The sequence below is a fragment of the Cydia splendana genome, chromosome 5 (genome assembly GCF_910591565.1).
Source record: "Cydia splendana chromosome 5, ilCydSple1.2, whole genome shotgun sequence".
Taxonomy (NCBI): domain Eukaryota; kingdom Metazoa; phylum Arthropoda; class Insecta; order Lepidoptera; family Tortricidae; genus Cydia; species Cydia splendana.
The window spans coordinates 13,958,797-14,030,885 of record NC_085964.1 but is presented as its reverse complement, the minus strand read 5'-3'; the positions used below and the strand labels follow the sequence as shown (position 1 = coordinate 14,030,885).

The following is a 72,089-nucleotide window of genomic DNA, read 5'->3' as shown; positions in this document are numbered from 1 at the left end:
TTCATAAATTACGTCATCTATTTTTGACGATTTTTGACCCCCCCCCCCACCCCTCAAATCATCCAAAAATCAAGCTTCGGATGAATCTGTTTCCTCCTACGTCATGTTACCATCATCCGATGTCCAGACCCCCCCCACACTCCTCCCATTTGAAACGACGTAATTTATGAATAGCCCCATACTCGTACTTATGAAGGTATATTACTCGAAAGAAATTATAGGTACCTACTCGCTTATTTACATGTTTCGTCATTGCATTTGGTACCTATAGGTTGTAAAGTTTGTATCAACGAGGGTTTAAAAACGAACTGGTACTGAGGATCTGATGATGATTAAGGTGGTCACGGATACCAATCAACCATGTAGTAACATGATTAGGCTCGTTTGATTCGTCTCAACAAGATCTTTGACACTGAAGATACACAGGGTCTGATGATGGAGCTGGAAGGTGGCCACGGGTACCAGTCTATCATGTAACTAAACAACTTCGTGTTTGGGCTCGTTTGATTCGTCTCAACAAGATCTTTGACACAAGACAGTACTCAGGGTCTGATGATGGAGCTGGAAGGTACCATTACCAATCAACCATGCAACTAAACCACATCGTGTTTAGGATCGTTTGATTCGTCTCAACAAGATCTTTGACACTAGGTGATACTCAGAGTCTGATGATGGAGCTGGAAGGTGGTCACCGGTATCAATGAACCATGCAACTAAACCACTTCGTGTTTAGGCTCGTTTTATTCGTTTCAACAAGATCTTTGACTCAAGATAGTACTCAGGGTCTGATGTTGGAGCCGGAAGGTGGTCACCGGTACCAATCAACCATGCAACTAAGCCACTTCGTGTTTAGGCACGTTTTATTCATCTCAACAAGATCTTTGACACAAGGTAGTACTCAGGGTCTGATGATGGAGCGCGAAGGTGGCGACGGGTACTTGTCTATCATCATCAGCTCCATCATCATACCCTGAGTAGTATCTTGTGTCAAACATCTTATTGCGACGAATCAAACGAGCCCAAACACGAAGTGGTTCAGTTACATGGTAGACTGGTACCCGTGGCCACAGTCCAGCTCCATCATCAGACCCTGAGTACTAACTTGTGTCAAAGATCTTGTTGCGACGAATCAAACGAAGCCAAACACGAAGTGGTGTAGTTGCATGGTTGATTGGTACCGGTGACCACCTTCCGGATCCATCATCATACCCTCAGTACTACCTTGTGTCAAAGATCTTGTTGCGACAAATCAAACGAGCCCAAACACGAAGTGGTTCAGTTACATGGTAGACTGGTACCCGTGGCCACCTTCCAGCTCCATCATCAGATCCTGAGTACTATCTTGTGTCCAAGGTCTTGTTGAGACGAATCAAACGAGCCTAAACACGAAGTGGTTTAGTTGCATGGTTGATTGGTACCGGTGACCACCTTCCGGCTCCAACATCAGACCCTGAGTACTATCTTGTGTCAAAGATCTTATAGAAACGAATAAAACGAGCCTAAACACGAAGTGGTTTAGTGGCATGGTTGATTGGTACCGGTGACCACCTTCCGGCTCCAACATCAGACCCTGAGTACTATCTTGTGTCAAAGATCTTATAGAAACGAATAAAACGAGCCTAAACACGAAGTGGTTTAGTGGCATGGTTGATTGGTACCGGTGACCACCTGCCGGCTCCATCATCAGACCCTGAGTATTATCTTGTGCCAAAGATCTTGTTGAGACGAATCAAACGAGCCCAAACACGAAGTGGTTTAGTTGCATGGTTGATTGGTACCGGTGACTACCTTCCGGCTCCATCATCAGACCCTGAGTACTATCTTAAGTCAAAGATCTTGTTGAGACGAATAAAACGAGCCTAAACACGAAGTGGTTTAGTTGCATTGTTGATTGGTACTGGTGACCACCTTCCGGCTCCATCATCAGACCCTGAGTACTATCTTAAGTCAAAGATCTTGTTGAGCCGAATCAAACGAGCCCAAACACGAAGTGGTTTAGTTGCATGGTTGATTGGTACCGGTGACCACCTTCCGGCTCCATCATCAGACCCTGAGTACTATCTTGAGTCAAATAAATACATATAGAATGTCAGGTCGTTTCAAATAGTTTTAATCCTGTCCGGTAGTTTATTAACCCATTCATGGCCACGAACCGCCGAGCGTACACAATACGCCAGGCCACCATACAAACCGTTTTTAGCTAAAACGTATGACTCAGCTTATGGGTCTTGAGCCTGGCGCGAACGGTAAATAAATCGCCGCTTATGAAGCCGGCCAGTTGGACAGCATTATGCAACATTTTTACTAACCACCGATTTTCTGTGCCTATCAAAAAAGAAACTAATTATTGCAGTTTGTAGGAGTGAATATTTTTACTTTCTACAAGCTTTTAATGTCTGAACAAGCTAAGTTGGCAGCAATTTTTATAGCCCAGCCTGTGCAAGTGTTAAGTTAAACGTCATAATTTCATATAAGTTTGACATTTAAATTACACTTAGGTACTCAGCCTGTGCTATCAAAATCGCTGCCAACTTAGCTTGGTCTGATTCTATTTAACTTGCCGTGTTTTTTGTTGTTGTTTTTTGGGGCAAATCTTGGAAGTTAAATTAGACCCGTTTCCCGATATCCCGATCCAGTTCATAGCACAGTCGGTCAGGTTAGGCGGGTTCAAATTCCGGTAATCCATAGCCATGGTCACAAAATACGAAATCACTAAACAACACAGGAGGAGTATAAAGTCGCCAACGAATAAATCGTGACTAATAATATTTTCCATGTTACTCCAAAATACATCTCTAATAGGGGGGATGGGATGAATCACATCTTGAACTCTTGTGACAAATACCACATGAAAGATAATACCGCCGCCGCCGCTCGGGTGCATTCCTTGTTTATTGTCCAAGTGTGTCCAATAAGCTTACACCTGGTCGGTCATGTATCTTTGTTTTGGTAAACGCCATTATATTAGTAACAATAGACAACTTAAAATGTATTATAGTACTTACTTTCTAATCTGCCGTAGAAACCACGATGCTGGAAAAAACTTGTAAATATTTGTCACAAACTATTTGTAATACAATACATATTAGTTAGTGGTGACTGTTTCAACCGCCTTGTTCTATATTGAAACGAAAAAAAATTAACATCATTGTTAGTAGGTAATTGCCTAAGATACAATACAACAATCACCAAATATTATGACATAAAAGTACAGTGGGAGAAAATCCTCGTTGCCTTACCCCTCATACAAAACAAAATATTATTATACTACGGCTTGGTTCCTACAAATTGTTGCTTACCATCATCCAAACAGTAATCAGTTGTAAAATGGTACAATATCAAACAGCTTCAACATGAAATAAGCTTTAAAACCAGCCAATAAAGTTTATTTTAGCCTGCTACGGAAACATTAGTAGTTTTTACAAGTAGCGCCAGGCCACGGTGACCCATACCTTGAGCCCTGTCAATAACTTCTGAAATATATATATTTTTGTATTTTTTAAATATAGATCTTTCTGTTTGCTTGCATCGCATTATGTATCTAGAATTTCAGTATATTTACTATATTGCACTGATAGTAAATCAAACTTGAATATTCGAGACCCTGTTTTCATTAAAAAAAAACGCGTTTATAATTTTGTATCCTAATATGCCTTATAGAAATGGTTGTTAGCTTATATGATACTTACGTTATTACATCAAATTACGTTTCGTTTAAGTTTAAATCAGAATTTATTCAGGACTCACATGTGAGTCACTGGCCCTGCGGAACTGTTTGAGCATGACCCATACGCTGAGTCGCTGGCCCTGAATGGGTTAAACTGTACCATTATAAATTATAATACTATAAAAACAGTGCTAGGATCAAAGTCTCTCGTTGCGGTTTACACGCACACAGTATAGCGTTTTACACGGCGCCCGCCGCACACAATGATAAAAAACCTCGTCGTCGCCGTTGAAAATGTGCGGACCGACACACGTCCTGCCTCTACAAGCTCTGCCGCGGCACTGAGCTGGCGCAGCGCGCGTCATCGGTAATATAGAGTAGTTTTCAAAAAATTGCCAAAAAATTATAGTAGAATTTCATAAACACTAATGTATACCAACAGTATAAGCAAACGTTGCAGATTGCTTGAGTATGAAAATGACTTCGATATTAAGTAGATTTTCGTAGGAATTGACACTTGTTTCGGAGAGAAAATCGAGTTCGTTTTACTTTGATTTTCTCTTTCTCAAAGGTATGTAGGAAAAATATAGTTTGATATGCCTAAAGTACAGGGTATTAGTAATACAAAATAGCCAGGTTTAGCAGAGTAAAATTCTCAACATTTCCAAATAAGAGCTCGCCATTCAGTGCTTCACGGGGTTTTTCGGAAACGACCATCAGAAAAAAAATCATTACTAATTTAATAAGTCCTTTTTTGCATTATTTCGACTTTTCTTGTAAGAGCGCTCTTGAGCACATCACATAGCATAAGGTATCTATTATATTTAACTTAAAATGGTTATTAATCTATATGCGATCATACACGTGATCATACATCCACAGAATGAATATGCGATACCGATGTATCGCATATTCATTCTGTGTCCATATTATATCTCATTTTTAGATAAAAACATAGGACTGTACCTATTGTTAATAAAAGACGTAAAACAATGTGCCACTTAGTTTCACAGCTGAAATAGATGGTGCTGTACTGCGCTATATGTAAAAGAAAATAGTTATTTACGATACAAGTGCGGAAAAGAGGAAATTCGAAACGAGTGGCGATAAATTAAAACACGACCAAAGGGAGTGTTTTAAATCGACACGAGTTGCGAATTACCTATTCGCCCGTGTATCGTACAACGTTTTACAGTACATATGGCCCTTTAAACTTTTGACATACGCACGAAAAGTGCTATTTTACCCACTAGTGCGGGAAAATAGGACCATATGTATTATGTACTGTAAAGTACAATTGCAACCATTCAGATATTTGGGTGGCAGATCCTGACGGAAATCACACATTAATTATGGTCCATGTCCAATAAAAATAACAACCCATTGCTTACGTTGGCTATAAGTGTAGTAAATAAGAATGGCTTAGTAAGGCTAGTTCGGTAAAGCCGTGAAAACTTTGGCAAAGTGCCTACATATTTAATAGAGTGGACGTATAGGTACAGTCTAGTTCATAAATATGTACACATTTCTTCACCTTAACCCATTGCAATAAGGTGAAAAAATGTATACATACATATTTATGAACTCGACTGTACCTGTATAGAAATAACTGAGTATATTAGCCGATCGCACACCTGAAGTCAGACATATATTATGCTATGCACCTACTTTCTTTCTTTCTTTTAAGAATTTAATATTGAATATCTTTGCTGTCACGAAATCGCGTCAGCATATGAGCAAAGAAGTGACGCCTCTTGCGATTGGAAGTTCTAAAACAGATAAGGGCCACTTGCGCCATCCAGGGTTAGCCACTAACTCGGGGTTATGTTATGTTTGCCAGAAAGTCCAGAAACAAAACCAAAGATTAAAATGAGTAAAAAAGTGTTTGGAAGTTCCCAATGAAACAGATTAGGCTCAAAGCTTAAGTCAAATAGATTTGTGTATGATTGTCCTTGGGACATAACTAATGTATATACAATCGGGGACATTCCCGGAGACCCATTTCAGAAAAGTTGTACCTCGATCCTAACGAGCGAGCTAAACTCCGCCTAACGATGCATTTAGGATTCTTTACCTTAATAATGAAAAGGGTAAAAACAGGTAATGAGACAAACAATAGTGGTAAGGACAGTTAATTAGTTGTTGTTGTTATAGGCTAAGCTTCGCCTCCCCATAAAGATAACCAATTAGGATGCATTTTGGATTCCTTATCTTAATTTGCAAATGCCGGTCGTCACAAAAACAATGGACGGCAATAAACTTTACTTGAGCTCACCTTTTTTTTCAACAGCCACATTTTTAAGTGCCATTCTATTGGTCATCACTTTTATGATTATCGCCTGACCATCTGCCAGACGTTTAAACGATATTTGCCCTTCACCGGTAATGTCCCCAATTGTACCTAACTTTCTGTAGAGCTTTTGTCCAACACGTGTAATCATTGTAATCAATAAGTATTGTAATTTATAAATAAACAAATCGGGACTCACTTTCTGATGCAGAGAAATCAGAAATCTTTTAGTATATGTAATTATGTATATTTAAAACAGTATATTCATTTAATACCCGTGGTAAAGAGCAACCGAAGCGAGTGGTTTATTGGTGGAATAAGTAATGAACACTATTTTGGTAGCATATAAAATATTAACGAAGATTCCGTCGCTAATAAGTAGGTAACTAGTTTAATGCTGACTGGGGATGTTTTATTGAGTGATGCATGCATTAATAAGAAAAGTGCTTTATTGTTACCACGCGCAGGAATGTGGCCTACTTCAAGACGGCTTTATCTAAAGGCCCCAGTACACAATGGGCCATCGCCGGCCACTCCAAGGGACGCATTTATGCGTTATAGGGAGCAAGTGATATTGCTATCTCATTCTACCGCATGGCTGCGTCCCTTGGAGTGGCCGGCGATGGCCCATTGTATACTGGGGCCTTAAGGCGGTCTTGATTCTCGGTTAATCACTACATCTTATAAAACAAAGTATCCCGCCGCCGCGTCTGTCTGTTTGTATTTATGTATGTTCGAGATAAACTCAAAAACTACTGAATGGATTTTCATGCGGTTTTCACTTATCAATAGAATGATTCTTGAGGAATGATTAAGTGTATAATGTGTTAAGGTTTTGTGTAACCCGTGCGAAGCCGGGACGGGTCGCTAGTATCTGAGAAGGGCTCTGACTGAAGGTCTATAGCCGGGTCTCCACCAAGCGCACGCGCTCGCGAGGCAGCCTCGGATGTGTGGCTTGCGAGCCTCGCCTCGCGAGGCAGCCTCGCGGTTTAGCTCGGAGATACTGAGGCGAGCCTCGCGAGGCAGACCGAGCCATCAGAAGTCCGAGGCAATTCGCGATGGATAGTTGTGTTATTTCTGCTGGTGCTATTTTTCTACTGGCTTATTGCTTAAAAAAGAGGAACAATGTTCTGGTTGTTTGGGTCTGTCTGAGGAACAATGGGGGCACGTGCATCTGTTGTTACTAGCCGGTTAACTGACCTGGCTTGTGCAAATTGTTCTGTTGTTCCTTCCTGGTTATTTATTTGTGCTTTTGTTTTAATCTGCCACGGTTTTTCTTTTGTTCGTTAATATCTCACGTGTACATAGTTGAAACTAGCAAACAGTGTCCCTTTATTTGTTAATGTCCTTTTCTAGTTTAATGATAAGGAATTGGTTGAGGACCCATTTCTAGTGAAGTACACAATGTAGTAAAATCACATTTTTACTACATTGTCTAAACAAAAACAGTGCTGTTGGTAACGACAAACACATAAATGCAATGATTAATACCTAGATTTTTTTTAGAAGAAGAGTGGCTAGCTATATCGGAAGAATTTGAGAATAAATAGAATTTCCCCCATGTGACCCCGAGGCACGCTCGGCCGAGCCAACGTGCGCCCGAACGGCCCCGAGGCACGTCCACATAGACCGAGCATTTGGCTCGCGAGGCTGCCTCGCGGGCGCGTGCGCTTAGTGGAGACGCGACGAATTTATATTCATTGTTGGTAGGCCGGGACCTGGACCATTGGCCGTACGCTCGTTCTTACCTATCTAATGGTCTAAGCTCTATCTAATCTAACCGCTTGCCTATTTTCACGCCACCATTTTTTTGTCACTTTGGCTTCTTGCATTTTTGTCACTACACCTTATAAAACAAAAGCCCCCGCCATGTCTGTCTGTTTGTATGTTCGCGATAAACTCAAAAAATACTGAACGGATTTTCATGTGGTTTTCACCTATCAATAGTCAGAGTGATTATACTTATATACCTATGCGGATTTTTTAGGCCAGTGAGGCCACTCCAACTCCAGTTGAATCGATGCACTTCGAAATTGTCATTATTACTTAATATTTGACAAATGATATTTGAAATAAGCGCTGGTGGTGTGTGGTGTAGTGGATTGTAGGGGTCTGGGCGGCGGCGCGCTGCGCGGGCGGGCGCGGGCCGGGGCCGCGGCGGCGCGGTGGGCGGCGGCCCGGCAGTCGCACGCGGGCACGTGCGCGCACCGCCTTCGCGCCTCGACCTGCGCGCCCTACCGACCGACGCGCTCAATATCTCGTACAATTATCATTCCTTTACAAAATCCTATTTAACATCCTAAATAAACAAAGAAGGAGAAACCCTCTTTTCGTTATCTCAAGTCAATCTACGAAAATACGTTAAAAAGATTTGTGGGTCAATAGGATTTTACAGAATTGCTTACATCACCTGGAAAAATCGGCGGGAAATCCATGTATAAACAGCGTTCGATAGTCAGTAAGCCAAATCTTCCTGGGAACATCTAGTCCGATTGATTATTTATGGATGAAATTCTATAAAATAGCTTCGGTTACAGTAAAACACTTTACAAATCCTTGCGTGACTTTTAGGATTACCTCCAAAAATATGAATGGAGCCAAAAAAATACTTACCTGTATATGTACTTAATTACCCAGTTTAACAATTAACTTTCCTCGTAAATAATTTTATTCTAGCTGAAACATGCTATAATACGGTATACTGTATACTGTGTAATTTATTATAGGTACATTGGATTCAGCTACAACTCTATAAGTAAGCATTAGGTAGGAAATATTGAAGTTGGTTGCAGTTCAGAAACAGGATAAGCATAATGCATAATGCATAATAGACTGTGTACTAACTTGATTTTTGAATTGCTTTAAGTGGAACATTCAATGTTAAGGAAATAGTTCGCCAGTCGAGAGGTAGGCACCTCAAATAGGTATAAGGTAGTTATATTATGTCCTCATTCCTCGTCGTATAATAACTTGATATGATATTAGATACCTAACGAATTGTCATGTATGTATAAATTACACAATTTATAACATTTCACCATTAATTAATAAAACACCTCTCTCATTTTTTGCAAGGTATTATTTAAACATATCTATATCTAGAGCTGTCTGTTAGGTAGAAGATCTAACTGTTTAAAAATAGTCTCAATAGTTTCGGTTCAGCGTCTAATTTTGTGAAATTAAAGTTATGATATAAAAATGTTAGGTACCTACTCGTTATAGCTGCTTTTCTTAAATTAAATTAAATTAAATATAGGAGTCACATTTTACATTTCCAAATTTTCCAATTCAATGGGCTCAAGGACTTAAAAGAATTGATTATTAGAGATTCGTCAAAAAAATATTTTTTGGCACATACGAGCTATTGTTATCCACTCTCCTTTTCAGCAGGTGTCAACACTGCTGCTAGGTAATCGAGTTAACAGTATCTAAAGTGTAGATTCAAGAGTTGCGTGGCTTTATAACAAGAGTTCCCATGGCGATATTTTAGCTCTGTCACCAGATCATACACAATACAATACAATAGCATATTTACGATACACTTGCGAATAGGTAATTCGCAACTCGTGTCGATTTAAAACACTCCCTTCGATTGTGTTTTAATTTATAGCTACAAGTTGCGAATTTCCGACTTTCCGCACTTGTATCGTACCCTTGTAGACCGCCTGTTGTTTACCTCTGCTTGTATTTCTGCTTTCTTTTGTATTGTCTTCTTTTATCGAGGTGTGCATTAAAGAGTATTTGTATTGTATTGTATCGTAAATAACTATATATTTCCCCACAGCTCGTAAATCTCTGATAGAGGGTCATTGTTGTTCTAAAAGGTGAGCAGAAAATGATACGTTTCTGCACTAGAGCATTTTAGGTTCCAAGTACCTACGACTTTTTTTTTCATTTCATTTCATTTCATTTATTCATGCTAAATAACATAAGTATACAAAATATACACGTCATATTATTAAACCCGGATGGGGCATAGCAGAAAACTTATTATCTAGAACTTAAAAACTAAATTATCCTAATTACAATAAATAATAAATAACAATAAATACAAATCTTACGCGCACTAAACATCTTTGTCCCTGAAATACTCCTCTATATGATAGAAACATTTGTTTACTAAGTTCTTTCTTAATTGTTTAAAAAATACTGTATTGTTCTTTTCTCCTTTTAAGGTGTCACTCAATTTATTATAAATTTTAATTGTCATGGCGTGTGGACTTGTGCTGTGTAATTTCATTGTAGATCCTGACACTGTAACTAGATTATTTTTGAACCTATTTTTTAACGATAAGCAATTGATATTTAACTCCCCATTCCATAAATAACGATACTTTTGCCTAAATTGTTAATTGAAAGTACCCTCAAGAAATACTTTAAAAAATATATACCTACTTAGTCATGTTTTTTAAAAACACATGCATTTTACTTTCCTCGTATTCGAAATGAAAAGTAGAGTATTTAACTCGGGTGAAAGGCGTCATTTCAGCCTCGGACTATTGCGCTCTCGCTGCGTTCGGGCGCCAAACTACCTCGGCAGAAATGAGTGCCTTTCATCCCTTGGTTAACAATCTACTATTGTGCTTTTCAGTGATTTGGTTTTTAGAAGGCGGTTCCCTTTTTTAAAAATAAATAAAATTAAGTTATTTTGTTTTTGTTTTTTATTTAAAAATATCTTTATTTATTTATTTTATTTTTGTTAGACGAGACTTGAATGAATATGTGTCTGAGGTAAAACACGTGAATCAAATTAATTTGAGTCACTAGTGTTATTAGGTACTTAATAATACAAACTACTTAATCAAAGTCATTAGCTTGCATAATTAGAGTCATTATAGTCTGCTACTATCCCTCTTTATCTAATAACTGTGGGTGTATATAGATAATACATACTTATACACTATAAGCAGATTATAATACCTAATCAAGATGTTTACAGGCACTCCTTGGTGTGTAGCTCCCATATAACCATTCCAGTCGCAGAATCACAAAGTGGTAACTAAATGTCAGATGTGTCGTAACAGAGTCCACACAATGTGTCTAGAATTGTTTCGAAACAAAGTGTCGTCGCCGTGTCTACACTTTTCCGTAACAAGGTGTCGACACATTTGTGTGCACTTTGCGTGCGGTTTGCGACTAAATTTGACAGCAAATTTGTGACAGCAAATGTCAATATAAAATACCTCTTGAAAACCAAGGTTTGTCAAACTACTATTAGTGTCTCGTGTGCTCGTAATTCTAGTAAGTCATCATGGGCAATGCAAATGATAATAATCGACCGAAACCATATAAACACCCAACACCCGTCAACCTTTTACAGAAAAGTTTTTAAAGAAATTCAATAAGCTACTTAGGTCAGGCAACGAATGCTCCAAAAGTTGTAGAGGGAAATGCTCGGAACACAATTTTTGACTCCGTAACTCGGTTTAACAAGTTAGGAGGTGAACATATCAAAAGTCCCCGGTCGTAGCCCTTGAGCGGGGGGGGAGAGAGGGGGCTTTGAAGGTCCCATTTTCCCGTTTTTCGATTATATCTCGGAAACTATGCATCTCAGCGACATGGCCACTTATACAAAATGAAAGTTAATTTAATTTGTTACAAGTTTATTCAGTCAATTTTTTCGATATGTTGAATAGTTTTTGAGATATCCGCTCTTGAAAGTTTATTTAGGGCTCTCAATTTTATCTTGATACATATATCTATATCAGTGAAGGTGCTAGGCCGTGTTTGGTATCGTTTTCGTATAAATCTGGGGTGCTGAATCCATTTAAGATATCACATTGACACCATTCCACAAAATAAAAATAAATCTTTTTAGGGTTCCGTACCTCAAAAGGAAAAAACGGAACCCTTATAGGATCACTCGTGCGTCTGTATGTATGTCCGTCTGAATACACAAAATAGTTCTTTACCTATAGATGACAGGAAAACCTATTAGAAATGTGCAATCAAGCGCGAGTCGGACTTAATGTACGGAACCCTTAATACGCGAGTCCGACTCGCACTTGGCCGGTTTTTTTGAAACTCTTCTTGACGCTTAACCGCTGAACCGATTTCGTTGAAATTTGGTATAGAAATAGTTTGCGTCCCGGAACAGGATATAGGATAGATCTTATAACCAAAATCATCTTTTGAAGGTGTGAAAAGTGGCGTGGAAATTTGTACGGGAAATCAATAACCGCTGAACCGATTTATATGAAATTTGGGATGGTCTACATCTTTGATTTAGTTAAAAATGATGAAAAAACATGACTTCAAACCTAACCTTAAACAGTATTAACTTCAAGAAGTCAATTCTGAATTCCCCCCTACACCTCATTTCACACCTTTAAAGGATGATTTTTGAGATAACTTATTATATCCTGTCTCGGGACTCAAAATATATGTGTACCAAATTTAAATTAAAACTGTTCAGCAGTGTAAGCGTGAAGAGGAGTTTAAAAGAAAGTATTTTAATAAGTTTATATGTTTTTACTTCGGAATGGTGTCAATGTGATACCTTAACTAAATTTGGTACTGCGAATTTATACGAAAACGATACCAAACATGGCCTCGTAGCTTTACTGTTGTAGAAGTCAAAATAAAATTGAGAGCCTTAAATTCTTATTACTTGGCCAAACTTGTGTAGAAGGAAAAGGTAAAATAAAAGTCTTCGGCAGGAATATAAGACACAAATATTTTTTTTTTTTGCGTTACTATTTCATTCATCAAATATAAACAAAAACATTTACTTAAAAAATTACAAGGTCGAAATGTCACGGAACTTGTGAGAGTAATATGTGAAAAATAAAACATCAAACATCAACATTTATTCAGCAAATAGGCCACAAGGGCACTTTTACACGTCATCATTGAATTTACATACAAGCAAAAATATAATAACATCAACAATTTTATAAAATAAAACTAACAATTCAATCTAACTTATTACAATTACTAAGAGATGTATATGGTCTCTTAATGTCGAATTACATAAAAAATACAGATACAAAACACAAAAAAAAATCTAAAACTTTTATGACAAAAAAAATCTGGACACAATTTAAGAATCACCCAATTGCGTCGAGGAATCATCTGTATTTTTGCTTGTTTCATTACCTCCTCGCTTCTTTTTTGTCCTTTGTATTCTGTAGCAATTTGTTAGATCTGAAAATAAAGATAACTTGCGTCGTCACGGATGTCGATTTATAGGTTTTAGGGAGTGCAGAATTCGAAAACGATGATCATTTTATAATCCAAGATGGCGGCTACGTATTTAGTCATAAAAGTGGAATCCAAAATAGTCATCATTTTCGAAATCTGCGCCCCCTAAAACCTATAAAACGATATCCATGACGACTTTTATGACATAGTGCATTGCCGCCATTTTGAAATTGAAAATGTTATCATTTTCGAAATCTGCGCCCCCTAAAACCTATAAAACGACATCCATGACGACTTTTATGACATAGTGCATGGCCGCCATCTTGGAATCCAAAATAGTCATCATTTTCGAAATCTGCGCCCCCTAAAACCTATAAAACGATATCCATGACGACTTTTATGACATAGTGCATTGCCGCCATTTTTAAATTGAAAATGTTATCATTTTCGAAATCTGCGCCCCCCAAAACCTATAAAACGACACCCATGACGACTTTTATGACATAGTGCATGGCCGCCATTTTGGATTTCAAAATGGTCATCATTTTCTAAATCGGGGCCCCCTAAAACCTATAAAACGACATCCATGACGACTTTTATGACACAGTGCATGGCCGCCATTTCGGATTCCAAAATGGTCATTATTTTCGAAATCGGCACTCCCTAAAACCTATATATCGACATCCATCTCGACTTTTATGACAAAGTGTTTTGCTACCTTCTGCATGCAAGACATTTCTATTATTTTTACGTACAAAAATGGCCCCCTGTCAACTTTCAATCGAGATTTAATCGATAATTTATTCGATTAATATTCAGATTAATTCAATTTCAATCTATGTTAGGTCGACTAAACTAATCGCGATTAAAATTTGAGAATTAACTTTTTTTATTCCATTAATTAGTCGAATAAACAGTTAATCGATTAATGCCCATCTCTGACCACGGCATTTTTACACTTTGAGAATATCTGAAAACAAATCAACACAAGGAGCCATTTTGCAAATCCAGTAACATACCAGTAACTTTGTTATTACTTTTGACAGCGCGTGTCATGTGTCAACACAGAGTCGACACAAAGTCGAAACATTGCAACTACTTTGTGACTGCAATATTTCTCAGCCTTAAACCATATTTATACATCATAATTAACAAGTTTCGTAGTATGTAAAGCGTTATTTCTGTTATTTAAGTATAGTATACGCATCGAAGTACTAAAAATGCTTCAAATAATATAGTTATGAACACAGGCACTGAGAAGTAAACAATTTCATTTCCGGCTAAACTAAAACAATGTGGTGGCGCGTTGATTATATTACACTTAGGTAGCTACCTATTATTAAACTTAATTAGGGATAATTTGCTGATTATACATATGATTATGTAGGAAATGTAGGAATGAGATACTTGCCTCAGTATTAGATTAAATTGTAACTCTGAAAAAGAAGATCACAATGGCATCGGTGTATAGTTACAAGCGTGCAAATATCTACACGACTAGAAAAATAACATCTAGCTCCTTAAAAAACTATCTTGCTCCTAGCTTTAGCTATTAGTCTATTACCTATCTATTCTATTATGTTCAAATTATCTATAAATTGCAATCAGTAACATCGGCATCGGTAACTACAAATTCATCGGTATATGTAACTACAGGTATTCGGATCTCATGTTTACTAATACAAAATATATTACAACATAAAAGTTTCTTAATAATAGTTATTAGGCAATGTTGTTGCCTACGACAATCCTTAGCAACGCATCCTTGGCTTAGAAATCGACTTAATATAATAGTTGTTAACACTTTGTAACACACAGTCCGTCACTCCTTGTTTAAAATGTTACCTATTTAATAGGTGCATGCATTTTAGTTTCCAGCGCAAATTTCCCTAATATTGTAATATTTGTAATTTCGTTATAAACGTTACAAAGGTGCCTGATAAGTACGTTATTTCGATTGCGTTAATGCGGTTATTGCATCGTAATTAATAACATAAATAATATCTGGGTGACCAAGCTTTGCTCAAACTCAAAAATGCGCGTATTCCCAGAAATAAGACCTAGCTAGATCGATTTATCGCTCCCGAAAACCCCCATATAGCAAATTTCATCGAAATCGTTAGAGCATTTTCCGAGATCCCCGAAATATATATATAAATAAACAAGAATTGCTCGTTTAAAGGTATAACATATTTAAATGTATCATGTGACGGATTATTTTCACAGACTAAAGTAGGGTAGTAGAGCAGGGTGTATTACCAGCGGTATTTTTAATATACTAAATCTATGTGTATATATCACTCAATTATTCGGACGCGCTAGGCTTACAACTGCTCCAAATAGTCCTTAAAGACACATTCTAGTACTAGCGAGAAAGAGAACGAGCAATAATATTTTGCAATATATTTTAATGTCATGCTTAATTTTTAGTAATAGATACCTAATAGCTTTAAATGGATTCCATTTAAGCCACTTTTAAAAGGTTTGCTGTACATCTTTTGTTCAATGTGGTATTTGAAATTCCATAATATAACATAAACGCTGGCAATGAGTAAAAATCAGTGAAACAAATAACTTGTCGTTTAAAAGAGGCTGGTTTCACGGTCACGCTAGTTACGAGTGCGACGTAACTATTGTCAATATTGAAATCAGTAGGTGTATGTATCTAGAGCTCGTGTTCGGACAAAACGGCGGTCAGTAGACAGTGGAGTTAATGGACGGCCATCGGAACAATGTTTCAGCGTGTAATTTATTCATTACACAGCCGTCCTCGATCAGACGGCGGTAACGGAAAGTCTCCGCCTGATGATCTCTGACGCACTGAACCTAGCCACATTAAACTTCAGCCACAGTAGGTTTGCACGTTAAACATGTTGAATTTTCCCCATCAACCTATATCTACCAAATAGGTACCTAAATAAATTCTCTAATAAATATAATTTAATCGCGACAAATGAATACCGGCGTTTTCCTTGATCGATTATTTCATTCTATTATTATACTAAAATTGCCTATAATCAATAAAACCGCTTATGTAGCGGTTGAATTCCTGTAACAGCTCTACATCTGTTATATGTAGGTAGGTATATAGTTTCCAGATAGTTTCCTGTTTACCTGTGTCACCGTTAAATTAAATAATTATGTGGTAGTGAATTATGTAAATTTGTAGTGGTGAAATAAAGTGATAATGTGCCTCTCAAGTACATTAAGTTTGATGCAGTGAAAACAATGGAGAAGTCGATGCAAGCGCGGGCGCTGAATAAATATTCATGTTGGGTATGCTTGGTTCCACCATGGGGCTTCTCGGACCTGAAGGAGGAGGAGTTGTATACGACGTACACGCAGCGGCAACGGCAGCGCGCCGTGCCGCGGCTGCTGGCCGCCGGCGTGCTGCTGCAGGCGTTCGCGGCGCTCGTGCCGGGCGAGCGCGACCTGGCCTTCGCCTACACCTCCGTTACCCTCGCGCTCCTGCTCAACCTCGCCCTAGCTCTAGTCTACATAACGATACGCCCCGCGAGGCTCGCACTCAACCACGTGGCTTGGTTGGCGCTCTGGATTCAACTCCTAGTGAGCGCGTCTCGGCGACTAGGCGACTCTTATAACGAATTGCTTGGTTGGGCTGTCGTGCTCCAGTATTTCACGCTAGCCGCGCTACCATTCCATTACCTGCTCCTGATACTCTATAGCACGATCTCATTCACTGCTTATTTATTGGTACAATACTACAGCGCAATGATTACGGAAAACCAACTTCCCGACGACTTCAGTTTACAGGTAAAGGCAATAACCGTAGGTAAATTAGTTAATTTATTTCTCAGTGTAATGTAACTGTGTAAGTGATAATATAAAATTAATTGCAGCAAATATCGAATGGGTTGTTATTGTTGGGAGCGACATTGTTGGGCGGAACCGCTTATGGTGTCGGCGAATGGCAGCAACGATGTTCATTCAAAGTAACAAAAAGAAGTTTACGTGACAAACTCACAATTGAACAACAAAGCAAAGAACAGGTGAGGTTTAACATCGTCTGGCCTTTCCGTCAGAATATAAATCAGACAGAAAGTAAGCACACGTTCTATTTGCAGGAGCGGTTATTACTGTCGGTGCTTCCGGAACATGTTGCCGTGCAGATGCGAAAAGATCTTGGCCTTATTGATACGCAGTTCAAAAAGATTTACATGTCACGCCATGAAAATGTCAGGTAAGTCCCTGCTATTTATTGTTAAAAACCTACATACTTATATCGCAGTTACAGGATTATTTTTAAATGCCCTGTTCGGCAAAATTAATATTTTTTTTTCTATACAGCATCCTGTATGCGGATATTGTGGGTTTCACTGCGATTTCGTCTACATATTCGGCGCAAGACCTTGTTGCAATTTTAAATGAATTATTTGCTCGATTTGATCGCTTGGCAGAGGTAATTATACACTAGAACACCCTAGACATAAGTCTAAGTACTTAGTTACATAAGTCTAAGTACTTAGTTAGTAAGTACTTAAGTTTAGATATTGTTCGAATCATTTTGCACTACTCGATATGAATAAAGATTGTTTTCAGAAATATCAGCAACTACGCATCAAAATTCTCGGGGACTGTTATTACTGTATCAGCGGCGCCCCCGTAGAAAAACCGGACCATGCCGTCCTTTGTGTACATATGGGCCTGTCCATGGTTAAAGCTATTAAGTAAGTATTCATTCATTGAAATGGGGGAATTGTGGCTCGGTTGCGTGTAGCAGATTGTCGGTAGTGTTGGTAATATTAAATTTGACCATGTCGGTCCTGTACATATAAAATGATGGGATACGATCCCATGATGTTATTTAACAGCTTGTATTCACAAAGTAAAACTTGTGATACATATTACCACAAGATACAAACACAAACATTGTCAAATATGTATTACACTTTTCACTAAGTGTTACTTTGGCATCTCATGTAGGTAGGTACTCCTCATATGAATAAATTTACTACCTATATTCTAAAAACAACTAAATACATATAATATCTACTTCTTGCTGTCATTGGACCTTGAATTGAAACATAGAGTTAAAAAAAAGTTTATGGTATGGAATTTGGATTTGGTAAAAATTTACTGCCGAGATTTAATAACGTAATTCGTAAATATAGCTAATATTTATTTAATTTGTATTATAGACTAGACATAAAAATTCAAAATCGCTCTCCTTCTTGATTCGACTGGCAAATCATATTACTTTTTGGCAACCGGGTTTTTTAACCTAATTAGACCCCGCTGAATCCGAATTTGCCGGTTGCTTGATCGAACTCTTGACCGGAAGTGAGATATTTGATATTAAAGGTCCCTTTTTTTAGTTTTTCGTAAATAACTCCTAAACCGTGGCGCCTAGCATAAGTAATCTGCATAAAATTGTCTACAATAAATATTCCGTATAATTTTTCGCTAGGATCAATATTCGAAGAGATATTAACGCGGGAAATGTAATTATAATCACTTAGGCCCCGTTTTTTAGGTTTTCGTAAATAACTCGTAAACGGTGGCTAATATCAAAAAATCTTGTTAAACGTTAATAATCTACACAAAATTTTGTACAAAAAAGATTCAATACACTTTTTGCAGGGATCAATATTTAAAAAGATAATAAAGAGGGAAAGTTAAGTATAATAAATTCTAAGATTCCTTGTTTTTACCTTTTCGTTAATAATTTGAAAAGTATGACTCAAAGCAAAAATAAATCTTGCACATAAATAATAAACATGAAATTTCCTACAAGAAACATGTAGAACACTTTTCGCTAGGATCAATATTTAAAAGAACCTATTTTGCTATGGGCCACCGTTTACGAGTCATTTACGAAAAACTAAAAATAGGGACCTGGAAATTGATTATTATTAACTTCCCCCTTTAATACCTCATTAAATATTGATCGTAGCGAAAAAGTGTACAGAACCTTTTTTGTGGAAAATTTTATGTTCAATATTTATGTATAATATTGTTTTGCAACGGACCACCGTTTACGAGTTATTTACGAAAAACTAAAAATAAGTGACCTGTGAACTGATTGTAATTAACTTTCTTCCTTTAATATCGGTTTAAATATTGATCCTAGAGAAAAGTGTTTAAAATGTTTTTAGAGGAAATTTTATGTAGATAATTTATTCTTAAAAACCTATTTTGCTATGGGACACCGTTTACGAGTAATTTACAAAAAACTAAAAAGGGATTTTAAAATTAATTATAATAAATTTTCCCGCTGCTTTGTCTTTTTAAATATTGATCCTAGCGAAAAGTGTTCGACATGTTTCTTGTAGGAAATTTTATGTTTATTATTTATGTATAAGATTTTTTTTGCTATGATTCATACTATACAAATGATTAACGAAAAAATAATAACAAGGAACCTTAGAATTTATTATAATTAACATTCCCTCTTTATTATCTTTTTAAACATTGGTCCCTGCGAAAAAGTGTATTGAATCTTTTTTGTACAAAATTTTGTGTACATTATTAACTTTTAACAACATTTTTTGATATTGGCCACCGTTTACGAGTTATTTACGAAAAACTAAAAAAGGGACCTTAGAAGTGATTATAATTAACTTTCCCGCGTTAATATCTCTTTAAATATTGTTCCTAGCGAAAAATTGTACGAAATCTTTCTTGTAGGCAATTTTATGCAGATTACTTATCTAGCAGAACATTTTTGGCTATGAGCCACCGTTTAAGAGTTATTTACGAAAAACAAAAAAAGGTACCTTTAGTATCAAATATCTCACTTCCGGTAAAGAATTCGATCAAGCAACCGGCAAAATCGGATTCAGCGGGGTCTAATTAGGTTAAAAAACCCGGTTGCCAAAAAGTAATATGATTTGCCAGTCGAAATCGAATTTTACAAAAATAAAACCAGTCTATTACTACAATGTATACTGGTAGGGTTTGTTCTAATGAGGCATGTCAAATAACCGCTAAATAATATTTGTTGTTTAAAAATATAGGTACGTGCAGCAAACTACAAACTCCCCAGTGGACATGCGCGTGGGCATCCACACGGGGGCCGTGCTGGCGGGAGTGTTGGGGCAGCGGCAGTGGCAGTTTGACGTCTACTCGCGCGACGTCGAGCTAGCCAATAAGATGGAGAGCAGTGGGATGGCGGGGTGAGGATGATCAAACAGTCACCATGTAGTTCCAATTTACGTAGTCAAAATTAATTTACAGTAGGGTTTTAACTACCGTTAAACAGTAAACTTTGGATAAGTGGCTTAACCCATACGAAATAAGTATACTTAAGCCACTAATCAGACAGGAGGAGAAGGCTTTTGGTAAAATAAATAAAAACCTACAATCAAAGTTAAATACTCAATACGATGATATGAGATTTAAAAGGTTTAATATTTTCAGGCGCGTGCACATATCGGAAGCGACTCTAAGTTTCCTAAACGACGAGTTCGAAGTGGAGCCGGCGCACGGCGAACGCCGCGAGGAGATGCTGCGTCTGGCCGGCATCAAGACTTACTTCATTGTCCGAGTGCTCAAACCGGTGAGTGACTCAATTACTGTACTGTTGTTAGCTGATTGTGCAATTTGTACTTCGTGAGATCTTTCCATAGGAAAATTTTGTGGTCGGGAATCATTAGCTGATTGGGAAAGTATGTCATCGGAAACTAACCAAAGGCATGTTTTGTATGGCATCATTAGTTGCTTGAGCTATCTGTCATTCTTGAGATTCTTCTACCAACGGCAGATTCTGTGATAAATCAGCAGCTGGCGTGTAAAAGTATGCGCGTACTCTTACACGATACATTACAGCGGACTCTTGCACACAGTGGCCATATCGTAAACGTGCGGATGTCAATACCATCTATTAACTCTGATCAGAACTGCTCCCATCTAACGCGGTAGGCAAGGTCCTTGAAGATTTAACTGTATAGGTATGTACCTACTTCATTTTTACAAAATAATTACTCAAAAATACTTAAATTAAGTAAGATTGTAAGAAAAATCTTTAAACTTACATAACTTCTGTATTTTCACTGAATTTTTCATTATTTTCCGCACAGCACTTCTAACCGCCGTTCACTTCAAAATACAACATAAGCGCGTATCCTAAACAGCTTCGTGGATTTTGTTATACAGGGTGTCCCATAAGTGACACGTCACAGTGACACTGGAGGTAGACCAGGCCAAGAGGTCCCAAACCAACTTAACATGACCCCAGTAAAAGTGGCACGGTTTTCGAGTTATTGCCAAATTAAGGTTTTTCATGAATTTTGACCGTTTTTAACATTGTTAGTGCCAGTGTGCACTCGGGAAGGTCTCGGAGTTAGTTTTTTTTATGTATACGGCATCATGAATAGTTAATTAAGATAACAGAATAGGTATTTTATCGATAAACCATGTAAAATGCAAAAAAAGTACTGGTTTAATCTTGAATTAAATTCACAGCGAAACATAAATTTCGACTTTGACCACCTGTAGTGAAAAAAAAATACTAGTAAAGTAATGAGCAAATAACGTCAAGCTATTGAGCATGTTATGCAGATTCAAAAATGGTATGACACATGTACCTTCCTGCAATAAAATAGGAATTATTATCATCTTTCGAAAGCCTCATAAAAAATAAGTTAAAACTAGGAAATCTGCAATCCGTTGCTACTTAGTAAAAAAAACGATTTAATTTTATGTTAAGATTTATGTAACTCTGGATACAGAAATAAAAACAACGCCTATTCAGCATTTGTCGAATGCCTAAAAGAAAGAGATAGAAAATGGTTATCTTCTTTTTTAAGGATATCATTGAGTTGATAAAGGTTCAAAGAAAATAAAATACTGCAGGTTGAAGTTTAATCAATTTATTAAAATAATTAATAATTATTAAGCGGTGGTGGCCGAGTGGATATGACGTCCGACTTTCAATCCGGAGGTCGCGGGTTCAAATCCTGGCTCGTACCAATGAGTTTTTCGGAACTTATGTACGAAATATCATTTGATATTTACCACTTGCTTTTCGGTGGTGGCAAGCGTCCAGAAAAAAGTGGCAAGCGTCCAGATCTCCTGAAGACCACGAGGCATACAGGGCTGCCAAACGTGCCACTAAACAAGCTGTAGCCAGAGCCAGACATAACCACTTGCGTCCTCTGTACGATAAGTTGGAGACGTCTGAGGGGCAGAAGTTCATTTATAAGTTGGCACGATCGAGGGTCAAAGCGGCGCAGGACATCTCCAAGTGCCGCTGCGTAAATGACCCTCACGGTAACCTGCTATGCGAGGATCGCGCGGTAAAGGAGAGATGGCGCTCTTACTTCCACAACCTGCTGAATAACCAGCACAAAGAGGTGCAACCTCCGGATCTCCCTCCGAATCAAGGACTAGTGCCACCGATAACGCCGGAGGAAGTCGAGGCGGCTCTTCGCCGCATGAAGAATCGGAAAGCTGTCGGAGCCGACGGAATCGCTATAGAGGCGTGGAAGTCGATGGGCTCTCAGGGTGTGAGCATACTCACTGATATTTATAACCGCATACTCCTCACCGGGAAGATACCCAACCAGTGGAGGCTGAGTATCATTACTCCAGTATTCAAAGGTAAGGGCTCGGTGCGGGAGTGTAGAAAGTATCGCGGTATAAAGGTCATGTCTCACACCATGAAGCTCTTTGAGCGCATAATCGATGCTCGGCTCCGACAGGAGTGTACAGTCTCGGAGTGTCAATATGGGTTTCGGCCAGGGTGCGGAACGATGGACCCTGTATTTGCCCTGAGGACCCTCATGGAGGGATACAGAGCAAAGAACACGCCTCTACATTTCCTGTTTCTGGACATGGAAAAGGCCTTTGACTGTGTCCGTCGTGAGATGATCTGGTGGGCGCTGCGGTCCAAGGCTGTACCTGAGGCCTATATTGACACTATCCGGGACATGTACCACGATTCTGATTCAATAGTCAGGACCGCTGTTGGTGACACCAACCCCTTCTCTGTCACTGTTGGAGTACATCAGGGCTCTGTGCTCAGCCCGTTTCTGTTTAGCGTGATATTAGACGCCCTGTCAGCCAGCATCCGAGACTACCATGAGCAGCCACCGTGGCTATTCATGTATGCTGATGATATCGCGCTGACAGACTCTGATAAGGGCCGACTTGTCCAGCGTGTGAACAGATGGAGGGGGTCGCTGGAGAACGGCGGTCTTAAACTAAATGTGGCGAAGACAGAGTACATGGCCTGCAATAGTACAGATCCTCTACCCGTCCGCATAGGCGTGGACATGGTCGAGCGCACGGATCAAGTTAAGTACCTAGGATCTGTACTTAGCACTACCGGGGACATCGACAGCGACGTCAAAGCCCGAATTTCCGCTGCTTGGGTCAAATGGCGAGAGATGACTGGGGTTATTTGTGACCCCAAAATGCCGATTAAGTTGAAGGGACAGGTCTATAAGACCATCATTAGACCTGCCCTTCTGTACGGCAGCGAGACTTGGCCTTTACTAGAGCGGCACAAGCAGGAACTGCGTGTCACGGAAATGAAGATGCTACGGTGGATGTGCGGAGTTTCACGCAAGGATCGCGTCCGAAACGCCCACATTCGGGGTAGTCTTGGCGTCCGTGACATTGCAGACAAACTGCAAGAGTGTCGCCTTCGTTGGTATGGCCACGTCTCGCGCAGACCGGCAAGTTACGTGGGTAACAAATGCCTGGCCATGCCGCCTCCTCTCGGTACGGGAAGAAGAGGCCGGCCCAAGAAGCGATGGCTTGATGTCGTCAAGAAGGACATGCGTGCCAACGGACTCACTACCAGGGATGCCGAAGATCGGGCAAAGTGGTCACGAAGGAGTCGGAAGGCGGACCCCGGGTCCTCGCGCCCCGCGCGGGGGCACAGCCGGGATTGACGCCAGGATGATGATGATGATGATTTACCACTTGCTTTTCGGTGAAGGAAAACATCGTGAGGAAACCTGCATACATCCGCGAAGAAATTCAAAGGTGTATGTGAAGTCGCCAATCCGCATTGGGCCAGCGTGGAGCCCTCTTGCGAGTGAGAGGAGGCCTGTGCCCAGCAGTGGGACGTATATAGGCTGAATGATGATGATGATGATGATCCAGAGTTACATAAATCTTAACATAAATCGTTATTTTTACTAAGTAGCAATGGATTGCAGATTTCCTAGTTTTAACTTATTTTTTATGAGGCTTTCGAAAGATGATAATAATTCCTATTTTATTGCAGGAAGGTACATGTTTCATACCATTTTTGAATCTGCATAACATGCTCAACAGCTTGACGTTATTTGCTCATTCCTTTACTAGTAATTTTTTTCACGACAGGCGGTCAAAGTCGAAATTAATGTTTCGCTGTGAATTTAATTCAAGATTTGACCAGTACTTTTTTGCATTTTACATTGTTTATCGATAAAATACCTGTTCTGTTATCTTAATTTACTATTCATGATGCCATACACATAAAAAAACTAACTCCGAGACCTTTCCGAGTGCACACTGGCACTAACAATGTTAAAAACGGTCAAAATTCATGAAAAACCTTAATTTGGCAATAACTTGAAAACCGTGCCACTTTTACTGGGGTCATGTTAAGTTAGTTTGAGTCCTCTTGACCTAGTCTACCTCCAGTGTCACTGTGACGTGTCACTTATGGGACACCCTGTAGAGTGCAATTAGACCAGCTTATCTTACTATCTCTCTACATAAAATAGGTAGGTACTTACTGGGTACATAGTGCGGTACTTATTGCTAATGGTAATGGTACAGGCGGTTTTGATTATTTCTGCATATCATTGCGATCGACGAGGATTGGAATGCTCATTTGAAAGTTATTATGCAATCTAGATAAAATAAAACCGATGGCCTTTCAAATGGTATACTCCTCGTTGCATTATAGACGGAGAGTTGGCAGCCAAAAAATCACGTCATTTTGTAACGGTTAGGTAAATTACAGGTGCGTTCGGGCGTCTTTCTGAATTATGACAGTCTGCCTGCTGAAAGCGGGGGCGTTTATGAGAGGATAGCTCAGGATAAGTTTGATATAACTACCTACATGATATTTTATTTTCTAATAGTTCTACCTACCAGGTATAGCTAATGCTGCTACGCGAAAATAATCCTAGATTATCTTTTTCAACTTACCGATATTTGAACATTCTGTTTCAAAGATAATATGGCGCTCATTTCTATTAACTCATTAAAAACATCCTAAACTGCGTTGCTGCTTATGCTAATTAATATAACGTTGCGGTGAGCATTACTGCAGGTGCGTTTTGTACGTAATTTGTTGACTTGCAGTACACTTTAAACAGCCTTGCTTTAAGAGGCCAAGCTGTCATAATTTTAGGACTAGAAATAGTTTATAACACAATTTGAATAATAAAATAAGGTATCAATCTTCGAGCAACACGGAAGGGAGGCAGCATTCGCCCTATTTCCCCTCTGCCTAGGTACAAGATCAACTGATCTAGCGCGGGTAATAAAACTAGTTGCGCTCGGATTTTTCACTAGACCGAGTCCAGACACGCGCATGAACACAGCAGCAGAAAAAATGCCTAATTGCTCGGTTTTATGTCGTAAAAAGAGGTCTGGGACATCAACTTTACAAAAAGAAGGTGTTACATTTCACATGTAATATTTTTTTTACATATCATACGTTTAACTACATTTAAACACAATTATTATATTTTAGTCTCATGTAATTGTTGGATTTATTGATTTTGCTCGCCCAGTACAAATTGCGGATCGGACGAGCGACAAATCCGACTTCTTATATCTCAGAATACTTCGACGAAAATGTGTTAGTGTGCGTGTTGTGACACTTGTCACTCGTCCGTACACAAAAAGAGATCGTGGTTTGCAAGATTTGTCTATGACGTGTGTCATTTTCTATGTATTTGTGTCGTCATTACAGATTGGATTTTGTATGTAAGTGTGTGAGAAGTGCGACTGTGTGCACCTTTCCCCCCGCAAAAAATGGCAGAAAGATTTGTACGGTAAGATATCGCTTGGGCCCCTCCCTTCCGATGTGTCGGAAGCCGGTGTTGCTCGAAGGTATCAATTGTTATTAAATGATGTGATTTTTTTGTTGCCAGCTCTTCATCTAATGACACTTGTAAGGCTGGTTTCCTAATGGGTCAAATCAGCGACTCCTTATGAAACGTCACAAACGATTTGCTCATAGAGTATGTGCGGAAAGAGAAGAGTCGTAGAATGTATTGGATCCTAGAGTCTGTGCGGAAAGAGAAGAGTCGTGGGATTTGAGGGCGCGCCAGTGCTATTTTATGGTTTTTGCTATGCTGACAACACTGGTCACGTGATTATAGTGCGACACTAAAGGTCATGATACTTGAATCCCTTTTGTTCCGGTTTTTTACCACGGCTTACTAAACGGACCCTGGTGGTGGAGTCGGCTCGTCAACTCAGTCCTCTGATTTAGTGCAGGCACTAGTTTTCTTTTTAAAACACACTCTTGTTTTTATGTCTCAGATACTAAAAAGTGACAGTGCGATTGACAAAACTGCTAAAACTAGTTAAGAATCTGCCCAATACAACTGTAATTTTAGTACCAAACAAGATAGAGTCTCATTTATGTACTGCCTAATCTGTGCAGTCCAACAGTTATTTTAATACAAAACCGGGTAGATCGGGTAGAAATTGGGCAATAGAACTGTAATTTTACTATCTGGGATATATTTCACCCATTGTAAACTTGATTTGTAATGTATGTGTACATTATTAATAATAAATATGAATATGAATAAAAATAGTGCATATATAAGTAGGTAGGCCTTATTGGGATATGTCCGGTTCAGCCGGTTCTCTTATCTCACGATATTTTACTTCGCCGAAAAGTCATTGCTAAATATGAAATATAATTTCGTAACTAACAGAACCTAGTAAACGAACTTACAAATAAAGAAATATTTTATTAGAAAAAGTCTTATTCAGAACCTAGTAAACGAACATACAAATAAAGAAATATTTTATAAGAAAAAGTTTTATTCTTAGTAATCGAAGTCTGAATTATAATATTCAATGTCACTTATGTTTGAGCTAGCTTCAGAACAACCAGGGACACTCATAGAACTATCTTCATCTGAACTGGATGTGCTTGAATCCGGCACGTAGATTACGAAGTCTTGCATATCACCTACTTAGCGGTCTTTTATCGTAGGTAGGTAGGTAGGAATACACAATTCTGAAAAAAAAAATTACATACAAATATGCACAAAATGGCAAGTATCAAGACTATTTGTCAGTTATTTTAAAGATCATGAATGACCTGCATATTTATGAAAATTAATTTATTTTGAATGAATATACTTACCGATTATGTACTGGAGACAAGTTACTTAGGGGGCTTATTAAATAGGTAACTATTTAATATTAAATACAACATTAATACCCGTGAATAGCGGAAACACGTTCCGCGACTTTTTGTAAGTCGATAGTCGGCTTTTAACCGTTTTCTTCCCGCTGACAAAACCGAACAATGTTAAATATAATTTTCCTTGTGGTTTTATGTACGGTTTTATCGTGTTTTGAAAATATTTTATACGTAAAACTTGCGGTTTTGTTAGTAAAAATATACAATGACAGAAGTTTGTTTACTTTTTACAAGACATGTGTCAAAGGTTTGATTGCCATATAAAATTTAAAATGTTAGTTCCCGTTTCTGCCACGACTCTTCTCTTTCCGCACAGACTATATTATACTTTTCACAACTCTTCTCTTTCCGCACAGACTCTAAGAGAATACAAATATGATAAAGAATTGTTTTTCTTTTACAAAATGCAATTAAAAATTAATACTACAATAATTCAAGAAAAAAAACTTACTACAGTCTTAAAAATTGTCTTAGGTTTGATACATAAACGCATACGTTTGCGCAAAATTATCATCAATCTTCAGCAGCTAAAATTCTTTGAAAACTTATTTTTGGGTCAACCTGTATACCTACCTATCGAATCTCGGTAATTTTACGACTAATGGATAAAAAAAAACATAGTTTATTTAGCCTGAGTGATTTTGATGCCGAACTACAAAACGAAGAGATCAGGATTTCAATTAAAGTTATATAATTAGGTAAATTATTCAAATAAATAAATAAAAACCAATTGTTTTGTCTCTTGATGTCATAATCCCTATAACTAGCTAATCTGAGTAAAATCAGCCTATGCCAGCACAAAATTCTATTGTCGGCGGCGTCTCTATAGGTAGAGCTCCCTCAGCATTATGTTTTGTATTAGTTATTACGTATTCGGTAAAGGTATCGAATTTTACGAACATATTGATGATATTGAACATATTGACGACCGGTCTGGTCTAGTGGATAGTGACCCTGTCTGCTAAGCCGATGGTCCTGGGTTCGAATCCCAGTAAGGGCATTTATTTGTGTGATGAACACTAATATTTGTTCCTGAGTCATGGTTGTTTTATATGTATATAAGTATGTATTTATCTATACAAGTATGTATATCGTCGCCTAGTACCCATAGTACAAGCTTTGCTTAGTTTGGGGCTAGGTTTGATCTGTGTAAGATGTCCCCTAATATTTATTTATTTATTTTATTTATTTATTCCCACTCATGTTAGAGAGAGTGCTAATCTATATATATAAATGCAAGTGTCCTGACTGACTGACTGACTGACTGACTGACTGACTGATTCATCAACGCAGAGCCGAAACTACAAAAGATAGAAAGTTGAAATTTTCACACCAGATTACATTTATAAAGTGTACAAGAGATAAGAAGCGATTTTGAGAAATTCAACCCCTAAGGGGGTTAAAAAGGGGATGAAAGTTTGTATGGGGTTCAAGTTTTATTTTAAGCTAGGAATTTGAAACTTCGTAAAAAGATATATTATTATAAAATACACGAAAACTAATTTCAGCGTTTTTGAAAATTCATCCCTTAAGGTGGTGAAAAAGGGGTTGAAAGTTTGTATGGATATCAAAAATTATTTCGAGCGCGGGACTTGAATCTTTGTATTTGGGGATATTATTAGAAGACAAGAAAAGTAATTACAGCGTTTTGTAAAATTCATCCCCTAACAGGGTTAAAAAGGGGTTGAAAGTTTGAATCCATTACAAATGCTTTGAAACTTCTTAGAAAGGCATAATAGCCGATTACAAAAAAAAGTAATTGCCAGGTTTTTGAAAATTTAACCCCTAAGGGGGTTAAAAAGGGGATGAAATTTCGACATAGGGTACAAATTTTATTTTAAGCTAGGAACTTGAAACTTTGTAAAAAGGTATTAAATTAAAATATAAAAAAAACTAATTTCAGCGTTTTTGAAAATTCATCCCCTAAGGTGGTGAAAAAGGGGTTGAAAGTTTGTATGGATATCAAACATTTTTTCGAGCGCGGGACTTGAATCTTTGTATTTGGGGATATTATTAGAAGACAAGAAAAGTAATTTCAGCGTTTTGTAAAATTCATCCTCTAACAGGGATAAAAAGGGGTTGAAAGTTTGAATCCATTACAAATGCTTTGAAACTTCTTAGAAAGGCATAACAGCCGATTACAAAAAAAAGTAATTGTAACGTTTTTGGAAATTCAACCCCTAAGGGGGGTTACAAATGGGATGAAAGTTCGTCTTGGGGTGCAAATTTTATTTTAAGCTAGGAACTTGAAACTTTGCAATAAGGTATTAAATTAAAATACAAGAAAACTAATTCCAGCGTTTTTGAAAATTCATCCCCTAAGGTGGTGAAAAGGGGGTTGAAAGTTTGTATGGATTTCAAACATTTTTTCGAACGCGGGACTTGAATCTTTGTATTTGGGGATATTATTAGAAGGCAAGAAAAGTAATTTCAGCGTTTTGTAAAATGTATCGCCTAAAAGGGTTAAAAGGGGGTTTAAAGTTTGAATCCATTACAAATGCTTTGAAACTTCTTAGAAAGGCATAATAGCCGATTACGAAAAAAGTAATTGCAAGGTTTTTGGAAATTTAACCCCTAAGGGGGTTAAAAAGGGGATAAAAGTTCGTCTTGGGATGCAAATTTAATTTTAAGCTAGGAACTTGAAACTATGCAAAAAGGTATTAAATTAAAAAACAAGAAAACGAATTTAAGCATTTATTAAAATTCATCCCCCAAGGTCGTGAGAAAGGGGTTGAAAGTTTGTATGGAGATCAAATATTTTGTGAGTGCGGAACTTCAATCTTTGTATAAGGGCATATTATTAGAATACAAAAAAAGTAATTTCAGGGTTTTTAAAAATTCATTCCTTAAAAGGGTTAAAAGGGGGTTGAAAATTTGTATTGGGTCAAGTTTTATTTTAAGCTAGGAATATTTAATTTCGTAAAAACTTATTTCATTAAAAGAGAAGATAACTAATTTCAGCGTTTGTCTAAATTCATCCCTTAAGGTGGTGAAAAAGGGGATGAAAGTTTGTATGAACGTCAAACATTTTTTTAAGTGCGGGACTTGAATCGTTGTATAAGAGCATATTATTAGAATGCAAGAAAAGTAACGCGGAAAAGTAGTCCACGCGGACGAAGTCGCGGGCAACAGCTAGTTCAGACATATGGCAGTTAGGATGTTCTGAATATAGCGACTAGTATAGTTGTATTCTTGTTTATGTACTTTTTATGTTGAGAGGCATATTCATTTGTTAGGCAGGTACTTATGTTGTTACGTTGATTAGTAGGAGTGCCCTTTTATGCTCGACACGTCCCTGAGAAGACGAAACACTCGTGTACAGTAATGATCATAGATCGTATATAAATAATAGTTTCGGCTAAGAATATATCACCCTCGAGATTTTATCATTAACTTTTTTATTTTTTTTAGAAAAATGTGTGTCAAAATGTACTTCACTGGTCTACTTCTTATTTTTTGGTGGTTCTTAAAGTCTACATAATATATGCTCATATTGAACATCGAAAGGCTTAAGTACTAATATGTAGTAAAATACATGGGGTCCCTTTGTTTCCCATAAAGTTTTAAGTAATAATGTACCTATTGTTTGTCATATTATCGTTAGTCATAAAACTGAAACCGTTAACTTTTCAGGGTTTTCGTAAGGTTATTCTATAGATGGGTTAGGTTAGGTTAGGTTTGTTCTATGACATTCCTGAAAAGTTACACGTTTCTGAGAAAAACCAAAATGACTAACGAAAATTCGGACAAGATAAAAGATAAAAAGATAAAAAATAGTTTATTCAAGTAGGCATATTACAATGCGCTTTTGAACGTCAAATAAACCTTTACCGGCTCCAACCGTACACCTCTGCCCCGAGAAGATTTAAATCCCCCCTCAATTGGAGGAGGGTATCCCAATATGGGACCGGCTACAAACTCGGCGGGACACATCTTTTCAAAACATTATTACATCTTATAATTAACATGCATTACGAGTAATTAAGAAAAATACAATTTAAATTACTATAGAATTCATGCAATTATACTCAGTGAGTACATAACTTTATACAAATACGTAGCTCTTTCAGAAAACATATCAAATTCTTACAAAAGGAAAAGAAAATAAAATCAATAAAAGAAATGAGAATACATATTATATGAATCGGACTGATTGTTATGAGACACAATACAAATAATACATTATGACTTAAAACATTTGGGAAACAATAGAGACCCAAAATACATATATCTACACTCGAGCTAAAACTGATGGTGCAAAATTTGTCTATAGGTATAGATAGACCTATACCATGCCAGTTGTAGCTTGAGCAGTTATAACTATTTATACTTAGGCACTCAAGTCATAGCGACTTATTTTTGAAATGATATAAAATGTCAGTAAAGAAACCCGAATATCTAGTTAGTTAAAATGCAGTGCTTAAAACATCAGTTTCAGTATTGCACTGCACTAATTACGTATGCGCTAGAGAAAGTCGGATGAGTATGCATTTATAGTTTTTGTTTTGTCATCTAGTTCGGAGGGGAGGATAAAAGTGCACCCGAGGGCGAGGCAGTGGAGGGTGGCGACTCCGCCGACACGATGTCCGACCTCAAAGACGACGACGAGGACTCGGTGAGTTGAGTGCACTCCCGCCGCGTCGCCCGGCGCCCGCGCCCCGCGCCGCCCCGCGACCTCTCCACCAGCCTAAATATATAGGACACTGGGGCACTAGGCTCACGGGCTGCACTAGCCTACTTAGCTCTAGTCTAGATAAGACCGAACGCTTTAAAAGTCTCACTCTAACTGCCGGTTTCATTAGGTGTGTTCGAGCACAATCTTTAACCATGCTATACCATAAGCGCTCATACTTTGTTGCTTCTCAATTACATAGGATCGCTTCGTCCATTATCCGTAGGTTCTATCACCGCAAGAAGAGAGCAAGGGCAATGAAGAATTGAAAATACTCGCAATGTTACAAGAAGAACTCGTGACTCGAGATGACGACAAGTAAGTACATTTCATATTTTATTCAGTCTTTGGTTGGAATATTTGATGAGTTCCACTCGAAACATTTCCTTTGTAAAAATGTGTACATTGTACATAAAGCATGAGTAAGCTCCAGTGTCTGTAGTAGGTTGGCCCGTCAGTTAGGCTTCATCATTTGCTTCGATTTAAGGTGAGGTGGGCTTAGGTCAATTAGTGGTGTTTTCGATTTGATTTTCTATTACTGAGCGAACTTTAATGCGGTCCAGACAATATCAGTAATAGGTAATAAAACAGTGTCATGATTAGGTACAATTATATAGAAAGATATAAAAAATATTTAAGACGCACGAGCAAGACGCACGGGTAATTGTTAACAAAAACATATTTATATCATTTTGATGTCTAAATCTAAGTTTGAATTGATCTCCTAGTTCGGGATTAAAATTAGTGACATTGCTAAATGGTTCGGTTCATAATTAAATAGATATACCTAAGTACCTACATTATTTTGATAGTAAAATTGAAACGAAAATAGCACAAATTGGCCTGGACCCTGGACCCACCTCATTTTAGGATGATTAACGTTACGCTGTACCGTGTCCAACAGGAGTGCCGCTCGGCCCAATTTTTTTACATTTGTCCGTGTGGTGCCCTCTTCCAAGCTTTAACCAGCAAATGATGACACCGGTCACAATCTCGTGAGAGACACAATGTTGACATTAATTTTATATGTGTTATGTGATGTAACGACTAACATTATATTAATTTTGATTTGTCTTTGACTAATTGGCTCGGCAATTGCACGGCACGATCTGGGCACGGTCCGATGTGGCGCGAGTCACTTTTACACAGCTTTTTATATTACAAAATTATATGATTGGGATTAATAGATATACAAAACCGAAATTATTAATAGCTGAAAGCAGCTGGCTCAACTGATCGCTTGTGTAACCAGCAATAAACATGAAATACGTTTTTAAGGAAACACACCTCAGCTGCTTAGGTAGCTGATCTTGATTTACCGTTTCCTGTGTTTGGAGGATGTAGATGTTGCCGTATTTTAGGGAGCTAGCGGACGCAACGACGCTTTGCCTGACATTTAAAGCGGCAGAAGTGGAGGCCGCGTACGCGCGGCGCACGGACCCTTGCCCGATGGCGGTGGCGGCGCCGCCGGTGCTGCTGCTGCCAGTGGTCGTGGCGCTGGCCAGCTTCGCCGTGCCGCCCTCGTGGCCGCTGCGCGCCGTCTACCTCGCCTTCGTGCTCGAGACCGGCCTAATGAACGTCCTCTACTACGCGTACTTCCGATTCGCCCAGTACAAGGTTCCGTTACGCTTTATGTTAAATATAACTTATAAGAGTGTCCTCATACAGCCTAGTAAGTTAGCTATGAAAGTCAAAATCATTATAGGTATATATTAGGTATGTTATAGCGTGATATCGTTAGTAAGAAGAACTAAGTATGACGTCATACAATGCAGCGATCGATGCACCTCATACCTCATTCATATTTTTGCTATTTTAAGAAGCGTTGGAAGCGAAAAGTTAGACATGTTATTTACCCGATATTACAAAAATAGTTTAACTTCGTGTATTTATTTTATTTTATTCACATTTTATACTTATAGTACGAGCTTATCTGATGATGCAGTCAGAAGGTGACCGAAGGAAGTCCTCAAGGAAAAAACACAAACGCAAGTTTCTCGATACCTACTTTAGGTAAATAAGGAATTGATAGATACGTGCAAAAAGATAGGAAGTACAGTCAACGATGAAAGCACAGTACGTCAACTCTTGCACTTCTTTTTGCTACACAAAACTTTAATTTTGTGTAAAAAATTGTCGCATGGTTATTATTTTTATTTTTGCCAAGTGCGATTTAGGGGGAATTGTATTAATGACAATAACGTCAATAAACTTATTAAATAAATAACGAGATTTTGTTTACGTGGAGGATTCTGCTTCGTTTTGTGAACGTAATTAATTAAATATCTCCATGTGTTAAGGCTACGTTAAAGACATGTATACATATAAGTATCACCTTACCACATAATATAATGGAATAAGGTGCAAAATTGTAAACAAACTTTTTACGTCATCTATACAGGAAGTCAAGTGGAAATAGGAAATGAAATGCCACTAGGAAGTAGGTACAAGAACATATTAAGTAGAATCACTGCATAATACGATGTCAATGCCTCGCCTATAATGCTTTCGGTCTATAAGGTCATAGTTAAATAAATATGCACATTTTTATACGAGTAGTTTCGAGGTTTTCGGCTGAACAGGCAAGTTACACCTACAAAAACGTCACAGTATAGGTCGTCTATTCCATATGGATAACCGAAAGTGACGCAATCGTTCGGCCAATGTCCCAATTCCATATATGTATATAAAATATTATAATCGTCGTCCTCTTTCATTGTGGTCATTGGCCGAACGACCAAATCAAAAGATTTTTTTGTCCAATATTTTAAGATCCATATATAGCGGACCCCATGCTCTCGTGGGCCGTGGCAAAAAGCCAGGAGAACGCGAGTAAGATGATTTTATGATCCATAATAAATAATAATGATGCATATACAGTGAAACCTGGATAAGTGGGACTTCAAGGGACGAGCAGATTTGTCTCACTTAAAGAGGTATTCCACTTACCCAGGCTCTCAGTTAGCCAGGTACAAATAAATTTCTGTCTCATTTACAGAGGGTCCCATTAATAGAGGTGAGAATAGAGGATATATCTCAGTTATAGAGTGGTTAATAAGGTATTTTGTAATTATCTTTAAATGTTTAGGTAAAATAATCCTTGTCCCTAAATATTTTTTAAGTCAGTTTTAATATTTCTTTGAATTTATTTTGAATGATTTTCCAAAGGATTGATTTTTTCAATTATATTTGATACGGACTTCATTGCGTCTTAGAAATTAATTAAATGAAAATTTGTTTATTCTTGTTACTTATCAAGTTTTCAGCTTTCGTTTCGATAGTTTTAACTACATAAAGTAACTAAATGAAACTTGAAGTCGTTAAGACACAATTAAGCAAATGCGGAATTTGTGGATAGACTAAGAGTTAGTAAGAATACGGAAATAGATCAATAAAGTCCAAGTTAGAGAGGTCATTGATTGACGTTATCTCAGATACAGAGGTAATTCGTATAAAATTCTAAAAAAACAATTAGGAAAATGTAATCTTATAAATATAGTCTCAGTAAAAGAGGTAAAATACACTCTCTGTCTCAGTTATAGAGGTAAATGTGACTATAAAATCACAACAACTAATCCCAGTTATAGAGGTTCGTTTTATCTCACTAACAGAGGTAATTCAGTGCTAAAGTGTCGGGACCGCACCATGAGTCCCAGCTATAGAGGTTTCTCACTTATCCAGGTCCCACTTAACCAGGTTTCACTGTACTTACATTATTACAAAAATTATTACCGGCTTCTTATTAATCGTCAGGGCATGATGTAACGACTAGCATTATATTAATATAAGGGCATATTTTTAATATAATCATTCTTGTTCCAGAAAAAGTCCGTGAGTCCATACTGGAAATTGATATGCGGCACGTTTAACATAGCTATGTTCGTAGCTGCAAATATTGCTCCCTTGGTAAGTATTATATTAGCTTCTATCTTGGCGCGGGTTCTGGAGACCGGAACAGCAATTTCTTTAATACTCGTAGAATTATTTGTATAGACTACCTGCCTAAAACAAATGAGTGTACCTAATTGTTGACCAACCTAAAACAAATCATTTGTTAGATTTCACAACATGTAGGTACAGTCAACTGTAAAAATATGGGTGTAGCCAACTTGTTCAAAAATATGTCCCATAGTTCTTAATTCGCTTACATAAGAGCTATGGGACATATTTTTGAGATGATGTGTGCACCCATATTTTTACAGTTGACTGTACGAAATAAAGCACGTTAAAGCAAAGTACGTCAACATTCCTATTGTGTGTTCCAGATAATCTGCGGAAACTACGAGGCCGCCATCGGCGACGACAGCCCACGTCCGGACTCGGTCGTGCAAGGCGGCGCTCGGCGCTGCATACATCCCTCTTACTATTATCACGTAAAGCCTCTACTTTCACTAATGCTATTGTAAATTACGCTATGGATTGAACAATGCCTTCGCCTTCGCCTTTGTTTGCTGAGAATTTTAGAGTTATGTGTGAAATTTTTTGTTATCTTTTTCTGTTAAGCCGAAAAAGTTTTGTGGTTAAAAATATCTCCAAAACGAATATGCGAATTACATATTAGATACAGTCAGCAATAAATATTTCTAAACTTAGAGATTTTTTTAACACTTTGGGTAATTAAATTTAATGCATACACAATGTAATAAACTGAGTGTCCAGTTTTTAAAAGGAACGCCAGCGCGCAAAAGTAACACCTCTGAAGTTAGAAACGTCTATAACTATAACCATACTCGTATGGTGGTTACCATATTTTACCTATCTAAGTTAAAGAGTTCAAAATGAGGGCTCTATTCTCGGCGAACTATTAGTTAACAGTAAGTTATCTGTTTTGCAGATAGGCGCAGGCGCTCTCTGCGGAGCTTTATGGGTGTCACCGCTGTCGGGCGGGGCGCGCGCGCTGTTCCTGGTGGCGCTAGCGGCGGCGCACGCGGCGCCCGCGGCGCTGCAGCCTGCGCTGCTTCACCGCCGCGCCAGCCTCGACCGCGACCCCTACACATCCAGCTTCAACGCCTCAGCTGACTACAACGAGACCGCTTATGACATCCTGTTAGTAACTACTCACTTTCTGCTTTCATATTCATAACACTATAAGTAGATATAGGTACGTAGATAGACTTAGTATTTCGCTATTTTTCGGAGTCAAACCAACGATGAAATATCCAAGTTAAAATTTGGTAAGCTCAGGTGGAGTTGGGTGGGGTGAGGGAAACATACTTTATTTTTCTCGGGGTAAAAGAAACCGTATGAGAAAAGTCTTTCTACATAAATATTTTTAACTTAATTTTAGTATTTTAATTTAGTTTTAATATCTTTAAGTACCTATCTCTAACTGTTTATTTTCCCTACAAGTGTCCACCTTCCCCCTAGTTCCTATTACCCCACCTAACCTTACACATATTCTGCCAAACCGATTTATCAGTACAATAAAGGCACGACAATAAAAATGTATCTCTGAGAGATGTGAAATGTCATCATTTTGCGCCTACATTTTTTAAATAAACCCCCTTTTTTACAAGCTAAATCCCATTATTCGATTGAGCTGAAACTTCACATACCTAATACATATGTAAGTTGGGCGACAATGCAATATTATGGTACCAATACCTACCAATGAGATGATCTGATGATGGCCATAGGGACTAGGGACTCTGTGATAAAACAACGCAACCTAATTGCCTTTAGGTCTGTTAGAATTATCTCGATGAACATTACTATTTGTTGAAAGAAAAGTGCAGTCAGCGATGAAAGCTTGTAGGTATGGTACATGATAGCAATAAAAGTTAATTAGCCTGACTATGAAGGCGTGAAAATTAACCGCGAGTTTTTCATTTGTAAATGTTTCAAAATGTGTGTGATTTTTCATTTTCGATTTATTTTAAGTTGATTCCTATATGTAAGTATAGCATATTTATCTACCTACTTACAAGGAAGGGTACCCAACTCGTCAGCTCCGATTTGATTTATTTTTATATATGTTATAGAGTAGTCTAAAATAACAGACACGTATTTTTTTTAGCTGATGCCCATACTCAACTTACTGGGAGAAATTGGCCTCCAAAGTACTGAAAAGTGACAAAACGCTCTAACTTCTGTAGAGAGTTTTGTTCAAGCAAATTGCTACTTAAATACTGGTTTGAATATATGTTGGAGAACATGAAAAAATAATGGACACGTGTTTTGCTATTTCAGCTCAAAGTTATATTTTACAAAAAAAAACACACTTCGTATACATTTTTTAGAGTTAGTTATTTAATACTGAGTGACCTACCCACTTAATTATCAGTTGCCTTGCTTCTGCACTTTTTTCTCTCAGTAACTAACTAGCTCACCAGTATATTGTTTACATTTTTTCTCATGCCAGAACACGAAAGATCTACAAATAAATAGCAATAAATCATCGCTTTAACTACACTAGTTGCGTGATTCATGATTCAGTTAGGCGCGTTGATGGAAAAAAGTAGAGATGCAACGGATAGTTGTTTGGCCGGATACCGGATTTTCGGCATGGCCATCGACCGAATATCCGGTACCCGGCCGCCGAATATTCGGCCGGCGGAACTATACCTACATTTCGGTTTTCAGGTGCGTAATATTGTGCAAATTTCGACCTGGGGGCCGATTTTTGAATTTCTATCGTTCGATTTCGTCACTCGAAAATCGGTGGAAAACGGTTAAATGCTGATTTTTGAAATACAAGCGATAGAAATTGGCAATCTAGTGGCATTGACCACTCGTTTTCAATTTTATTAGTAGAATTTAAATGCCTAGTAGTGGAGATATTATTGAACAAAATACACGAAATCGAGTGGTCGAAATTCAAAAATCGGCCCCCTGTTTCGTAGTGAACGTTCGCGAGGACTCATTTCTAGGTTCGAAATGAGTTAGCGTGCATGTCTGTGGAATGCTAAATTGTTTTAAAATAATAACGAGTACGATTATGACCGTGACTATTTATTAAATCCAATTTTGTTTAAGTACTCCGAAATCAAGTAATGCTACTATCCGGTATCCGGCCGGATAAGAGGTCACTATCCGGTATCCGGCCTGATATTAAAATAATGGCCTGATAGGCCGGATACCGGTAGTAACCGGATAGTAACAAGTAGGGCATACAGGCTACTCGGCTTTGTTTTAAGAACCACTAAAGAGTTCAAGGAGGCTGATACTTTACGGATGTTGTTTAACTCTTTAGTCAGGCCAATTCTCGAATACGGATCCACCGTTTGGAATCCTAGCTATAAATGTTACGTCAACTGCATTGAGGCAATCCAGAAAAAACTAATTAAACATTTAAAATATAAAGTCGTCGAATCAACCGCCAAACGTCGGAAATTTGGTTTCGCTCGAAGGTCGGCGCACATTAAAGGATCAAACTTTTTTATATTAAATTTTAACAAATCATATTGACTCCCCTTATTTAATAAATAAAATTTTAGAACTCCTCGTTTGAACACACGACATCACAAACTCTTTCACATCCCCTTTACGCGAAAAAAATACAAAGCGAATTCCTTCATTGATAAAGCATGCAAGTGTAATAATAATATGTGACGTCCCACGGTCAAAGGTACCTTATGGCGGGTATGGAGTTATGCATACCCCAGTAATCTACAATAAATAAGCTATCGATAACACAAAAGATCAACCTTCTAGGTTGCGTAGTTACAGAGATATGATTTTTTGAAAATAATGTTGTGAAATTAGCAACTTTACGATAGAGAAGTTTTAAGTTTAGCCGCCTAAAAAACTATGTTCCTGAAGTAAGTTACATAGTTGACTACAAATAATAATACCTTATATATGTGAGATTAAAAAAATATTGCGACTTGTTCTGTAATGCAAATAGAAACTTTTGATATCGACTGATTTATGTGTATACTAGCCAATCTCTTGAAAATAAAGTTTTATTTCATTTTCACGATTGATTGCAATGAGCTCTCAAGATTTAAATTTTATCTATTAGAAAACGACACTGACAGACAGTTTAAGCAAAAAACAATACCGATTTAGAGGTGAAAATGTATTTTCTGACTTTTTCATATAAAATCACAAAATTGAATATTTTTACTTTTAATGTGACACACAATCAATTTTTCTGAGCACATATGAAAGAAATTCTGTCATTCAAATGAAATAAATCCTAAAACCCCAACTAAATACTATATTTAACCCCTTATGCCACTTTAAACTTACATAACAATAACAGTATTTGCTCCATACATTTACGAAAAGGTACCTTATGGAAATAAATCTAATAATACATCACTACAAAATATCAATCATATTACAGTTTATCTTTTATGAATAGAAAATATTAATTTACATTAAACTGCCCCAAATTTAATTAGTTCTTCGTCATAATAATCTTAAAAAAGACCAATAATTTGTATGTAATGAAAAGGTACCTTGTGATTAAGTTACATGATGAGGCATGATGATGATGGAACAGTTAGGATAAACTAATAATATTTTGGGGTTAAGATGGTATAAATCGTCTAATTCTTATCAATAATATATTTCGGTTGCTATTGAAGATAAGCGGCATTGAGGTTCAATGACCTCAGATATTCCATAAGGTAATGCGTCGGGTATTGGCATTTTTCAGCAAACCAATGGCTGATTTACTGCATGCGACCAAACCAAATGAAGATTATTCTAGTTAAGAAAGACTTGACGAGAGTAACTTTGGTATAATAGCAGGCTACTTGGATTTGTGATGTCGGTCTATGTACGGTTATAATATTTGCGAGGCGCCCCAACCAGAACTGAAATTATCAAATTAGTTTTGCAGAATGCTAATACAGTTCTCTACCAAACTTCTTTTCCCGTATTGACTAGTTTTTTTGGGAATTTTCAATCTTTTTTCCATAAGGTACCTTTTCTACTAAACTCTGAGACGACATTACTAGGCTTATAACTAACTTATAACAAAAATAAAAACAGGTAAACAAACGTTACGCATTAAGGTTTCAGATCACACAATAAAAAAAAATTGAGCATTTTTTCACCTCTTTACAAAACATTTCATATCTCCGAAACTAGAAACCCTCATAAGGTACCTTTTCCCGTGGAACGTCACATATTTTCTCACACATTGATATGTTTAACATTCCGTTAGTTAAGTTTAAGTATGAGGTTCTTAGTACTTTGAATACTTAATACTTTTACCGAAGTATTATTGTACCGTTTGTGCCCAAATAAACATTAAAACATCCGGTGCATCTCTAGAAAAAAGCATTCCTTAACGCGTTCCATTCGCCCACTTGGCGACATTGTTGGAATTATCAAAAGTTGCCTAACACTATGAACATTCCAAATGGACTATTTGCTTCACTGTCGCTGTGTGTGTTAGTTAAAACTAACACGATTTCGAGATCCCTAACAAACAGTAACAACTAGGTCGGTAGGTATGCGTATCTAATCAAAGATCAAAATTCTAGTTGTTCATCTGAGGCAAAGTTCTAGGCAAGCGTTGTGAATGTCCTGGCTGTCTCTATGACGCTGTGTACCTATACGAGTACGTAGGGGAGAGCGGGTTTATACGTGCCGGGAGTAAGATATTCCGATGGGAATAGAAACGCAAGTAAACCATGGAGCGATTCGTATGTTTGTCGCGAAAAGTCAGACCACTATGCGGTTGCAGGAGCCGTCGATAAGCCGGGGCTGCCGGAGGGCGCCATGGTGGAATGTCATCCCAGTCGATCCCAGTGCGCCCTCACGAACGGCAGAGAGGGTGAAACGCCGGAGTAGGTTTAGTGGGTAGGGCCAAATTCTCCCCCTCTCTTGCCAGGAAAGGGGAAAGGAGCGGCGAGTCCCACACACCGTGCATAAACGCATACCCACTCCGTCAAATAAAAAAAAGGAGCCGTTTTCTTTGCTTCCATTATAGTAGAATAGTAGTTGTGGAAAATAAATCAAAAACGAGGTCACAACGACCCCACGGATAATCACATTTTTGCTTTGGATTTTTTTTACTAACTGTTGATAGTACACAAAAAATAATCATACTTATATTTCGACGAACTGCAAAGTACTCTTTTAGCGTGTGTGAACTGAGATTAAAATATTTGACGGATAAGTTAGAATTTTAAGCAATGGAACAACCCGCCCCATAGCGGGGTTAGTTGTTCCGTTCCGACCTATCTCATGAAAAAAATTCTGGTAAAAAAACTGTTTAACGATGCACAAATAATATCACTACTCAGAAACGCAAATAATCATTATTTAATATAGCGCAAGCCACATACCTTATTCACACTGTTTTCATAGATCAAATTTGTATTTTATGAAAATCGGCACGTTTAATCCCGCTCTCCCCTACATGTAAAATACCTATGTCGACACACCGGTATTTTATGTATCAATATAACAAACATTCATTGGTTATACGAGATGTATAAAGTTCAAGGCTAAATCGTGCTTCAGATTAAACAACTAATGTAGATGGCGCTGTACGGCTCTATGCATTATGCGCTAAATCTGGTTGTCAGTAACAAGAAAAATTACGGCGCTGTGCAACGCCATCTTCTTCAGCTGTAAAACAGCGCAAGTGGGACGTTTTTACTAGATTGGATACATTTTAATATTATGTTTTTGCCAGTTCCGTCGTCCATCTACTGGTGTCAACCATTTATTGAATGGAGAACACCTATGAACAATACCGAAAGGCGTTTTGTTATTTGTGTCAGTCATCTTTACAATAAATGCATTAGCATGCATGGCATCGCGTATAATAGGGAATATTACACAAAACTCTGCTAGAGGGCCTCACTAGCTCAATCACAATAATCACATGGCCTACCGTGAAGCACGACAATCGAAAGTTCGGTTTCTGCCTCTTTATCACTCTTGCCTATCCGATCGAGAGAGGCAGATCTCGATTGAATCGAAATTTTCGCGTTTCGCGGTAGGTCACCTGTAAACAAACCGCCTTTATGCATCAATGTCATAGTGAAAACTTATCAAATAATTTTTAAGAAAATAAAAACCGACTTCTATGGGGGCCGGTGAAAGATTATTGTAGATGGTGCACTATGTAGAAAAGGAGGTAAAACCACCCACTTTTCTACTAGCATTTCGCTTCTGTAAGGGTCGTAGTTCTAGCCTAACCCAATCCACTCCTCTGATAGCAGTTCGGTTCTGTGAGGATCGCAGTTCTAACCTAACCTAACCCTTGTTCGGTTCTGTGAGGATCGCAGTTCAAACCTAACCTAACCCACTTAACGGCGCATGCGGTGCGGTGTACGGGGGTTTGAGCGGGTGGGGCTAGTAAGATTGGCATCATCATACTTTATACCTAAATTTTATGGTAGGTAATCATAGTGGTTTATTTAGTTAAGGTATCATAGTGGTTTTCTGGGTCAAGGTCCGGGTCTGAGTCCGGGTCCGAGTCCGGGTCCGGGTCCGAGTCGGGGTCCGAGTCCGGGTCCGAGTTCGGTTCCGAGTCCGGGTCCGAGTCCGGGTCCGAGTCCGGGTCCGAGACCGGGTCCATGTCCGGGTCCGAGTCCGGGTCCGAATCCGGGTCCGAGTCCAAGTCCGGGTCCGGGTCCGAACCGGATCCGGGTATGAGTCCGGTTCTGGGTCCGAGTCCGGGTCGCAGTCCAAGTCAAAATTTAAATTCGAAATCACCAAACGTGTACTATGCGTCGTTGAAGAGTTCTGTTCTGGTCATCATCAGCAGTTCCACTTCATCAAATGCGACAGTTTTTAATGTAAATGCTTGATTTTATGCTGAAAATACAAAAAAATCTATACGTATGCCTTTAATATTTGAGGAGTTCCCTCGATTCCTTATGGATCCCATCATCAGAACTCGAGCTTGTCAAAAATGTGGCTTAAAAACTTAACTTGCTTAACAAACATAACGAAGAGGAAAAATCGCCAAACGTGCACTATGCGTCGTTGAAGAGTTCTGTTCTGGTCATCATCAGCAGTTCCACTTCATCAAATGCAACAGTTTTTAATGAAAATGCTTGATTTTCTGATGTAAATACCAAAATCTCTATACGCATGCCTTTAAGATTTGAGGAGTTCCCTCGATTCCTCATGGATCCCATCATCAGAACTTGAGCTTGACAAAAATGTGGCTTAAAAACTTAACTTGCTTAACAAACATAAAGAAGACGACAAATCGCCAAAAGTGAACTATGCGTCGTTGAAGAGTTCCGTTCTGATCATCATCAGCAGTTCCACTTCATCAAATGTCACTATTTTGGATGTATATGCTTAATTTGTTGATAAAAACCCAAAAATCACTATATGTATGCCTTTAAGATTTGAGGAGTTCCCTCGATTCCTCATGGATCCCATCATCAGAACTGGAGTTCGACAAAAACGGGACCAATCTGTATCCATATACATACAATCAAAAAACGAATTTTCAAAATCGGTCCAGTAATGACGGAGATATGGAGTAACAAACATAAAAAATAAAAACAATAAAAATAAAAATTATACAACCGAATTGATAACCTCCTTCTTTGAGATTTGGAAGTCGGTTAAAAACTAAGGTTTAAGGCCTAGAATGTATAAGTTACTCTATGGTTTAGTATGTGCACTAATGCTGCACTCTGGCGGCATAATAATGCAGTAATACTCCCTATTAACATTGCAGTAATACTCCCTATTACATAGTTATGTATATAATAAATAATAAACGGTAATATTATATTTTCCAGGGCGCAAATCCACCTCGGCCGACATATCCTCATGCTGTTCTTCATAGTGATCGCGTTACTCATACTGAACAGATATGTGAGTAAAGATCCATATTTATGGTTCACAGCATCGTGTTTATCTACTACACTAGTAGGTTATAGTAGTAGGGTTGTCAAATACAATTGTACCTATTATCCAATGTAAAGTTTTTAGTATAGATATTAATATAGAATGTATGACATGTATGTACTTAAAGCCCAGTAAGTTCGTGTTCTTCTCTCACACTCACTGAGCGTAAGCGTGAGCGAGATGGGTGTGCGTGCATGTTTTTGTACGTGTAATTAATTTTGTGCATAATTTGTTACAAATTTTTTAAAGTGCATTTTAGACCTATTATTATTTAAAAGATTTTTTTCTATCAAGCGAAAGTCAAAAACTCAGGATTCGAATCGATACAGTCCCTCGAGAAAGGCCTCAAGATTGATAATTAAATTTATCCAAAAAGGGCTACTACTTTTCTGAACCTACAGCTTGAATACCTAACTTACCTAAGTAATTGCTGCTATTGCTATGTGGTGCTATTTGATGCTGATTGTACACTGATAATTACCTACATATTGCCAACTTTGTGGTGTGCGAATCCACACAGACTATTAGATCTAACTACATCTAATTTTACCGTTTAACTTACGTATTTTTAGTCAATCGCGCGAGAATTAATAGTCTCCATTTTCAAGCACCATAAGTGCATAAGCAGCGGTCACGAAAGCTGCGCGCCGCCTAAGAGCGTTTTCACATTGACCGATCCGATATCGGATCCTACATCCGCGTAGTGCAGCCGCGAGGGCGCGCCCGGGCGCCGTCTTTAGCGGTCACGCACACTACAACAAGCATTATGCCTACACATACGCACACAAACAAATATTATCGGTCTGACAGCTCACGGGGGCTCTGACATGGCTGAATTTATCGGAAGCGCCTTTCCGATATCGGATGTCGGAAGGCGATGACAAAAACCGCTGCAGAAGAGTGCCATTAGCATTAAGTACGCCGTTTTTGCGTTATTAATCGTTTTTTAGTAATAATGATTTATTAAATACATAAATAAATACAGAGAAACACATATATCTTACATTTTACTTCCTTCCGGCATCCGACATCGGATCGCACAATGTGAAAACGCTCTAAGGAGACCTAATAGGCTCTCCGAATCTTGTTGCTAATGTTAGTATGACTCACGACAGTTTAAATTCGATTGGATCTAACTACATAGTTTAAACTCAAGTTTCTGTGGTGTGGTATTACAACGATGGTCCTATTTTTAATTTTGCTCAAACGCTCAAACTATTTTATTTCGCTAGTGTATTTTTCCATAGTTATATGAAGTGGACCATTATATACCTATGTATTATATCTTTAATAACCAATTAAGAGTAGGGTTGCCAACCGTACTATATTATATAGTATTGTACTATATTTTGGCTCTCTGTACTATATACTTTTGGAAAAATATATAGTACGCTAAAATACTATATTTCCGATTAAACGTATATTATACTCATGTTTAGTATTTTATCTGAAAGTACTATATTTTTTGGAATGTACTATATTTTTATTCCTTATTCTGGAAAATACTATATTCCACCAAAAAAAAGTTGGCAATTAAGAGCGTAAAATAGTGTAATATAATAAGTGTACCTACCTGCTACTTAGTTATTCAAGGTTTTCTGTATGAGGCAGACAACAACAAATAAACGTAAACCAGGTTCAGTCGTGCCGTAGTTAGGGGCAGCCCTATGCTGAGCTATTTATGGGCTATTCTCAGAGATGACCTTCGGTGCCTGACTTCGGTGCCAAATTTTTTTTTTTACTTATTTGATATGCTACTTTATTGCCTAAAATCTAGCCTTAATATAAAAAATAATGGTAGTGGAGGCCTCGATTAGAACCTTATAGTTTTTAAGATATTTGAGATTTAAAAAACACCGAAATCATGTGCAGGCACTGAAATCAATTGGGATCACCGAATTCAATAATGCATACACAAAAATCACATTTCAATTTTATATCTCAATTATATTACATTTTAATCATATTTTCAATCTTATTTGATGATAAGCGATGTAACAAGGCTAATGATCTCGAAAGCTTACATAAATTTAATAGATATAGACCCAAGATTTAAAAATAAGTAAAATAACCTAATTACGGCTTGTAAAACAACATCTCTAGAAGATCCCACACTATTTGACTGTCCTCATATAATAGGGCGATTTATGGTCCTGGAACGAGTTTCAGACATGTCGACCACAAATTCGCACATTAGTGCTATGAAGGAGAAGATGATTGTTTCACACAATCCGACCGCACATGCATCAAAAAGAAACTTATGTTACCTACACCCGATAAACAAGAAACTTTGGAGTGCCGTTCAATGCTCAAAAAATGTTTAATGCACTTATAAAGCAATGTGATACAATACGGAAAACAAGTATTTTTAAATAACAGAGTTTTAAAGCGTGAACTCCGTCAATTTAAAACTATTTGAAGTGGTCGACTAATGCTTGAAGATCTAAATACCTATTAATTATGATCTCCAGCACCCTCAAACACTTGGGCTAAATTGTAACTCCTATATTTAGACATAAATACATAAGACATTGAGGATTGTTAAAACATTTGCTATGTTCAATTTGTGTATAAGTATGGCTATCCTTTAGAAATATCGATCAGTAAGGTACGCTCAGTGCCTTTGAAGCGATCTCGACATTATAAGGCCACTTTATTTTTAATCCCTTGTTCTGACATCCTGTCCCTTGGGTGCACCTTGCATACACTTACTTACTTACATACACAAGTTATTTTAAAAGAAGTGGGATCTAATTGACTGCATTCATTTAACATGGCTGACACGTTGAAAGGTATCGAGGTGTAGGGCCTCAGGTGATACAGAGGACAATTAACATAATTTACTTCATTGGTTTGAAGAGAATATCAAGACAGAGAAAGAAACAATGGGTCTACGAGTTTCAACACACGTCTGGTTTAAAAAACTACTCATAGTAAACTAGTGATTTTTTGTACCTATTAAGACTTAATTTACTTACAAACATAATTTTACGTTTATACAACGTATCTTGCACTTTTTAGGTGTGATAAATTAGTACAACAAGCTAGTTTACAAAGCAGGATTTGAATTCAGTGATCACTTTTTTGATATCGGTGGTCAAAAAATCCACCGAAACCAAGGAAATCAACACCAGCGATGTCAAAATTAATCGCTTTTTAGCAATTACAGAAATAGCATGAGTGATACAGAGGAGATGTAATAATGATGGATTTACGTACTTTCGAGGATTTCTTAATCACTTGCATAACGATAAATGCACTAAAATTTCCGGAGTAAATTGCACCACCGATCTCAAAAAAACATAGAACCAAACCCACCGAAGGACGGAAAAACCTTTAAAAATCACTTAATTAAACTGTGACTGTACTTCTACTTTATTCAACGGTTAAGACACAACTAAAGCATACTATGTTTGAGACACTGAGTTCCTGGTTTACAACTTTGAAGGAGTACCGACATGTTTTGCAAATTACACCGAAATCAGGCACTAGCCCGGGACACATCGTAAATTTGGTTTTATTCAATGAGTTGAGCAAACACATTATTGTGATATAAAGAATATGATAAGTTAACTAATAACTTATGCGTGAATACCCATAATAACTCCGATCTAATGCCCCATCTTGAGTAATATTTTTTTGTTTCATAAAATCTGGGTGCGGGACACTCCCACCGAACATCATTTTTGGCATTTGAATTTTTTTTTCTTGTATTATATAAATAATAAATAGATAATTTGATAGTGTCCCAGACAGAATAAAGGCTGAAGATCATGCCTAAATTAATTCAGATTTATTGAACAGTAAATTCAATCATTTATTGCCCCGGACACGTAAAAATGGCCCTCCTGAGAAATGCCCTTATAGTGTTTGTTTGGTTTCAGACGGAGTCGCTGGAGCGCGCGCGTCACTCGCGCGGCGAGCGCATGCGCGGCCAGGCCGAGCAAGCGGCCGACCTGCGGCGCAGAAACCAGGTACAGTATTTACCCCGTAATTATTAGTGTTATTACCCATGGGGGTAATAACACTAATAATTACGTAAATAACACTAATAATTACGGTAATAACACTAATAACTATTTCGATTATAATGTAGTAAATAAAGGTAGTGGACCCCGCAGTAATTCCTCAGCCAGAAAAAACTTTACAGTATGATAAAGTATCAATAAATAAAAAGTATTGTATAAATTTCCAAAGAATAATAATAATAGAATTAAAGTAAATACCTAAAGTTTTAAATCGTTAATAATCTTTTTACGGAAAAATGCTCCGTTCAAACTTTCTTCACCAGACATATTCATGTAACGTATTGCAACAATATATGAAATATCAAAAAAATATCCCAGCAGAAATACCAGTATTAATAAAATAAAATTTTTTGGCGTGTCTTGGACCGGAAAATTGCTCAGACTAATTTTTTCACTGGAATGCCATTTTATTGCCGTTTTATACCTACAAAATGAAAATCTAAAAATTTTCCACTCTCAGTTTTTAATAGTTCTATAATGCATACATGCCAAATTATATTCTAAGATCATATAAGAAGAAAAAAACCGGGCAAGTGCGAGTCGGACTCGCGCACGAAGGGTTCCGTACCATAATGCAAAAAAAAAAAAACAAAAAAAAAGCAAAAAAAAAAACGGTCACCCATCCAAATACTGACCACTCCCGACGTTGCTTAACTTTGGTCAAAAATCACGTTTGTTGTATGGGAGCCCCATTTAAATCTTTATTTTATTCTGTTTTTAGTATTTGTTGTTATAGCGGCAACAGAAATACATCATCTGTGAAAATTTCAACTGTCTAGCTATCACGGTTCGTGAGATACAGCCTGGTGACAGACGGACGGACGGACGGACGGACGGACGGACGGACGGACGGACGGACGGACAGCGAAGTCTTAGTAATAGGGTCCCGTTTTACCCTTTGGGTACGGAACCCTAAAAATGACAGAGCAATTTTCCGATGAAAATGAGCGTCAAAAAAATGAAGTATCATAAAAAAATATTCTCATGTTTGACAAAACTTTTAGATTTTTTTCTAGTATCACATACTGATACAAATAACTTATTTTGTAAAATAATTTTGGACTGAGGAATTACTCGGTTCAATATATAATCAGACTTGTGTTTTTACCTAACTTAGGAGTGTTTTTTTTTGGATATTTATAATGTTAGTCTCGGCTCATACTATACAATAACCAAGCTAAATTTCATCGACTGAGAAATTAATGCATGGGTCTCCATACAACAACTTGCTTCATTTACTACTCTATTATGGAATAGTTATTTGTTTTACAAGGGGGCAAAATTGTTGTTTAACCGCTCGTGCTAATATTGATACCCGAGCAAGCGAAAGATCCCAATATTTAACGGATATCACTTATATCCAATAAAGTAAATTTTTATATGTAGGTGTTATCTCAAAAACCCTTTTTTAGGGTTCCGTAGTCAACTAGGAACCCTTATAGTTTCGTCAAGTCCGTCTGTCTGTCCGAGGCTTTGGTCCGTGATCGTTAGTGCTAGAAAGCTGCAATTTGGCATGGATATGTAAATCAATCAATCTGCATCAATCTGACAAAGTCGTAAAAAAAAAATAGAGTACTAATACAATTACAGTCAGCGATAAAAGCTTGTACCAAAAATGTAATGTTTGCCAAAAACAGTGAAACAGCTAAAAAATCTGGCTGTTATGAATGAAAATTTTTATTTCAGGGAACTAGTGGCCCATACCATACATAAATACCTTAAAACTATGGCATACATATTATAAAAATATATGGTTATGCGTGCTAGTTCAGGTTTTATATTTTTGTTCAGACGCGCCCTGACCTATCTAACGTGAAATAAAAAATGGTTCTGCATGTTTTTCATTAAAATATTCGGACAGTGAGTTGATTTAAAGGCGAAGGTTATCAGCCTACGGTCATGAATTATTAAAAAACAATAAATCTTGCAAATTACTGTAAATATTATCACAAGCAGGTAATAATAATATTATAGTAGGAGATCCGGGATATATGGTCGACCTTCACCGATACGTCTGACGGATGAAACTTATATTTTATGAAAGAAAATATGTTCCAGAACATAAATAAATAGGGTTGCCTAAAGAAATATGGTAAATATAAATCAGCAACACTATGGTACCCAAGAGAGGGCAAGAGAAAGAGAGGAAAACCTTTCAGAAGATGGGAGGATGACCTGGTAAAAACAACTGGCAAAACCTGGAACAGACGGCACAGAAGAGAGAAGATTGGAAAGTGTTGGGGGAGGCCTTTGCCATAAAGGGCACACAGATTAATTAGCAATGGAATAGTAGATTGTTAACCAAGGGTTGAAAGGCACCCATTTCTGTCGAGGTAGTTTGGCGCTCGAACGCAGTGAGAGCGCCAATAGTCCGAGACGTAAATGGTGCCTTTCACCCGAGTTAAACACTCTACTTTTCATATCGAATGCGAGGAAACCAAACAAGACATTGCAATTTCGCAAAATCAGTAATTGAAGTACTTATTACCTAATAGACCTACGGCCATCATTTTTTTCCTTAGGACTTACTTGCAATCGGAGACTTTACATGTGTGAAGATTAATAACCCCTAGCGAAAATAATTTAGATTTCAATATTCACGAAAACACATTTTTTAACAAACTGCAGTAATTTTAAAATTATTTGTTCATTAAAGTATGAAAATCAACGGGATTGTCTCTTACTTTTTAATTTTATACTTTTTCGTTCTAAAAGCCGCAACAGACTACCGGACCGCACCGCGACCTTGGTGCGCCGCACCACGTAATAACATAATAAAAGTATTTTAAATATTAAATAACAATTTAATTAATAATATAAGACATTTTTAATTTGTATTTTATTTTATTTTCATGAATATAGTGCTAAATAACTTTATAAACCAATTTAATATCATACAAACGTTTAACTGTGGCTGTATAAGATTTTGCCTTTGTTCATTTACGCAAGTGTAAGGTTTAAAAAAATATTTTTGGTGTATTCCTTTCGGTTCCCGCCTTATGAAATCGAGTAAATAGAATTTAACGAAAGAAATCAAGAATAATTTGTTTTTAACAATTTACTTACATAATTTTTTTATAAAAAAAGGATCAACGTGGGATTAGTAAAATTAAACAATTAAGTACCAATTGTTCCAGGCGAGGAAATAAAGACACTATTTTTCCATTTTGTTTCCACCCAGTTGTTCGTGGGACGGGGACGCAGAGGAGTACACCACTTTTCTGCGCTAGAGCATAAACGTATCACTTTCTGCGCACCTTTTAGAACAACAACGACCCACTTTCAGAGCATGAGATATGAAAAATAATTAAACAAACGATACGTCACATATTCTGATACAAGGCTATAAAATAAAATAAAATAAAGAAATGTGGTCAACGCTATTATTAATAAATTAAAAAAAATTTTTTTTTGTCAAATTTCACCGATTTGTCTGACGAACGAAATAAGTTTCAATGGAAAGTATACAACTTGTACAACATGAATCAACTATTAGGTTGCCTTTCTTTTTCCGGTCACTATTATGTGGTTGCCGTATTTAAGGAGGTGATTTTATATCGATAATTGCACTCATCTGTCTGACGCTTGAATCAAAGTGATGGTAATTTTATTGCCCTATTTATAGTGACGATATACATACATACTTACATAGATAAATATTTATATACTTAGATACATATCATCCATAACTAAGGAACACGTGATATGATGAAACATCGTGATAAACACACAAATAAATGCCCATACCGAGATTCGAACCCGAGACCTACTGCTTCGTAGCGTAAGCAGGATCACTACCGACTAGGCTAGGAGGTCGTTTTATAATTATATATGAATGAATAGGCTTTGGTACACAACGTGCTGCCGCCGCACGTGGCGCGGCACTTCATGGGCGCGAGGCACCACCACCGAGACCTCTACAGCCAGAGCTACGCTGAAGTCGGCGTGCTTTTTGCTTCCATGCCCAATTTCTCCGGTAAGTAAAACATCTGTGGGACTCTGACATATTTAAATATATTAAAACGGGTCACTTCAAATGTTCAATAGGTCGAAAGTTGCTCGACATGTTTCGCTCCGAGGAGCTTAATCTAGAGCCACTCGCGTTGGCTGACTGACACAGGCCCATGTGGCTCCAGATGAAGCTCCTTCTTAAGGATTAAAAAAAATGCTAGTTGTAGTAAAAGACCATGGTCTAATAAAACATGGTCTTCTATTCCCAGAGTGACACGGGCCTACGTCACAATAACATTGCCACTTTATTTCAACATAACATGTTACATGGGTACATTATACCTATGGTTAATAAGTTAAAATATTTCTTTATAATATTATAATTTTCATTTATATGTATTTTATCTTAAATTTTACAATAACACGTCATTTTTAATTATTCGTTAGCAATATCTTCCGATTCACGAAAGAAATTTCAGACGTTCGGGTAATTCTGTTTACATTACTGGCAACACAGGATAGCGCTGTCACATTTGACAATTCGGATCTAGATAACTTCATGCCCTGACCGTCATCCTTGTCGAACGCGTGTTAATTGTTATTTCCTTCTCGCTCAGTGTCAGCAGTCGCAGTGTTTTCCAAACTTTTCACGGTGTAACTATGAATTAGTTTTTCAAACGTTTGTCTTGTATAGATAAATAAAGTTTAATTTAATACATTAGATGGGTCAAACAGATCACTGTGTTATGTCTTTCCTGTAGACATACACAAGAGTTAAGGGCTATAAAGGTTAATTTTCTTATTTAAACCTTATCCACGTGAAAAGGTCCTCCTTTTATTTAAAGAACTATGATAAAATCATTACTTACATGCCCACAAGCTGTTAACTATCGCCCACAGGAGAGAAAACTAGTGTGTTATCGCGAACAGCACATTTTTCTCTCCTGTGGGCTATAGTTAACAGCTTGTGGGCGTGTAAGCAATGATTTTATCATAGTTCTCTAAATAAAAGGAGGACCTTTTCACGTGGATAAGGGTTAAATAAGAAAATTAACCTTTATAGCCCTTAACTCTTGTGTATGTCTACAGGAAAGACATAACACAGTGATCTGTTTGACCCAGATTTGTTTTATTTTACTATGTTTCTACATGAATAATTTAAAATTAATGCCGTTAAAATAATTTTCACCGTTGGTTAAAATTCTCCCACATTTTAAAATTTGAGAACCTGTAAACAGCATGATGACGTAGGCCCGTGTCAGTTAGGTCATACGCGAATCTCGGAATAGAGTACCAGGCGGAGTATATTATTATACCATGGTAAAAGACAAAAGGCTTGGTCAAACACTGATTTATTTCCGCTACCCACATATGATAATATCTAAGACTAAGAACTACCTACATATTGTTAATGTAAATCTACAACACTAGTGACCCGTTTTAATATATTTAACTAAAACTCAATTCCAAAATATTCAACAATTTCAAACACATTTTGATTTTGACTTCTTCTTGTCTTACCTGATTTTAAATATTTTTTACGTTTTGTTTTCAGAGTTCTACTCGGAAGAGACCGTCAATAATCAAGGCTTGGAATGCTTAAGATTTCTGAATGAAGTCATATCTGATTTTGATTTGGTAACTATAATTACATACCTACTACTGCTAATCTGTAATTTATAGGTACATAATCGAGCAAGCTATGTAATAACTTTACAGTACACATGGCGCTACTTTACCGCCCTAGTTCGGTAATTAGCACAATACGTGCCTGTCGAAATTTTTTAAGAGACATGATGTACCTACTGTAAAACGTTGTACAATACACGTGCGAAAAGGTAATTCGCAACTCGTGGCGATTTAAAACACTCCCTTCGGTCGTCTTTCAATTTATCGCCACTTGTTGCGAATTTCCTACCTTTCGCACTTGTATCGTAATGTACTATATATTACTATTATTTACACTATGTTTATTCTTGTCTTGTATTAGTAAATTCTTGCTTAATATTTAAATAGAAACACTTGTACCTGTAATAAATGCACAAATAAATGGCCGTACCACGACATTTCGAACCCTGGACCTCCTGCTTCGTAGGTAGGGTCATGACCGACTAGGCTAGCAGGCCGTTAAATGTTAATTAACTTGCTCAATTTTATTTTCATTTTCAGCTGTTAGAGGATGCGAAATTCAGCAAAGATATCATTAAAATAAAAACAATCAGCTCCACATATATGGCAGCATCAGGCCTAAATCCCACTCGACAAATGCAGGTATGTATTATCTTCATCAAAATTCACTGGCAAGCGGTCTAAGGGGGCTATATGAGGGTTGCAAGTTCGGGAGGAAGGGTGGGATAAGTAAGAGGGAGGTTTGGTAGTTTACACGACTTGTCTACACAGACGAAGTTTCGGACGGAGGTTAATTCGTCATAAATCCCCAGTAAGGAATCAGATTTTTTTATAAACTAAAAACGATTACATACTTTTAACTCCCAGACATTTTAAAAACTTTTTTTGATTTTGTATAAGTCAAGACACCCTGTTGTGTTCGGATTGTACAGTCACCTGCAATATTATGTTACTCTTCGAAGGCCGCAAAAATATATGACGCGCTCCTATGGCTCTACAAATAAGACCGTGTCAGATTTTTTGCGGCCTTCGTTGTGTAACATATTATTGCAGGTGACTGTACATAGGTATAGTTACAACTTTGGTGTTAGCAATAAAAGTGGCTTGAAAATGTTAAATGATAGCTACTGACCGTAGTACCGTAGCCCAGCAGTGGGACACAGTGAGCTTTTAAATAATAAATAACAACTTGCTCCTATTAGTTGTTTTAATTTCCTGCTGGTGCAGTGTAAGCACCAGAATTTCGAAAGAATACGTCTACATTGTGTTGCGAGGCTAACTATTTATTCATAAGTATTTCAAATAGAGAATTTTCAAAATTACTTATATAAAGGGCAACGCTCATGTAGCACCTGAGGGCCTAGCCAAGATGACAAATCGTATTCGACAGATGCCAAACGAAAAGTAAAAATGTCGGTATTACAGATGGTACGAAAAGTCACGTTACTATTTCCATATTATTCAAGTTTCGATCGGCGTTTTCTATCAACAATTGTCATCTTGGCTAGGCACCCTGGAAATCAAAATCAATGGAAGTTAGCGGTAGCCGCTTGTTTTTTTTTCCTTGTGCGCGGTGAATATACAGGGTGTTTATTTAGTCACCTGCAATAATTTACGGGTTAAAAATATAGGTCATACTGAGCAACTTTTGCTATGGGACCAACTTCGAAATCGTGCAAAAAAATTGGCTGTTTCATACATTTTGGCTATTTTTATGACATTTTCTACGGGGGAGTAAATTTTTTTTCGAGATTTCGGGGTTAGTCTTATCGTAAAAGTTGCTCAGTATGACCAGGCGGCGTAGCACGGTCGCGTTTTTATCCCTTGTCACCATGCCTGTCACGTTCTAACAAGTATGTAAGTGCGAAAGGGATGCACATAGTGATAGTCGATAAAAATGGAACCGTGCTGCGCCCGCTGTATCTGCTGTAGCTCGTAAATAATTGCAAGTGACTAACCCCTTTATTCATAAAACTTTACGGGACTGATTTAGTTAAATTATGTTTTATCCCTTTCTTACAAATACATAAGTCAAAATGACAGATAAGGACAAACGATTATTAGCTAATTGAGGTTTATAGCGCGTTTATGAATAAGGGCGTAAATATACACCCGAATTTTAGTAGAATTTCAATTGACTGGATGGATGATTTTTTTATGTGAGACGTTACGAATAAATAGTGGATTGTCTAATCAGCCGTCAGACGGCACGCTGGTACGCTGGGCGCATCTGGCGTGCCTGGTGGAGTTCGCCCTGGAGCTGCAGCGCGTGCTGGCCGCCATCAACGAGCAATCCTTCAACCACTTCGTGCTGCGGCTGGGCGTCAACCACGGACCCATTACTGCGGGCGTCATCGGCGCACGCAAGCCACATTACGATATCTGGGGAAACACCGTTAATGTCGCATCGAGGATGGAGAGCACCGGCAAAGCTGGTTGCATACAGGTAACGAACAAAAGGCGGATAGCAAAAAGCAAGTACTCTCTCCTATAACTAGGCGTCGAGGGCTGCACCTGCACCACGGGCTCGTCTCAGCCGAGTCGCAGACATCTTCTGGGGCAAAACCTTCAACGCGCGTCAAGGATGATGAGTACTCTGACAATGCTGGTTGTGGCAGGGGAATTCACATGCCGCAACAATCAATATTTTATCATGGATTTTGGGTAAGTAGGTAAAGCCTTTGAATCGTGTCAACCTTACCACACGTTGCACGTTGCCACACGTTTATAATAAATTCGATTTAGGGGCGAGTAAGATGAGACTTACTGAACGTTTAGTTAATTTTTATGAATTTGTCACATTTTTTGAGGTGTGTTCATACGCAGGACCTACTGGAAATAATACAAATATTTTGGGTATATATGAAATAAAATTTTAATCTATTATGTAGTGTGTGTCCTAATTCGATATTGCAATTTATACTTAACAATTACGAGTATACATACTTTCCACGATAATTATTTTGAACGTGATCGATTGAGCCATTCATGGGGGTTTTCCAAAAAAAATCTCTTCATATTAAAAAGGTCCAGTAATAAGTGCCGCGAAAAACGCCCTATTACTTAAACGGCTTTTTTATATTGTATGAATGTACACTAATGTACAGAACCCTCCATTATTCGTGGCCCGATACGTACTTAGTCGGGTCTTTTATGAAAAAGTCGGTTTTTCAAATGATTTATGATTTATTTCAGATATATATAATGCATAAAAGCAATAAAAGAGACAGTAATAAAAACTAAATACTTACTCGCCGCTGGAAACGCCTGTTACTAAGTTATAATTAATGTGACGTCATGTTTTTGTAGCAGTCTTCCAAAAGCTCTGGTTTCCTAGGATAGCGGTGCCGTCATATAGCGATATTTCTCCATACAAAATACCACTCATCCATATTTAGCCGTATTATTTTGTATGGAGACGGCCGCTATATGACGGCACCGCTATCAGAGCTCATGAAACAATGAATTTGCTACTTTGACCGTGAAATATTGCGTGCATACATATTATGATTATAGTCTTAAATAAGTTTTTGGCAAAAATTTCATTTTTGGTACAAGCTTTTATCGCTGACTGTACTTTTCTTACGACAGACATCTAATACTCATCGAGACAATTCTAAAAACCCCTAACACAATTAGGTTGCATTGTTTCATCACAGAGTTCCTATGGCCACCTCCTGCCTCCATCATCAGATCAGCTCGATGGTACCATAATATTGCATTGTCATCCAATTTATACATGCATGCAAAATTTCAGCTCAATCGGAAACCGGGAATGATTTGATTACATACAGACAGACAACGGTCAGGTGAAACTAAATAAAAGCTTGTAAAAATCGAAACCTTCAAGTCTTTTATTTTTAATCATATCAATATTTATTTAATACATTGAATACACTTAGTTTATAATATTTTTTTAATATTTAACCATCATTAAACTATAAATCCCGTTATAGAATTCGTTAATTCAATGTCCCTAATTAAAATAATTTACTACAAGCATCAGTACATTGATAACAATCCATACTTTAATATTATAAAAGGAAGTCTCTTCTTCTCTCTTCACGCTTAAACCGCGCTGAACCGATTTAGTTGAAATTTGGTATAGAGATTGTTTGAGTCCCGATAAAGGATAGTTTTTATCCCAGAATTCATCCCTTATGGGGGTGGAATTTTGAATGGGGAATGAATGAACAACAACTGCATAACAAACTTTGTCGATAGGAAAATGTCCCGCCCGCGCAGTGTAGCACCGACCGCGCGCCGGCGCTGGTGCATGGTTTGGTTGTTATAGAGTTAGTTTGAGCCCTGGGGAAGGACATAGGGTAGTTGTTATCCCAAAAATGCCTCTTTAAGGGGGTGAAAAAGGGGGTGGAAGTTTGGATGGGGAATCAATAACCGCTGAACCGATTTGATTGAAATTTGGTATACATTCGAATGTATTCTGGAATGTTTCATAATGATCTAGCATGTTCTCAAATATTCAACAACTTCCAGAATGTACTGAAATGCTGTGGAATACTCTCGAATACTCGTACTCTCGAATGGTCTGGACTATTCTAGAAATGTCCAGCCTCCTATACCCGAGACGGCTTCGAATGTTCCAGAATATTCCACAATGATCTATAATGTTCTCGAATATTCGAAACCTTCCAAAATGTTCTGAAATGCTCTCGAATACTCTCGAATGTTCTGGACTGTTCTAAAAATGTCTAGCCTCCGAGACCCGACACCTCACCAGGTACAAATTTTTGTAGGTATATATTTATTTAAACATTATTTGCACAAAGTGTACAAATGGCGGACTTAATGCCTAAAGGCATTCTCTATATACCAGTAAACCATAGGACAGAGATGTAATAAAAATGGTGCAAGAACAAAGTAATTTTCAGAATCTATTCTGAACTTTCGTCTATTAAGTTAAGGTTCAACTTCTTCAACTTCAACTTCTCCAACTTCTTCACCTTTAACTTCTCTAACTTCATCTTCTCCTACTTCTCCTAATTCTCTAACTTCATCTCCAATCTTTTCAACTTCTTCAACTTCTCCTACTTCTTCAACGTCATCTTCTCCAACCTTTTCAACTTCTTCAACTTCAACTTCTCCTACTTCTTCAACTTCATCTTCTCCAATCTTTTCAATTACTTCAACTTCTCCTACTTCTTCAACTTCATCTTCTCCAATCTTTTCAACTTCTCCTACTTCTTCAACTTCATCTTCTCCAACTTTTTCAACTTCTTCAACTTCTACTTCTCTAACTTCAACTTCTCCTACTTCTTCAACTTCCCCAACTTCTTCAACTTCAACTACTCCAACTTCTTTATCGTCCTAACCTTCTTCGACTTATGCAACTTCTTCATCTTAATCAACTTCAACTTCTTCACCTTAAACTTCTCCAACCTATTTAACTTCTTCAACTACGCCAGAGTATTCAACTTCTTTAACTTTTCCAACTTATAACTTCGTCAAATCTCCAACTTCTTTATCTTCCTAAACTTCTTCAATTTATCCAACTTCTTCAACTTCAAATTCTCCAACTATTTCAAGTTCTTCAACTTCGCCAACTTCTTAAACTTCAATTTCTCCAACCTTTTCAACTTCAACTTCGTCAACTTTTCTAACTTCAACTTTTCCTTCTTCAACTTCTCCTACTTCAACTTCTCCTACTTCAACTTCTCCAATTTCTTCAACTTCGACTTCTCTAACTTCAAAGCGCCAGAGTATTCAACTTCTTTAACTTTTCCAACTTATAACTTCGTCAAATCTCCAACTTCTTTATCTACCTAAACTTCTTCAACTTCTCCAACTTCTTCAACTTCAACTTCTCCAATCTTTTCAACTTCTCTAACTTCAACTTTTCCTTCTTCAACTTCTCCTACTTCTTCAACTTCAACTTCTCCAACCTTTTGAACTTCTTCAACTTCAACTTCTCCAATTTCTTTAACTTTGACTTATCTTACTTCAACTTCTCCAACCTTTTTAACTTCAACTTCTCCTACTTCTTCAACTTCAACTTCTCCTACTTTTTCAACTTCTTCAGCCTTTTCAACTTCTTTAGCCTTTTCAGCCTCTTCAACCTATTGAACTTCTCCAACCTTTTCAACTTCTTCAACTTCAACTTCTCCAACTTCTTCAAATTTATCTTTATCTTCTCCAATTCGAACTTCTTCAAGTTTTTCAACTTCTCTAACTTTCACTTCTCCGACTTCAACTTCTCCAATTTTTCAACTTCTCCAACTTTTCAACTTGTCCAACTTTTTCAACTTCTACAACTTCTGTAACTTCTTCAACTTCAACTTCTCGAACCTCCAAGTTGGAGTGGAGGTGGAAGTGAAGTTAAGATACAAAATTAATAAATAAATAAAAGAAAATAATATCTTAAATTAAAAAGGGCTCAAAAGACCTTTCGTTACAAATAATTTTTTGACTAATTGAAGGGATGTTTACAAAAACAACATACCGTAAAACGGGGTGAAAAGACACCAATAATCCAAAAGAGAAAAGTAAAAATTTTGATATAAGTTTTTGAGTCTTGGTTAGTTCTTCAATTTTGCATTTGTGAAATAAAATTTTACTTACCCAATTCAGAGAAAATCAAAGAAAACTACCTGTTTTCTCCATATCCTTAAAACGGGGTCGATAGACACAAGAAAGGGGTGAATAGAAATATTAAGTTTTAGTTGTCATATGCATCGAATTTGGTCATTATTATGTTGATACTCTATTGGCAAATGGTATATATATCTGTTAAACAACTATTTGACTCAAAATTATTTTTTCGTGTCTTTTAACCCCCAAGGCGTGACTTTACACCCCTTTGTTGTATCTAATCACCCCCTATGGCGTAACTACTCACCCCATATGCGTGTCCACTGACCCCTTTATCGCGTAAAATTGCCTGTTATTAGTTTTTTGCAAAAAAAATGCTTCATTATAAAGAAACTTTGTGATATTATTTATTATTTAGGTACTACAGATACTATATTACCAGGTTAGCTAACTATTACTGAGTTAATGTCAAAACATTTACCGCTAGAACAAAGTTCAGACAGGCTTAATTTCTTACCTCGGCGAGGCCTTACTTTAGAGTTAAAAAAATCTAACATTTAGGCAGTATGATTAAGTTCTTTTGGTATCAATGTAAAGAATAAATGGTCTACTATATACAAATTCCAAAAAAATTTTAGAGATGTACGTTTTTAAATATAACAACTTGAAAGAAAAAGTTTAAAAATATTCTATTCACCCCGCGATTTCTGTTGACCCCGTTTTACGGTAACTGACTACACTGGTTGACACCTGAAACGATTAACAATGTTCTTAAAAAAGTGTCAACCGCTCTAAGCAGTTATGTTGTTTTTGTAAACATCCCTTCAATTAGTCATCCATTTTGGGGGTGAAAAGGAGGGTGTAACAAAAAGCAGATTTGTTTAAAAATTATGGTACCCAAATTACTAATTCCACGCAGACGAAGTCGCGGGCAAAAGCTAGTATTAAAAATAAAAGTCAGGGTTATCCAATGCCACCTACAGAAGAGCTACAATGTTGTCACGGCAAGCGTAAAGCTATTATATTATACATTAATCACGCCTCTTTCAAAAGCATTAGTCATACAAGCAACGACACAATACCGCATTTATTAATTTAAATTTACTTAGTCATTTATTGATTACAGCTTAAGCAATGTTGCAACGTTTTAAAGATTCCTACAATACATTTTATACAGGGTGTGTCGTGTGTACCCTGCATGCGACATAGATTGAAAGCACTTCAAATACCTATTGTAAGGAAATATGTATTTTTGTAAAAGTAAGTAGATAGTCTGTGCGGAAAGAGAAGAGTCGTGGAATGTATGGGGCCCAAAACATTCAACGACTCTTCTCTTTCCGAACAGACTCTATACTAGTAGTATTAAATAACAATGTTACATTCATAGATTAAAAAAATATATTCCCATTATTACCCTAAAAAGACTGTAAGGGTATTAAAACTTGAAACCCTGCTCTAAACCTTATCCAGATGTAACGCGCGTCATTTCCTGGCATCATTTTCGTAACCAAAATTAATTCAGAATTTTATTGCTTCTATTAAGTGAACTAACTATTTGCTTTTTACTGGTACCTTATATACCATTTTAATGAAATAAATTACAATGTCGTTCCTTATGTTATGGTTATTTTGCCCAAGCTTCGAATGACGCAAAAAATTTAATGTTACTTACCTATTTTCTCGACTTGTAGCAAGACCGGCCATATGAAGCCTTGTGTCATAATATATGATAAATGAAATGTTGCCGACAGGTGACCGAAGAAACGTGCCATATACTTGAGACGTTCGGCTACTATTTTGAGCAGCGCGGCCTAGTCGCGGTCAAGGGCAAGGGTCAACTCATGACCTACTACCTGCAGGGCAGGCGAGACGTTTCCGCTGGACAAACTGACAATACTCACGTAAGTGTTACTTCATTTGCTCGTTGGGCCACAAGAGCAGTATGTTTACAAATTTTGGTAACAGCCTGTAACTTTGTATTAAGTTGAAAACTTTCAGGTTTTGCTACACGAAATAAATAACAGCATTCATATAAAGTTGAAGTGTATGTGTACAGCATACTATCCCGGTGATAACACGATCGGTTAAAAAACTACACCAAATACCGACTCAGTACCTACCAAATAAGAAAGTACAGTGACAGTATGAAGGTTGTAAGTTCTTTCTAGCTTGCTGGACTTTAGGAGAAGCTTCCTACTACGCTGGAAGAGCAAAGAAATGGAGTCGCTCTGAACAGTCTACCCGGACAGGCCAGCGTCCCACCCCGGCCTGTCTGCGCAGATCGCTCAGATCGCTCCAAACCTTCTGTAACGATGACAAGATGAGGACTGGGTATCGTGTGATCTACCCTAAGCGGAACGTAGGTACCTAACATTAGGTAAAACAAAACAAAAATTGAATACTCTTAATTAGTTCTATGAAAGTAATATTCATTTAATTAGTTCTGTGAAAGTAACACCTATTATTTATTCTTAATTAGTTAACTAATAGAACAAATGAGAAGTAACCAAAATATGTACTATATTTTCCAAGAATATAACTAATTATTCGATGTATCAGCTTATTTATGTACTCACTTAAACTTTCTTTCTTTTATGACTTAAAAAATATGTTGCATCAGCTAAAAGTGCATAGTAAATTATATTCCTGCCCTTTAATTATCTTGTACAATTAAATAAATCAAATTGAACATTATATTGCAATTTGTTCAACAAAAATAACTATCCAGGTGTACTTACTTACTTACTGATTGTATCGGTTATGAGTTATGAACAAAAATAAATATAAGGTATTGCAGAGAAAAGAGATTAAGATTAAAAGAAATATACACTCATTTGTATGATCATTTTGTTTTCTTATATTCGATAACTATATCCTTTACAGTTTTGACATGTCGGTCCGCTGCTCTCTGATTGTTAAAAAGTACTAGAAAGCTGAAATTAGTCATGTCCCATACAACCATTTCCAGTCGCCGTTACGACGCGGTGTTGACACATCTTGTGTCGACACCGTCTGTTTCGGTCACAATTCCAGTCGCAGAGTCGTCGCCGTGTCGACACAGTTACCAGAAATGGGGAAGGGTCGACACATGACACAAAGTGACATAAAGTGTGGTCGCCGTGTGCACACATTGTTTCGGGTTTGCGACTACTTTATGCCAAAATCATTCGTTCATTCGTTCATTTTGTTCCTGTCAAATGGAAACTGTCAGATGGAAAAATACTTAAATAAAAATAAGTGACATTAATACGCCATCTCTAAAACGGATTACAAGACGTAATTATATATTGTTTGCATTTATATTACAATATGACTTAAATTATTATGGGGAATTAAACTGCTCGAGTGATTTGATAAACTAAGTGTAATATAATCAACGCGCCACCACATTGTTTTAGTTTAGCCGGAAATGAAATTGTTTACTTCTCAGTGCCTGTGTTCATAACTATATTATTTGAAGCATTTTTAGTACTTCGATGCGTATACTATACTTAAATAACAGAAATAACGCTTTACATACTACGAAACTTGTTAATTATGATGTATAAATATGGTTTAAGGCTGAGAAATATTGCAGTCACAAAGTAGTTGCAATGTTTCGACTTTGTGTCGACTCTGTGTTGACACATGACACGCGCTGTCAAAAGTAATAACAAAGTTACTGGTATGTTACTGGATTTGCAAAATGGCTCCTTGTGTTGATTTGTTTTCAGATATTCTCAAAATGTAAAAATGCCGTGGTCAGAGATGGGCATTAATCGATTAACTGTTTATTCGACTAATTAATGGAATAAAAAAAGTTAAGTCTCAAATTTTAATCGCGATTAGTTTAGTCGACCTAACATAGATTGAAATTGAATTAATCTGAATATTAATCGAATAAATTATCGATTAAATCTCGATTGAAAGTTGACAGGGGGCCATTTTTGTACGTAAAAATAATAGAAATGTCTTGCATGCAGATGGTAGCAAAACACTTTGTCATAAAAGTCGAGATGGGTGTCGATATATAGGTTTTAGGGAGTGCCGATTTCGAAAATAATGACCATTTTGGAATCCGAAATGGCGGCCATGCACTGTGTCATAAAAGTCGTCATGGATGTCGTTTTATACGTTTTAGGGGGCCTCAATATTGAAAATGATGACCATTTCGGAATCCAAAATTGCGGCCATGCACTATGCCATAAAAGTCGTCATGGGTGTCGTTTTATAGGTTTTAGGGGGCGCAGATTTCGAAAATGATAACCATTTTGGATTCCAAGATGGCGGCCATGCACTATGTCATAAAAGTCGTCATGGATGTCGTTTTATAGGTTTTAGGGGGCCCCGATTTAGAAAATGATGACCATTTTGAAATCCAAAATGGCGGCCATGCACTATGTCATAAAAGTCGTCATGGGTGTCGTTTTATAGGTTTTGGGGGGCGCAGATTTAGAAAATGATAACCATTTTGGATTCCAAAATGGCGGCCATGCACTATGTCATAAAAGTCGTCATGGGTGTCGTTTTATAGGTTTTAGGGGGCACAGATTTCGAAAATGATGACCATTTTGGATTCCAAGATGGCGGCCATGCACTATGTCATAAAAGTCGTCATGTATGTCGTTTTATAGGTTTTAGGGGGCCCCGCTTTCGAAAATGATGACCATTTTGGAATCCAAAATGGCGGCCATGCACTATGTCATAAAAGTCGTCATGGGTGTCGTTTTATAGGTTTTGGGGGGCGCAGATTTCGAAAATGATAACATTTTCAATTTAAAAATGGCGGCAATGCACTATGTCATAAAAGTCGTCATGGATATCGTTTTATAGGTTTTAGGGGGCGCAGATTTCGAAAATGATGACTATTTTGGATTCCACTTTTATGACAAAATACGTAGCCGCCATCTTGGATTATAAAATGATCATCGTTTTCGAATTCTGCACTCCCTAAAACCTATAAATCGACATCCGTGACGACGCAAGTTATCTTTATTTTCAGATCTAACAAATTGCTACACAATACAAGGACAAAAAAGAAGCGAGGAGGTAATGAAACAAGCAAAAATACAGATGATTCCTCGACGCAATTGGGTGATTCTTAAATTGTGTCCAGATTTTTTTTGTCATAAAAGTTTATATTTTTCACATATTACTCTCACAAGTTCCGTGACATTTCGACCTTGTAATTTTTTAAGTAAATGTTTTTGTTTATCTATGAGGATCTCACTAGAATAGTATAATCAAGGTATGTTTATATTTGATGAATGAAATAGTAACGCAAAAAAAAAAATATATTTGTGTCTTATATTCCTGCCGAAGACTTTTATTTTACCTTTTCCTTCTACACAAGTTTGGCCAAGTAATAAGAATTTAGGGCTCTCAATTTTATTTTGACTTCTACAACAGTAAAGCTACGAGGCCATGTTTGGTATCGTTTTCGTATAAACATATAAAGTTATTAAAATACTTTCTTTTAAACTCCTCTTCACGCTTAAACTGCTGAACAGTTTTAATTTAAATTTGGTACACATATATTTTGAGTCCCGAGACAGGATATAATAAGTTATCTCAAAAATCATCCTTTAAAGGTGTGAAATGAGGTGTAGGGGGGAATTCAGAATTGACTTCTTGAAGTTAATACTGTTTAAGTTTAGGTTTGAAGTCATGTTTTTTCATCATTTTTAACTAAATCAAAGATGTAGACCATCCCAAATTTCATATAAATCGGTTCAGCGGTTATTGATTTCCCGTACAAATTTCCACGCCACTTTTCACACCTTCAAAAGATGATTTTGGTTATAAGATCTATCCTATGTCCTGTTCCGGGACGCAAACTATTTCTATACCAAATTTCAACGAAATCGGTTCAGCGGTTAAGCGTCAAGAAGAGTTTAAAAAAACCGGCCAAGTGCGAGTCGGACTCGCGTATTAAGGGTTCCGTACATTAAGTCCGACTCGCGCTTGACTGCACATTTCTAATAGGTTTTCCTGTCATCTATAGGTAAAGAACTATTTTGTGTATTCAGACGGACATACATACAGACGCACGAGTGATCCTATAAGGGTTCCGTTTTTTCCTTTTGAGGTACGGAACCCTAAAAAGATTTATTTCTATTTTGTGGAATGGTGTCAATGTGATATCTTAAATGGATTCAGCACCCCAGATTTATACGAAAACGATACCAAACACGGCCTAGCACCTTCACTGATATAGATATATCAAGATAAAATTGAGAGCCCTAAATAAACTTTCAAGAGCGGATATCTCAAAAACTATTCAACATATCGAAAAAATTGACTGAATAAACTTGTAACAAATTAAATTAACTTTCATTTTGTATAAGTGGCCATGTCGCTGAGATGCATAGTTTCCGAGATATAATCGAAAAACGGGAAAATGGGACCTTCAAAGCCCCCTCTCACCCCCCCGCTCAAGGGCTACGGCCGGGGACTTTTGATATGTTCACCTCCTAACTTGTCAAACCGAGTTACGGAGTCAAAAATTGTGTTCCGAGCATTTCCCTCTACAACTTTTGGAGCATTCGTTGCCTGACCTAAGTAGCTTATTGAATTTCTTTAAAAACTTTTCTGTAAAAGGTTGACGGGTGTTGGGTGTTTATATGGTTTCGGTCGATTATTATCATTTGCATTGCCCATGATGACTTACTAGAATTACGAGCACACGAGACACTAATAGTAGTTTGACAAACCTTGGTTTTCAAGAGGTATTTTATATTGACATTTGCTGTCACAAATTTGCTGTCAGATTTAGTCGCAAACCGCACGCAAAGTGCACACAAATGTGTCGACACCTTGTTACGGAAAAGTACACGGCGACGACACTTTGTTTCGAAACAATTCTAGACACATTGTGTGGACTCTGTTACGACACATCTGACATTTAGTTACCACTTTGTGATTCTGCGACTGGAATGGTTATATGGGGTGTAGGTATATCAATTACGCCGACCAAGTGGTATAACAAAAACAAGATAAAATATGGTTTTAGACATATAAATAAGCATGTTTTGTTTACAGAGGCCACATGGTGCCGAGATAGTAGCCGGCGGAGACATCCTGGCCAACGGGGCGGCGCAGCGCGTCGCCGACCCGGAGGCAAACGTCCCGCTTCTATCGCAGTGATGAGTGAAGCCTCTGGATCTCTAACATGTCGAAATTCGCTTTTTCCTCGTGGCCAAGCTTACTAAACTTTATTGAGAAATGGTGAAAGAGTGAACTATTTGTCGTGTTTAAAACCATTTTTACACCTTTTTGTATAAAAAGGTTGGATGGATACGGAGGAAACATTTACTTATAACAAGTGCAAACATTTATAAATATAGGTAGATTATTAAGCTATTTAGTCATTAATTTACTTATGTGGAGACTATATCGAAACGGTTTACTAACTATTCGGATCTAATCGAATTTGCTACTTGACATCCGTCTAAGAGGTACCTATTTACTTCTGTTACAGTTAGGGGAGAGTGGCAGACTCTGTTATATCGTACCGGTTTTTACTTAAACTTGGTTTAATGAATATACCTAGTTAGGTACAAATGTGTTTGACTGTGCATATAAAAGTATCTTGGCTACACTCATGATGACAATGAGCATTCTCATATTAATTTAACATAGTCAAAATGGTTTTTTTCGAAAGGTCTGTCGGTACGATTAGGCAACGTTTGGTAAAATCGTACCACCAATATTATTAAATTGTATGCATGAAGCATTTTGCAAATTTACCTATTGTTTATTTTTAGTTATAACAAATATTGCCAGAATACGTACTAATTAATATACGATACAAAAACACTTGGTCGTTTAAATGGTTGGCCATGCCATGGTACGATTTCAACGACTTTTTTTAATGATTAATATGAAAACATAAGCTTACGTCTTACATAAAGTTTTAAAACCAATGCAATAACCCTTTATATAATTGTAGTTAATTATCTACCTAGATCACAAGTTAATGTTGTTATAAACCCACGAAAATTATGTTTCCTCTCTCTTTCGGTTGTTTTTAACCAAATGCCATTTCTGGTCAGATTATTGTTTAGTGTGATTACTGTCTCACGTGTAAATAAACTAGGATTTTAATGGGAAATCTAGCCGTGGTACGAATTAACCGGCGGTACAATGTAGCCGACTCTCCCCTACAGTGCATAACATTGTAATAGCATTTATTTTGTAAACTAATTTAGTAATTTGACTACTGGAAAATAACTTTGATTTTGGCCACGAGGAAATTAAAATATGTATTGTACCTCGGGTAGTTTACGGACAATCAAACTATCCAAGGTACATGTATCTAATTTTAAATGTTAATCTTCTAAACGTTTAACGTTTGTGGTAGCAGTAGAGTTCATGTGGAAACTATCTCGAATGCTACAAAACTGTGTTTTCCCAATGCGTTCACTACCTACCTACTCAATTTTCTTAACTTGATGTAACTCTAGTCTAAGGAAAAATGTAATGAAAATGAAAACGCTTTCAAATGAGTCGGACAATACCAGGAATTCATCCATTGCAAAAAGGAAAGAGAAAAGGCTAGGTAACACAATTTGTTAGTGGATTGCCATGTCTAGTCTACTCTACACATCTTTAAGATTAAACTGTCACGTTTTCTGGAATGTAAACCTGGATTACGTATCGATTTAAGTATTTGCCTGAGACTGACATGTAATTATTTTTGTACTTTCCACCTCATAGAATGTCATAGATTAAAACTTATTTAGTTTGATACAATATTTATCACCGGTAGTCGTCAAGCATTTATTATTGTTTGGACACAACAAAAAACAATTAATTAATCATTATTCATTAAATAATTATGCAAAAAATATGGAAGTTTTACGCGCCATGGGGGCTGTCCATAAATTACGTCATCGTTTTTTGACGCCGTTTCCTCCTACGTCATGCTACCATCATCCGATGTCCAGACCCCCCCCCCCCCTAATTTGAAATGACGTAATTTATGAATAGCCCCATGGCACTTCATAATGTTTGTAATGAGCAGACATCGTACATTTTATAGCATTTACGGTGCAGCGGCTGGTTTTAATGGAATTGGTATAAACAATTTCCACACTAATTAGCGTTAATTACGTTAATATTAACCTTTATTTCCCATTTCAGTTGAAATTAACTACTTATACCAATTCCGTTAACACTACCACTCCGCTGCACCAAAAATGCTATAAAATGTACGATGTCTGCTAATGAGGCAACGATTTATTGTGGTTATAACTGTACAATGCATATAAAACTATGTATGTAGATACTTTGCAGCAGTTCCATTAGGTATTCTAAGATGCATAAGTTGCACAAAGTTCAATAAAGCTTTGGTTAGGAGTAGGGAGCAGAGTCCATACAGCGATATTGAAAAAATAAAATTTCGTTATCTGCCTATCATCAAGCTCGAAAGAGAGATTAATAACAAAAATATTTTAATTTTTAAAATTCGCGGTAGGCCTTCAGAAGTATATAATATAAGCTCTCTGAAAGGACAGTCGTTCATTATTTTTAGAATGCTCTAGGGAAGGTCCATGCCGACTTCCTACAAATTAAATAAACCTGCACTTCACTCTCCGCTGCATTATTTAGGCAAAAGTGGCAAAACGCAAAACCGAGCTATGTATTTATATACCTAATCGACATTTAATTCCTAGTAACGCTAAAATATGTACATGGCCGAAGTGCTATTATAATAAATATATTATTATTCTTCATAAAAAATGTTTTAGGTGTGCCTTAAAAGAGATATTTTGTAACCAAAAATGAATGATTTCAGCCTGGACGGTATGGATGCTTAATATAGGCGTATAATTTTCTCAAGACAACTTCGGAGTTGGTAAATCATAAAAGCACGTGTACCTGAAATACAGAGCTTGTAATTATTCGAATTAAACTACACCTATGCCAGTAAATATAGGAAATATCCTGCTTTCAACGTTTTTGCAAGTATTCTCACTGTCGTCACGCATTATGTTATCTAAGTATTACGTCTAACGGCGGTAATTAATATAAACACTTGACATTGCGATTTAATTAGGTTCTTACTTAGTACTCATTTTGTGATTATCTTGTAGCTAATAGCGTGAAAGCCGTAGTTCCGTAATGAGTGTTGCACATGTTTTCATAAATTGTTTGGTTGTTTGATTGATAGTTAGCACTAAAATGGTCAAACAGCGCCTTCACGATGCCCGTCAATTGAATAACGCTGACCTTATGCCACCGGGCGCTGCCGCCGTCCATCCGTCACACTCGTCTGCATAACCCGCCGCACTATAGCCGTAAAACTCGGAGCTAATGGTTCGATTTGCGTATGTAGGTAAAGAGGTACATTTATCTACCTATTTAAGTCAGAATTTCGCTACTGTTTTAACGGCAATTTAATTCAATATGTATTTTTTATATAAAATATGTAATCATTTTACGGGTGGTTGTTTTTTTTTTCAGGTAGGTTACGATTCAAATGAATCATTGAATCATGAATAATTAAAAATGTGAAATTTTTGACACTATTGAATAAACAATTGATTACTTATACCTACCTAAGTATATTAAACCGCATACGCTGCAGGAAACCTATCGGCCCGATATATGTGAAGGTGAATACCAAGGGCCATTAATAAATGGACATCTAAAATTATTTATATTTTTAAGAGATCTAGAGTTTAAACAAACATACGCTTAACGTGAGTCTATACGTAGGATATTTATAGTGTAAGAAATACGCAAGGTAGGTGTAGTTGTTTATTTATGGGTCAACAATAAATTGTTAATTTGTGAAATCTGTTGGGCGATAAACATCAAGAGTGTACTGATAATGTGATGCACAGTCATCGCGTAATGCAAGTTACATAATAAAAGATTCTCGCGTAAATCTATATAGAATTGGTGTTGCCTCCTTTGTATAAGGACATCTCCATGTATTTTAGTAGTCATATTATTGTGATAATCATTTCTTTACCGTAGCAGAATTCCGCTTAGCCTCATTTAGCCATATATCATACCTCTGTTTTTTG

The 72,089-nt window shown here is 37.2% G+C and overlaps 1 protein-coding gene across 1 annotated transcript; it reads left to right on the top strand.

The window, feature by feature from the left end:
• The first annotated feature begins 16,196 nt into the window (after window positions 1-16,196).
• Window positions 16,197-68,755, top strand: LOC134790784 (adenylate cyclase type 8). The gene is made up of 21 exons (XM_063761718.1): window positions 16,197-16,874; window positions 16,961-17,110; window positions 17,186-17,301; window positions 17,409-17,520; window positions 17,661-17,788; window positions 20,078-20,236; window positions 20,481-20,619; window positions 31,976-32,074; window positions 32,358-32,449; window positions 33,493-33,748; window positions 35,954-36,037; window positions 36,397-36,504; window positions 36,966-37,177; window positions 44,809-44,884; window positions 48,802-48,891; window positions 52,789-52,921; window positions 54,452-54,534; window positions 55,066-55,167; window positions 56,723-56,971; window positions 62,826-62,975; window positions 68,095-68,755. Exons 1-21 carry the CDS (start codon window positions 16,329-16,331, stop codon window positions 68,197-68,199), a joined length of 3,189 nt encoding a protein of 1,062 aa, XP_063617788.1. The 5' UTR covers window positions 16,197-16,328; the 3' UTR covers window positions 68,200-68,755.
• The last annotated feature ends 3,334 nt before the right edge of the window (window positions 68,756-72,089 follow it).

Bases quoted from the DNA above. Each gene is read 5' to 3' on its own strand.
- LOC134790784 (XM_063761718.1), top strand. From the start codon at position 16,329: ATGGAGAAGTCGATGCAAGCGCGGGCGCTGAATAAATATTCATGTTGG. The intron at 17,789-20,077 runs GTAAGTATTCAT...TTAAAAATATAG, and splicing joins TCCATGGTTAAAGCTATTAA to GTACGTGCAGCAAACTACAA. The intron at 56,972-62,825 runs GTAACGAACAAA...TGTTGCCGACAG, and splicing joins GCAAAGCTGGTTGCATACAG to GTGACCGAAGAAACGTGCCA.